Raw genomic sequence first — 72,089 nt, 5'->3', positions numbered from 1 at the left:
GAATAACCTTTACAGACATCATTTTCCACGAGCGCCCGGATATCTGTAGCATAAATTCCTGGAAGTGGATTAGCAGAGCCCATGGGGATGTTCATGTGAAACTGTGAACTATTGCCAATGTTCTCTCTGGGAAGGTGGTTGTACCATTTCATTCTTCCACTAGCTTCCTCATGTCTCCACCGACACTGTTAGCTGACTTTCTAAGCTTTGCCAGTTGGGAAGGTGACGAATGACAGACATCTCAGTGTAACTCTAGCTTGCATTTTTCTTTTTCCTTTTTGAAAGCTTATTTATTTATTTTGAGGGTGAGCAAGAGTGGGGGAGGGGCAGAGAGAGAGGGAGAGAGAGAGAATCCTAAGCAGGCTCTGCACTGTCGGCACGGAGCCGGACACAGGACTCGATCCCACAACCGTGAGATCATGACCTGAGCCAAAATTGAGAGTCAGATGTTTAACCCACTGAGCCACCCAGGGGTTTCTGGCTTGCATTTTTCTTAATTTGAGTATGGCTATACTCCCACCCCGCCCCTGATTTTTTTTTTTTTTTTTTTTTGCCCTTCCTTCCTTTCTTTCCTCCTTTTTCTTTTCTTTTCTCTTTTTTTTTTCTTTTTTGAGTCCTCAAGTACTATTCATACTTTTCTCTCTCAGTATAAACAACAACAATACTAATAGCTAATGCTTATGGGGTGGCTTACCACCTAGGTAATTACCAGCCTAGGCTATTACAGGCATCTCATTTACAGCTCTCAACAGTCCTGTTGTTGTAGGTACTATTACTGTCTCCAATTCACAAATGGGGAAACTGAGGCAGAGAGCGTGGAAGTAGCTTACTCAGGGTCGCAGAGCAATAAATGGCAGTGCCAGGGCTTGAACACAGGCTTCATTGACCACAAAGTCCGTGTTCCTAGAAACGAGGCAACTTTACCTACTACTCAGCAACCACACAACAAAAACAGAGGCCTTTGGGGGCACCAACTCCCAGATTCCCGCCCCGAAATTCCACGAAGGTAGCCTACTAATGTTCTCTCACACTCTTACCTCCTTGCGGGTTATGTCTTCTCACGTCCCAGCCTCCTTTCGAGACATGCTCTTCAGGGACCGCGCTATCACACAGACCCAGGGCTCACAGAGATGAGACACAGAGAGGAATGCAGCCACATGCGAGAAGCCATTGGGCATCCGAGCAGACATCGGTTCACCGATAGCAACCACAGGCCTATGAGTAAGGAAGAAGTAAAGCTCATTAATTCGACAAACATTTATTGAACATCTATTATGCACCAGGCCCTCGGAAGCAGCAGTGCACAAGACAAACCAGGCTCCTGGCCTCATAAAACTTACATTATTATATTGGGCAATAAATAAACAAGGAAAACATTGATAATAACAAATACTGTGCAGAGCCTTAGAACCTTGTCATTTGGTGAAGAGAGGCTACTTTGGGTGCGTGAGTTGGTGAAGGCCTCTCTAAAAGAGGTGCCAGTGACACTCAGCAGCAAATGACGTGAGGGAACCAGCTGGTGTGGTTCAGGGGACGGGCACTGCAGACAGAAGAGCAGTCAGTGCCAAGGTCCCAAGTCGGGGAGAGGCTGAGCACATCTGCTAAAGGCAGAGGCCGGTTTACCCGGAGCCCAGGGAAAGGAGAAGGGAGGTTCTGTGAGGGATGTAGCCAGTGCCCGCCTCAGGGCTCTGAGGAGCAGGCAAGAACCTGGACTCCACCACGCTCAGTGGGGAGCTAGGAGGTCTTAAACCAGTGTGGGAGGATGGGAGTGTGTGTATGTGTGTGACATAATCTGATTCCATTGTTTTTAAGAACAATCGCTGGCTGCTAGGAGGACAGCAGATAATAGTGAGGCGAGGGAACAAAGATGGAGATCAGCTGGAGGTCGTTGGAGCGGCTTGGACCGAAGACCATGAAGGCTTGGACCACAGTAGTGCTTCCCAAACTTTAGGGCATCAGAATCCTCTGGAAGATCCCATCCCCAGAGTTTCCAGTTCTGGAGAGGACTCTTAAGATTTCCGCGTTTCTAACCAGCTCCCAGGTGGTGCTGACGCTGCTGGTCTGCACATCACACTGTGAGCAGCGTCGGTCTAGACTGGAGATGGACGAAGTGGACAGATTTCAGCATATTTCGGAAGTAGAGCCCACAGGACTTGGTCACGGATTGCACTTGGGGGATGAAGGAAAGAGGAGAATCAAGGATGGCTTTGGGGTTTCGGTTAAGCAACTGAAGAAATGATGCCACCGACACATGTTGAGAGTAGACAACAAGAGAAGGAGCAGATAGAGGGGGAAAAATCCAGAGTTCTGCGGTGGGCATGTTGTGGGCGTGTAGTAATGTCAGTCATGAGGTGGTGAGTTCTGGTGTTGGGGCAACTGGTCAGGCCTGGGATGTCAATTTAAAGTGACAGGACAGGAGGAGGTAGCCCGGGGAGAGAGTGTAATTGGGGAGGAGAAGCAGCAGAGGACAGAGCCCTGGGCATCCAACATGTAGAGTCAGGATGAGCAGGGGAATCAGTGGGCAAGCCACATAACTGGAAGCAAGGTGCATATGAGAGACCCAGAGAGCAGAGAAGAGCACCCCCCGGGAAAGGAAAAGTAGACCCAGCCAAAGTGGGGGAAGAACACTGTGAGAATCCATAAGTATAACCACATCTAGGTTCTTCACGCATCGTGATCAACTGTCAACTCCAAATGTTTTTGTCCCGGGAAAGTGAAGAGGGCAGAAACCCCAGATATTACGGCTCTGTCTGTCCAGCCAGCCTCATGTCCTGGAGTGGTGGCAGCATTTGAGGGGAGAAAGAAACAGACTGAGTTCTGGGAATTGGGCCTGGAAAGGGGACAAGGGAGGAAGCCACATTGGGATTCAGCAATGACCATGGACGGCTTCTCAGACAGAAGGCCTGTACCATTCTGGAAACTTGCGCACTTTCACCTCGAAGAAATAAGCATCCCTACTCCTCTCCAAGAACAATGAATTCTTCACCCAGTGTTTGTGGGCCCTGGGACTCCCAAGCTGAGTCCTGGCTCCACAGCGGTCTCCTCCCTCGTCTGCATTTTTGATGGCTTCCTCTAGCCTGGCTCCTTCCCCTCAGACTACAATAATGCCACTCCAACCTAAAATAAAGCTCTGTTCCTCCGCCCTTCCTCCCCCGCAGCTACTGCTTTCATTGCTTTTACCCCAAACTTCCTACACCAATGCCCATGCTTCCTCACTTTCTTTCTCGTCTGCACCCCCTGGAATTTGGCTTCTGTCCCTGCCACTGTCTCCAAAGCCACGGCCACCTCCTAACTATCAAACACAGGGCCTGCCCCTCGAGGCCCTTGGCTCTGCAGTGTCAGTGCTGCGTTTCACACAATGATCACCCCTTCCTTCTGGAAACTCTCGCCTCCTTCCCCATTCCACACAAATGCTTTCCTCTCCCTCAGTGTGGCCTTGGGGTCCAGAACCCTCTGAGTTCCACAACTGGTGGTCTGGTCTCCTTCTCTGCCCTCTCCTGGATGATCTCACCCATATGCTTCCACAATCACATGGTCATGAACTGATGGCTGATGGCAGCTTAAACTGGTATTTGCAGCTGCCTATGTGACATTTCCATGTTCTGCAGCCATACTGGAGACATCCAAAGCAAAACTGAGACCCACTGTTCGCACTTGATAAATGTATATACAGTACATATTTGTTGAAGGAACTATTTTTTTTTTCCTGGCTCATGCAGTAGCCTGACTCGGTGGTTCTCAAAGCTGGCTACACATTAGAATCACCTAGAAGATTTAAAAAATCCCGATGCCCAGGCTCACGTAGACTAATTAAATCAGAATGTCTGAGGGGTGAAGTTGGAGCACTGGTATTTCTAAAAATTTCCACAGCTGATTACAGTAGACAGTCAGATTTGAGAACTACAGATTGTTCCTCTCTCTAGTATCCAGTGCTTCCCTCAAAAAAAAAACAAAAAACAAACAAACAAACAAACAAACAAAACAGAAAGAAACAAAACAAGAAATAAAGAAAAAAAGACAAAAAAATCATCTTTTCTAAAATGTCAGGATTTTTATCTTGGAATCTAATTTAAGAGGATCTGTGAACTCCATTAAATTATACCCAAAATATTGTGTGTAGGGAGATGATTCATCCATTCTCCAGGAAGTCTGATTCCAAAAAGTTAAAGAAATATTAGCTGGAGGAAAGTTAACAGTTACTCAACACTTACTGTGTGTTCAGCACTTTACATACACGAGCTTATTAATACTCAAAACTAACCCATAAGTATGAGTATCACCTCCATTTTACAGGTGATGGTTAAATAACTTCCCCAACGCAGCAAGCCACGGGAGTCTGGATTTCCAGCCAACTAGATCTATTCTTTACCTCTCTGAATGGCAGGACTAATCCGGACCCAGCAGTAGGGCAAACAAGGCCCTCCTCCATCTGCCTAGTCAAATGTGTCCCTCCTCCCTTTTCCACGCTCTAGCCACCCACTTCTCTCCACTCTCTGTAGAAATCAGGTAGTCTGTGCCTCTGTCCCCCACACATGCTGTGACCACTCTCTAGAATGTCCTCCCTGCACTTCCCTGCCAGGCAGAACCCTACTTATGCTTCAGGACTCAACAAAAGCATCCCCTCCAATTCTTTGAATCCTTCTCTTCCCCACCCTGCTTTCCCCGAAACCATCCGTTACGGTACCCTTAGCATCAGATGATAGACGGTAGTGTTCTCATCTTTCCCCTGACAGGTGGAATTCTTTGAGAGAAGCACCTGTGTCTTGTTCATCCGTGGCTCCCCAACGTCTCACAGCACCCTGGCCCATAGGAGGGGCTCAGTGAATATTTGTTGAAAATAATAAAATTTAATTGTATGAGGACCTGGGTTTGATCCCCAGTACCTCCACCAAATAAATAAATAATAAATTAATAAATTAATAAAATAACGTAAGTGTGCTTTCTACTTACTAGGGAGTACCCATGTTCTCAAGTAGGAAGAGTAGGCCTTTGTCTTGTGAGAATGACGTTTAGGATGTTCTTATGTTGCCAAGATGTCCCTGCCGATCTCATAGGGTTATTGTTAAGATTAGATGAAATAATTATTTAAAAGCACTCTGCATTGTTAAACACACTATGAAAATGAAGGCCCGAGTATTAACTAACTCTCTGCTCACGTCCAGTGGCTTACGGGCCATTATGAATGTCAGGAAATGTAAATTTAACAGGCACCAGCTACATGCCTTAAAAAAGTGTCTGTCATTGCATTGGCATCTCCTGCTCTGAAACAAACAATTTCCTCACTGCTGTGGCATTCTGCACAGCTGAAAGAGCCACACCAGGAATGCTCCATTGAATTAATACTTTCTTAAAATTGGTTTTGTAAAACATGTCTCAAGTGTCTTGGGAGGTTCAGACAAAGTTGTTTTTACAGGGATGAGAAAAAAGAGAGGCATCAGGAGTGCAGTTATACATACGTCACTATTTGTTCTCCGGTATCCATTCTCCCCTTCTTCCCTAAATTTTAACTGGACATGTGGCCTTCAAGAATAAATACTACATTTCCTAGCCTGCTTTGCAACGAGGCGTAGTCCCAGGTGACCACTGGGATCTGAACACAACTGGGATCCAGATCCCAGCCCAGCCCGGGGATCCGGCCACTGGGATCTGAACACAACTTCCAGGTCCCGCCCTCGAAGTGGCGGCTGGATCCTCCATTTCCTTTCTCCCTCAGCTGGAAAACCGAAGAGACGTCACGCTCCATCGTTGACAAAGGCGAATCGCATAGCCCCTCAGGAAGGCAGGGTGACGTGAAAGAAGCCTGCCACCTCGACAAGGTCGAGCTGTGTCCTCAGCTCACCATGACACCAACGTGAGAGAGAAGTAAAGTTCTGTCTTGTCTAAGCCATTGTTACTTTGGGCCCTGCTAGCAGCCAAACTGATATCCTAACAGAGTAACTGATGAAAACCAAGTTACTTAACCTCTAAGGGCCTCAGGTTTGTCATCTGTGTGTTGTAGAAAATACAATCAGAGTAGAAACAGCAATGGTAGTAATACCTTCCTCATAGGGATAGAGCATGTAAAATGATTAGACCGATGTCTGGCACCTAGTAAGTACTTATAAGTATTAGCTGTTATTAACACTGGAGCAGAGGTATTGAATGCCAGTTATATACATGGCATGATAGCCTCTGGCACAGCTGCCCTGTGCCATGTTTCACTGGCATTGAAATATCTGTGTGAGGTTACTAAACACTATTATAATTGGATTTGGTGGGCGTCAAGTTGTATCCCATGAGCATCGTATGGTGTAGTTTGGGGGAGTTTTTTGTTGTTGTTGTTTTTAATTTTTTTTAATATTTATTTTTGCGATGGAAGGAGACAGAGCGCAAGTGGGAGAGGGGCAGAGAGAAAGGGAGACACAGAATCCAAAGCAGGCTCCAGGCTCTGAGCCATCAGCACAGAGCCCGACGCAGGGCTCGACCTCATGAACCATGAGATCATGACCCGAGACGAAGTCGGACGCTTAACCAACTGAGCCACCCAGGCGCCCCTGTTTTTTGGTTTTTGTTTTGCACAGCCTGTATACATAAATTCCAGTATATGACTTGCTTAAGTTAAGAAAATCCAGCAGGAGCTTAAAGTTAACCATGAAAGGTACAGACTTGAGAAAATTCGATAATGGGCAGATTTGAAACCTCATTAAAATCAGGATTTGTGTTTACAATAGGAGGCTGAGAGATCACAGGGACAAACTCAACATGTTCAGGACTGATTTCACCTCCCAGGCCCTCCCCAAACTCAGTCCCCCTCCTTTATTAACACAAATTTACCCACCTAACACACTGAAAAGAACCATCTGAAATTAAATACCTCTCCCTGTCCCTAAGACCTCAGGGCCAGCTGCTTTTGTGCGTGAAGGGAGGTGGTACTCCTCTCAAAGGCACACAGGTTTGCAACCTGCAAGAACTTTCTGGAAGGAAACAGTAAGACCGATAGGCTCTTCTTTTACTTTCAAAGTTAATGTAATATCCCTGCTGGCCTTGGGGTGCGGACCGAGATGGCCTCGGGGTGCAGACCGAGGTGGCCTGAGCTGAGGCCGGCTGGCAGGAAAGAACAGCCAGCAGTGCCCCTCTGCAGGCTCAGGGTCAGAGTGGGGCTCCATTTTGGAAAGCTGACCCCGGGAGCAGTGCCCAGAGCTGATCCCCTGTGGTCTCGCTGCTTAATCTCACGGGTGGGCCCAGGGGAAAATGGCTAATGGTCACTGAAAACGTGGGTCCCCTTGTCTGTGGCGCAGTCGTATCTAAGCATAACATGGGGCTTCTCTCTCCGCAGCCTGAGACTGGAGGCCTCAGGGATGTCTGCTCTTTCCAACGTGTTCAGGGTCTCGCCTGGAATGCCTGGTGCTGGCCAGCATGCATACCTCAATTACTGCAGGAGGCCCAGGCATGGACGGGGCCTGCTGATGAGATAAGGCCTCGTCCTGCTGGATGCCTTTCTGCTTTGGGGCCCTTATCCCTTTAGGTGCTGAAGAGGAGAAAGGCTTATCAGTAGACATAATGGTAACCAGGACTGACTCCTTAAGACTGAATGAGGTCTCTTAGGATTCCTAAACTTATCCTAAGAAGGATCCCCAAGAAGGAAAGGAAATAAAGGGAGGAAAGGAAGAATGTATCATCCTCTTTTCTTGGATATACATTGAAAACTATCTCTGGAAGGATACATAAGAAGCTAGAAACAGTGGCTACCTTTCGTGGTAGAATCGAGTGGACGGAGGACAGGTGAGAGGAACACTTCACCGTCTTCTTACACTTTCTTGGGTTTTGAAGCATCTGTGAAACGCAGTCAAAAAATAAAATCGAATACGTTAAAATCAGCAAATAAAAACCAGGTCTTCAAATGATTCAGGGAGGTTGGGCAAGGGTGAGATGAGGAAGGAGGGGAAGCAGCAGTTACAGACCCAACTCCTATGCCAGGCTGGGGCTCCCACAGGAGCCCTGTGGGACTCACCTGAATGTAACATAAGTCCAAGATGCAAAGAAATGTGGCCTCAGTTTGGACCTCCCTCTAGTAAAATAGTTAGTGTTATTATCTTGCCTCTGCTACCTCTGAACTCGCTCTTAAATTTGGCCTTTCTTTACGTCTCACTTCACAACTCTGACAGGCCTCCAACTGGCTTCCGTGTGCCAAGCGTCTAAGCCCTCAAATCCATCCACCAAGCTTTAAATTTCTTTTTGGGGGGGCGCGCCTGGGTGGCTCAGTCGGTTAGGCGGCCGACTTCGGCTCAGGTCGTGATCTTGCGGTCCGTGAGTTCTAGCCGCGCGTGGGGCTCTGGGCTGACGGCTCAGAGCCTGGAGCCTGCTTCAGATTCTGTGTCTCCCTCTCTCTGACCCTCCCCTGTTCATGCTCTGTCTCTCCCTGTCTCAAAAATAAATAAACGTTAAAAAAAATTTTTTTGGGGGCGCCTGGGTGGCGCAGTCGGTTAAGCATCGGACTTCAGCCAGGTCACGATCTCGCGGTCTGTGAGTTCGAGCCCCGCATCAGGCTCTGGGCTGATGGCTCAGAGCCTGGAGCCTGTTTCCGATTCTGTGTCTCCCTCTCTCTCTGCCCCTACCCGTTCATGCTCTGTTTCTCTCTGTCCCAAAAAATAAATAAACGTTGAAAAAAAAAAAATTTTTTTTTTAAAAAAAATTTTTTTTTAACTTCTTTTTGGAAATGAAAACCGGATGGTGCCCCTCCAGCTCCGCTCCATGCTGAATGTCCTTTGCAGTTGCCAACTGAGCATATGATAACCTCTAAATTTCTTCAAACTCTCCCACTCACCCTGCTCTACCCACCCGTGGCTGCTGGGAGTTTTCCGAATGGCCCATCCTGCCACGCTCTATGACTTCACCTATGCCGTTCCTTCACCCTGAAGCCCCTCTTCCCGTTTTGTCACCCCAGAAAGCTCCATTCTTCCATCAGGATTTGGCTCAAATGCCATCTTCTCTGTGACCCATGTTGGCCCCTTTTCTTGCCCCCCAACCATGACCTTTCACCCCACAATACTTTGGACACATGCCTATGAACACTGACTTCACTCTATTAGCACTATTTCTACATTTTTTTTTACACTTTTTTAAAATGGCTATTTATTTTTGAGAGAGAGAGAAAGAGAGACAGAGCATGAGCGGGGGAGGGGCAGAGAGCGAGGGGGACACAGAATCTGAAGCAGGCCCCAGGCTCGGAGCTGTCGGCACAGAGCCCAACGTGGGGCTCAAACTCACGAACGGTGAGATCGTGACCTGAGCTGAAGTCAGACGCTCAACCGACTGAGCCACCCATCCGCCTGCCCCCCCCCCCAATTTTTTTTTTTTTATTATTGAAGTATAGTTGACATACAATGTTATATTAGTTTCAGGTGTACAACATAGTGATTTCACAGTTTTATCAATGCTCATCATGGTAAGTGTGGTTACCGTCTGTCACCATACAACATTATATATTTTTTAAAGATTTTACCTAATCTCTATACCCAATGTGCAGCTCAAACTTAAACCCTGAGGTCGAAAGTCACGTGCTCTATTGACTGAGCCAGCCAGGTGCCCCCATCACACAACATTATTACAATATCATTGACTGTATTCCCTATGCTATACTTTTCTCTTCGTCTTTCTATTTCCAATACACAGAAAAAAAACCTTGGGTCGTAAAAGGATGAACGGTTTGCTTCAAATTAAATCCTCGGGACCGGCCACAGAGAACAACTGCTAAGGTACTCTAAGGTTAAGCTTGCCTTCCAGAATTCTGCAAACTTGGCTCTGTCCCTGTCTAAATAATAATGAAGTTTAAACACTACAATTGGCTCTGTCCCTGACTAAACAATGACTGGAGTTTAAATTGTAGCCAGATAAATCTTTAGCTTATTTTTTTTTTTTTTTTTTTTTAATGATTAAGTACTTGAAGGAGATGTGGCCTTATACCAAGGCACAGAGTGGTTTTATGCACTATGTGAACGCTCTGAAAGTCAGGACATGTCACATTTCTTGGTAACAGCATGGTGATACTGTAGCAACAGGTAGGGTCCAATAGCAACCACGTGTGGACAGATTCGCTTTGGGGGAAATCCAAGGAGTAGAGTAGGGGTGTTTTTAGCTCCAGTTAGACAGCCAAGTGTAGTTTTCACATGGTACTCCTCTCTGCAGGGTAGGTGAGGTGAATGCTAATGGAATTAGAAACTGCTGGATGATTAAACCCCACAGGACTTTTTGCATTACACTTTTTTGTGTGTGAGTTTTGTTTTGTTTTGTTTTGGACTCCGGTAAAATATACATAACATAATTTACCACTTTATCCGTTTCATGAGTAGAGTTCAATGGCATTGAGTACATTTACAATGTTGCATAACCACTACCCATTTTCACAACTTGTGCGTTATTCGAAACAGAGACTTTGCCCCCCCCCCCAAATTTCTCATCTACCCCCTTCCCTCCAGTTCCTGCTAACCTCCATTCTACTTTCTCTTTCTATGAATTTGCCTATTCTAGGTGCCTCACACAAGTACAACCATACAAAATCTGTCCTTTTGTGTTTGGCTTATTTTACGGAGCATGATGTTTTTATTTATTTATTTTTTCAACGTTTATTTATTTTTGGGACAGAGAGAGACAGAGCATGAACGGGGGAGGGGCAGAGAGAGAGGGAGACACAGAATCGGAAACAGGCTCCAGGCTCCGAGCCATCAGCCCAGAGCCCGACACGGGGCTCGAACTCACGGACCCCGAGATCGTGATCTGGCTGAAGTCGGACGCTTAACCGACTGCGCCACCCAGGCGCCCCCATGATGTTTTTAATGTTCATCCATGTTGCAGCAGGTACCAGACCATCATTCCTTTTTGTGGCCGAATTTCGTCGTGTGGCTATACTACACTTTGTTCCTCTTGTCACCCATCGATAGACATTTCGGTTGTTGCCACCTTTTAGCTATTGTGAATAATGCTGCTACGGACAATGGTGTACCTTTTGAGGCCTTGCTTTTAATTCTTTTGGGTATATACTCAGAGGTGGAATTGCTGTATCATCTGGTAACTCTATGTTTAACTTTTAGAGGAACCGCCAAACTGTTTTCTATGACAGCTCCCCCAGTTTACGTTCCCACAAACAATGCACAAGGGTCCCACTTTCTCCACAACCTTACCAACACTTTGTTTTGTTTCGGTTCGTTTTGTTTTGGTGAGAGCCATCCTAATGGGTTGTGTAGTTTTGATTTGCATTTCCCTGAAGACTAGAGAAGTTGAGCCGCTTTCCATGTGCTTGTTGGCCATTTGTATACCTTCTCTGGAGAAATTCCTGTTCAAGTCCTTGCCTCCTGTTTTGTTTTGTTTAAAAATTTTTTTAAGGTTTATTTATTATTGAGAGAGGGGCAGAGAGAGAACGAGCAGGGGAGGGGCAGAGAGAGAGGGAGACACAGGATCCGAAGGAGGCTCCAGGCTGTGAGCCGTCAGCACAGAGCCCAACACAGGGCTTGAACTCATGAACCGTGAGACTGTGACCTGAGCCGAAGTTGGACACCAACCAACTGAGACACCCAGGTGCCCCTAGTCCTTGCCTCATGTTTTAATCAGGTTTTTTTCTTGTTGAGTTGTAGAGGTTCCTTATATATCCTGGATATTAATCCCTGATCAGATATATGATTTGTGGAGAAAATTTTAAACTCCATTCAAAAGAATGTAGCAATGTTACAACTAGTAGTCACCAAAGTGGTGACGTCCAGCCTTTTGAATGCTAAAATGAAAACTCTGTTGCCAGCTGGGAGACATGATTCCTTCCAGTCAGCACCTCAGAAATGGGGGCAAGCAACCAACAGCAACAGGTGACAGGAATGAGCACCCAGTGGGGTCAAGGCGGGTGGGGAAGGATGACCAGAATTCAGAGGGTCAAGGGAAAGACCCTGGGTTGTCCCTCCCCATGTCCCCTGCTTCCTTGGATGTTGACTGAGAAAGACTCTTCTGATTCCTTTCTAGGGCCCACCTGGGGATATCCTATCCCAACTTCTCCCCTCCCAACCCTGTTCCCCAACTGGGAACTTCACATTATTTCAGGGCAGCCTTTCATTTCATTTTGTTTCTGGGGCCTCATTCATTCAAGGCTGGCAGGCAATGTAGCTGATGATGAGATGGTTGAAAATCCCCATCTCCCCAAAATAGAGCTGCGGTTAAGAAAATAGCATCAGTTGTAGCGCCATGTTTGAGATCAGTCTTTGAAGCCACTGGCTGCTTTTGAATCCTGGATCTCCTGTTTATGAGCCCTGTGATCTTGGCCAATCAATTCTCTAAGTCTCATTTTTTTCATCTGCCAAAGGGGGATAATAATAGGATCTACATCAGAAGGCTGCGGTGAGGATTAAATGAGATACTTCCTGGAATGTGCTTTGACTAGGGATGGCACATTGTGAGGGCTTAATAAGCATTAGCTATTATTATCCTCATTCCTTCCAAGGTGCCTCTTAAGTTCTGGAATTGGCATGTTCCCGTGAATGACCCCAGACATTGCTCCTGTTATGATTTTCTACTCTGTGCCTTTCCCAGATGGCTGATTGCACGCTCTACAAATAGGTAGTGATGCTTCCAGTTTGTCCAGCATCATATTCAATAACATTAGAAACTGAGTCACAGTGCCCAGATCCAAAGAGGAGAAGAGTTTGTCCCAGAGGAAGATGAATCCTTCAGAGCCGCCCTGCGGAGAGCATTGACAGCACTATGTGATATTTTCCTTGACTGCCCAAAATAGCGTGGCATTCACCTGGGAATCTGATAGAATTTCAGCGTTGCAGCCAAGAGCCAGATATGGCGGCAGCGGCCCAACCATGGAACGCCCAGGAAGAGATGCATGAATGAACACCTGGCTCAGACCAAAAGCACTATGGCTGAGCTGCTAAGAATGTGAGCACCAGAGTCAGGAGGCCCAGATCCCTACCCTGGTTCTGCTACTCGCCAGCTGTGTGACATGGGCAAGGAGCTTAACCTCCCTGGGCCTCAACTATTATCACCTGTAAAGTGGAGACAATGGCACTGCCCACCTCATGCTATTTTGTGAGGATGACTAGTTAATACGTGTATCGGGCTGAGAACAGTGCCTGGCGTAGGGTAAGCCTTCTCTTAGAAATACATGTCACGCTCTGGATTCATCAACCACGGAACACACAGTGATGGAAGAGAAATGTACCTATCAAAGAGAGACAGATGGAGAGCATGACCCCGGGTCCACCAAGCACCACGGGACGCGTGGTGGGCGAGAAGATAACGTGGCAGCATGCTTTGATGTTGGCACTCACCGGAGTGGCCGCCCTCACTATCACACAGAGACACCTGCAGCCAGCGGGGTGGGAATAGGAAGCGGAGGTGGAGAAGGATACAGAAGCTTCACTGGGGCTTCTTGGGAATGGGTATTGGGAGGTACCCAGGCGAGGGGCACTCATTCCATTCAAAATCTCTCGGAAGAAGACCAGTTTATACTTGGATCTGACTTCAGCAACATCGGCTTCGTAATGTTTTGCCACCAGCCTTTCCCTGCAAGATTACATTCAGATAAATTGTAAAACAAAACAAAACAAAACAAAAAAAACACCCATCTGTGGCTCTCTACACTCCTGCGATTCCCAAATGAGTATCAGGGAGTGGCCAAGGGTGCTTCCAAACAGGCGTGAGGCGGCTGCCGTTTGCGTCCCTGCCCAGTGTCCCAGAAACACCTCCACCCGCCCTGTGTTTTCCCAGTGGTAAACTGCCAGTTCTCCGGTTTCAAACCCCTTTGCGTTTGGCATCTTGGCAATGGTTCCCTTCCTGGCTCAACTGGCCTTTCTGGCACCCACTCTTGTTAAACTCATCAGCTTGAAGCAGCCGTGCAGCCTGATGCCGAAAAGTGCCGAATCGGGACAGTTCGAACCTGCTCTCGGTCACTGGCTGTGTGAGTTTAGGCCGATCGCTCCCTCTCTTAGAGCTTTAGTTTCCGTCTCATCACGATGGGGATCACCTGCACCTTCCAGGGCTGTTGGGAGGATTACAGGAGATAAAGGAGCCCTTGCATACCTGGCAGAGCTGCAGTGAGATAACTGGGAGCTATTATTAGCCAGCATAGGCTAGCACAGCCAGGCCCTGCAGCTGCTCTTCTGAATCCCTAGCCCTGCTCCCTCCTTCCTCCTGGACTCCAGGTTTTAGGAGTGGGATAATTACTAAGTGCCGAAATCCGGGTGGGTGCAGGTACATCTAAAATTACAAACAAACACATTTCACAAATAAAATTACAAACCAGCTCGCGACAAACTGTTCCAGCTGCCCAGATTGTAGGGCACCATTTGCCCCAGGCAGCTAACTGTTGCTGTTTTGTGAAGTCATTTGAACCGGGGGGAAGGGAGGGTGGGAGTGAGGACAGCGTGGCAGGGTCCTAGATGCCAGGCTCTGCTATTGGCTGATCTGGGGGAAAAAAAAAAGACTCTAATGGAACCCACCCACGGGAAGGGGGAAGTCAGTCCCTCTCTGTTCTCTGTGTTCTAACTGAATTACTCTCGAGGGCGGGGGACAATTGAGCCAGAAGCAGGCGGTACTAGGATTTGTCTTTGGCACCAGGGTAACCAGACTCTCAACTGTTCATCATACCCACTCTTGCAAAACAAAACAAACAACAACAAACCCAGGTGCCTTTCGCCAATATTAAGCAGAATGGTGTCCTCTGACGTGAGTTCACAGAGACAGTTACTACAACGGGGCTGCCGGCTGGGTATTTGACGACCTTTCACAGGACTGGAATGAGCTCAAGTCTTCCAGACAGAAACAAAACAAAGAGATCTTGGGTCCTTTAACTCATAGGAAAACAGTCTTTATCTCTTTGAGGTCAGCCTCCTCCCTCCTTGTCTAGTTATATTAATATCAAATGAAGGACACAAAAGGGTCAAACGTGCCCCTGCTTATCTCTTAGCCAAATCCAGCCTTTCTTTGCTGAGGGCAAGCTTTTAAGACAGGCCAGTTTCAGGCGACCCAGACCCTCTCGGAGTTCCGGGGGGCTGCTGCCTTTGGGGCCCAAAGGCCCCCTGAGGTCCTTCCTCCCACCAGGCAGTATGAAGTTCCATCCTCCCGGCTTCATGAAAGTCGGAGGTAACGTGGCCATAAGGACTCAGCAGTACTCCTCTGTTGCTTTGTGCAACCCAAACAAAGCTTTCTGTTGAGCGAAAGGGAAAGGGGGGATCTAGGAAGACACAAAATTCCCTGTGGCATTTCTAAGTGGGCCTGTAATGATACATACACAGATATGTTATCTGCTCTAAAAACAAAACTCGTGATGGGGTGGGGGGCGGTTGTAGACTAACCTTCCTTGAAAAATCTAAGACAATCTTGGCTATGGGTTTTTCTCTTCCTCTCCCCCTCCCCTCATCTTTCCTAGCTCCTTCTCCTTTGTTCCCCTCCGTGGACGTTTCTGGAGGAAGGCAAACCAGCACCATCCATCCCCTGCAGAGCATAAAAATGGAAGTAGAGATGATTGGAAAGGCAAACCCAGCCACAGCTTCCAAGCTTGCACAGTATCCTCTAGCAACCAGAGGGGTCCCGGGATGGCTGGAGAAGTCTTGAGTCACTGGCTTGTGGACTCTTTTCTTGTCCTTAATCCTCAAGCCCGCCAAATCTCTGCAGGTCTCTTGGGGTGATCTCAGAAGCGGCCCACTGGTCCCAGCACCTGAGTGTCCTGGAGTGCAGCTCCTTACTGACCAGACGATGGGGCATATGAGCCCCAGAGGACTGGAGAAGGAATCCAAAATCGAAAAAACAACCCCAGCGTCTCCCCATCTACAAGCTCCTACGTTCCTTCTTTATGAGGAGAGCGAGCAGGAACTTCTCCGCACAAAAGGGCTGGGCTTGGGGGGCCTGGGTGGCTCAGTCGGTTGAGCGGCAGACTTCAGCTCGGGTCATGATCTCACAGCTTGTGAGTTCGAGCCCCGCGTCGGGCTCTGTGCTGACAGCTCGGAGCCTGGAGCCTGCTTCGGATTCTGTGTCTCCCTCTCTCTCTCTGCCCCTAACCCACTCGCATTCTGTCTCTCTCAAAAATAATAAACATTTAAGAAAAACAAAAGGGCTGGGCTGCACGGAGGGGCTGCCTACCTCAAGAGGAGACCAAGAATCTCTTTGCTATGCAGGGAAGCAAGACCTGGAGTTTCCCTGGGGCTTCTCTCGGGCCACTCAGTCTTACCTCAGCTTTGGAATTGGAGAGAGGCACCAGGATGGTGGGAAGCCGACCTCCACCCCTGCCTCTATATATCTGCCCCTGCCCCCGGAGGGAAAAGCTTTCCTTCCCTTATACATGGGAGCCTTGGATACAAGTAGTTTCAGTTGATCACTTTTCTTTGTTTTTCTGTGTGTGCATGGGAGCCACAAAAAACAAAAACAAAAACAAAACAGGAGGGTTGTTGTTATCGCTATGGAGATTCTTTTTTTTTTTTCAGCAGTTAAACAAAGTTACAGAAGAACCTCTAAGCTTCCCTGCAGAGGACTAAACATAACCTTCAATCCTTGAAGGATTCCTGGAACACTGTTTAGGTGGGTAGAGAATCCCCACTTATCCACAGGGTTTTGATCTTTGCTGCCCCGCCCCTCCACACATGCCAAACAGACAACGGGTCCAAACCCCAGAAGCTCCAGCTCTCGTGAAGTTCCATCAGAAAGTCATCTGAAGGAGACTGAGAAGAAACAGAGCGACAAGGCCTCAGAGGGGCTGTGACAAATCACGCCAACAGTGGCTCACACCGCCCGGTGCTGTGAACGGATTACCCCACTCGAATATCACAACACCCTAGGGAGGAGCATAGAAGACTGTGGCCCAACTCGCCGTTGCTTGAGTCACGTGGCTGGGTTCAACTCCTGATTCCATCACCATCTGGCCCTGTGACCTGAAGCAGAGTCCCTAAGTATCCCGTGCCTCAGTGTCCTCATCTGTAAAATGGGGACAGTAATAGTACCTAGAGTAGCTGCGGAGAGTGAGAAAAGAGACACAAAGTGATTAGAGCAGGGCCGAGCACGCGGCAAATCACGCGTTATCACTGTGACCTCATTCACCCAGCTGGGAGGCTATGGAGCCAGATTAGATCTGAGGATTAGATCCAAGTTATCTGGCCGCCCAGGTCTCTGGCTCCAGGTTGGGCCGGGAGCTTCTAGGAAACTAGAAGCGAGGAGCGGCCGACGAAGCCCTGGGGGCATGGCCTTGCCTCTCCTGCTCACCCAGGTCTGGGTTTTCTCTTTCACACGAAGGCCAAGCTGCAGCTCAAACACCCTTGGACACCTTCAGCAGCGGTGAATGACAAACACACAGACCAGGTCTGTGAGATCCCTTCTGTCCCTGCCATGGCCAGTTTGTGATGCAAAACCCTGCCCCAAGCACCGATTCTGGGCGGCCTTTGCTGTACCTTTCAGCCCTGATGTCCTGCCAAGCGCTGTGCTTGAGGCGGCCACATTCTCCAGTCCTGGCCTCTTGGGCACCACTCTTTTCCACGAACTATTCAATGAGCTCTTTCTTCAGCCCAGCCATGCATCAGTGAGGGCCGACGTGGCTTTGGCTCACTACCGCCAATCAGAGTGATTGCTGGATTCCAATTACCAGTTGTGGTGGCGGCGAGGGAGGCTCTCCCTGCTGGGGGCTGCTCTTTCTCGGGTATTCCCCTGGCTGGTGCTCTCACCCTGGTAACTATTCCTGAGGGGCTTCTATGATTGTTGCTAAGGCAATCACTCCCTACCCCACACCCACTGTCAGGCAGGGCCTCCCCGAGCTCAGAGAAATAGACCCAACACTCAGGCCCATGTCATTGCTTAGTGGAAAGGCTCAAGGGACATCTAGTATCCCCAAGTATCCTCCCCACTAATCAACCATCCAGCCAAAGATAGACTTACATCTCTTCATTATAAGTATTCCTTTAGGTTGTATTTAACCTAAGCCTGTGTTCCAGGTTGCCACCTAGTTTATACCTGTTATCCTAATAATTGTTAATAGGGTCCCTTTCATTCTCAAAAGTGTCTTGGTTTGGGCATAAACTATCTGGTCCTCCTAGTTTTAGTACACTTTCTCTCTGGGGGACTCCCGTTAAGATGTGCATGGTCCCTGGGCACTTGCATTTGCTAGCCCAAGGTACAGAAAAGTCCTTATGGGACTTTGAGATATTGTTCTAGGTTTATTCTATTGGTGGGGGCCAACAAGGGCAGGTGGAAAGGGGGTGAAAGAGGGGAGAGACTTCAGATCAACTAGGCTTAAGAAAAGACTTAGGCTTCTATACCTTCTTTACCTTCCCTGCCAACCCCAGTCTGGTCAGGTGCCATCTTCTGTGTTTTCCGACCTTCCCTGGGTGAACTCCAGGACAGCAATTGCCTTGATCCACCAGATCCTCCACCAGACCATAAGTTTCCCAAGGGCAAGGACTACATGTTACTCAGCTTTCTATCCCCAGGGTCTAATCTCATGTTTGGCACATAGTAAGCATTCATTTAAAAATTTTCCCTGAATGAATAAATGAATCTGAGACTCAATGTCTTCATCTGTAAAAGGAAAAGCCTAGCCTTTCAAGATGGTTGTGAGGCACAGAGGTATTTGTATACACTGTTTAACACATGCCCAGCTACTAGAGACTTTCATTAAATAATAACTTGTTTGCTATCATTATTATTAGTCATGCAATCAACCTCAAAGCAGCCCCACTAAAACCAAGCTGGAAGACTGGGACTGCACCTCCCTGAGAGCTGCCATCTCATAGTGATGACTTTTCCCCCTAGAGGGAAGTTCAATGTCAGTTGGGTTCTCGTACAAGGACTTCTTGGCACAGAAGGGGAAACATACAAGGTGATTTGTTCCACACTCACTTAGGGTCACCCGTTCTTAGAAAATAAGGCAAATAAATCAAATGGGTAGGGGAAGCACTGGGTGTTTGGGATGGGTCTGTAACATTGCTGGTTGCAGAAAGTGTGGGTGAGGCACAGAGGGTGCAGAGCAAATATGAAAAATGGGGAAGGTGTTCCAAGGACATCTGCTTTGCAGTATGGTGCAGGACCAGGATGTCAGCTCCATTCCCTGTTTCATTCTCAGAAAGTCCTAGGAGATGGGATTTTATTACCCCATTTTCACTTTGAGAGGAGTGGTTAGATAGCTTACCTGGGGTTCAACAGCCGCTGAGAAGCAGCACTGAACACTGGGATTCACCCCAGGTCTGCCTGGGCCAGAGCCTACATGCATTCTTCCCAGTTTGCTGTCTTTCCCAAGGTGGTCCTAGGGTAAGGAAAGCAAGAAAGATCTGAGATGAGGTAACCTAATTTCCATGTCCTGACCCAACTTACAGGAGGTGGGACAGCATGGGGCTTATTCCTAGCATGGGGTCTGGCCTATGGCAAGCTCTTGGCAGACATCAAATGGAGCCAATGAGAACTGAGTTCAGGTGAGTCTTGCCAGGCCGTGGCAGTAGGGGAGAAGGAGGTACCCTTTGCATCATTCCCAAATGCTCTTTGCTTCACCCACAGGGATGTGAATTAGGAACCCAGAGACAAATGTAATTATATATTTTGCTCAGAAACCATTACCTTTCATCTTTTTTATTTTATTTTATTTTTTTGAGAGAGAGACAGAGTGTGGGCAGAGGAGGGGCAGAGAGAGAGAGGGAGACACAGAATCTGAAGCAGGCTCCAGGCTCCGAGCTGTCGGCACAAAGCCCGATGCGGGGCTCGAACTCATGGAGTGTGAGATCATGACCTGAGCTGAAGTCGGCCGCTTAACCGACTGGGCCATCCAGGTGCCCCGTCATCTTATTTATTTTAAATAGGAGAGATAAGAGTGCCCATGAGATGTCTGTAAAAATACAGTTGGCCTAAACAGCATTTATATATGTGTGTATATATATATATATATATATATATATATATACACACACATATATTTACATAATTATATATATTTACATAGCTTATATAAGTTATATTATAAATTATTTTATAACTATATATAATTTACAACTTTTGCTTAATAAACTTTTCTTTCATTCCAAGACAGTTTAAAATGAGAATTTCTACTTACACTATTTTGGAGCTGGGAAGAATATTAAGGGTTAAATTGTAGTGTAGGGCTAACCTGTAGCCTTAAGAAATAACAGCTTTGTTTTAACACTGTAGATTAAGAGATAACAGCCTTGTCCTATCAATCAAGGGAACAAAAGTTTAAGGAAAATCAACTGGTTTAGTGTTTGATTGGATTGGGGCAAGGGCATATCTGAACTGCTTCCACCCCCATCTGGGAACTATTTCTTTGTTCTGTCCCCAGGTGATGATAAGACAATGTGGTCGGCTATAAAAACTCTGTACCCCGGCTGTTGGAGACCACACTCTGGTCAAGAGTGTCGGTCCCGATCGGTTGGCCTTGCCTCTCATTGCAATAAATTTTGTTGTGACTGTCACTGGTGCCCGTAGCATTCTGTTTCAGGAGTTGTGTGGATGCAACAAGAATCGTGGCATTTATCTGATCAGACGCCCCATTCTTCAGATGAGAAAGGTGAGACACAGTATCATGTGGTTTGTCTAAGGCCAGGCTCCGTGGACTGATAGAGCTCGTTAGAAGGCCTGAGCACTCTCTCTAGACCACAAGTTTTCAAATTGTGGAGAGTGAGCCATTAGTGCGTAGTGAAATCAATTTTATAAGCTACAAGCAACTTTTTATTTTTATTTTACTTAAAAAATTTTTTTTTAGTAGACTTCATCCTTTAGAGCAGTTTTCGGTTAATATGAAAGCGGCACAGAAGGTACATATGCTTTAACTGATGAACCAATATTGATACGGGATTATTAACTAAAGTCCATCGTATGTGCTGGGGTTCGCTATTTGTGTCATTCATTCTGTTGGTTTTGACAATGTCATGTGCCCATCATTACCTATCACACAGAATAGTCTCAGTGCCCTGCAAGTGTCCCGTGCTCAGCCTAGTAATCCCTTCCCTACTCCCCCTGGACCTCTGGTTCAATTTTTTATATGTAAGATAGCATAAAATTCTAAAAATCATAGTGCACACATTACAGTATGGTACCATTTCATGAAACTTTTGTTTTAGATACATATGTACATATATGTGCATTTAGGCTATAACGTAAAATATATTTGTGGATTGGAACAAAAAAATGTTTGGCAAACATTGCTCTAAACTTTCTCATACATAAAACTCTTGGGAATGAATCCAGAAAATGAGTCCACAGATGGAATATTTCATATATAAGACCATAACAAGAAGAAAAATAAAAAAAACTAAGAGACATTAAAAATTCCCTGAAGAGTGAGTACAAAGAGGTCAGAAAGTTACTTTTCCCCAAGTCAGTTTTGATTTTAGTCTCTTTTTTGGGACTGCAAATCATTCAGATTCAAAGACTTTAATGTTCTTAGAGTACGAGATAAGGGAAGGGGGCTGGAGGGTTGGGTGGGAGCAAGGGTTTTATCCTTACAAACTCATTCTGTTCAAAATTTCCAAAAATGTTACCTCTGAATGGTAATCAACAACAAAATTTCTTTTAAGGAGCATTTATTGAGGTTTGTTTGGCTACACAGCTATTGATTTTTCCATCGACAGGGCTGCTGCTGTATTTAACTTCATGTCATGCCAAGTATCTGAAGATTTCTACAGGATCCGATTTTATGCTTGAGTTGGATTCCTCAATATTTAAAAAAAAATTTTTTTTTAAACATTTATTTATTTTTGAGAGACAGAGGCAGAGCATGAGCAGGGGAGGGGGAGAGAGAGAGAGAGATACAGAATCTGAAGCAGGCTCCAGGCTCTGAGCTGTCAGCACAGAGCCTGACGCGGGGCTCGAACTCACAGACTTGAGATCATGACTGAGCCGAATCGGACACTCCACCGACTGAGCCATCCAGGTGCTCCTGGATTCCTCAATTTTAAAAAAAATCTCCTTTCCATGCATATTGGTACCTCATCTGTCCAGGGGAGATGTGGAATCTAGGTACACCAGTGTGTCTCAGAGAAATCCTGATTTCAAACTTTGAATTGCGTTGGCTGATAGCGTGGCCTATGGGTAGACGAGGGTTCAACCCCCAGGTTCTACTAATTACTTCATGAGCTTGAAAAGGGATTCTCTCTTAGTATTCTCTTTCAAGAATAATGTATAAAAATTCTCTATTAAATGATGCTAAGATTGTATTAGGAGCTTCTCCTCGTATGAGTGATGTGTTGGGTTCAACTCTTTGGATGGGATTTCTAATCCTATCAACAATCTATGACATAGAAATTATTGTACTCATTGAACAGTTGAACTAATTTAAGCTCAGAAAGCTTAAGGAGGACACCCAACATCACCCAGAAAGATAGTGGTTGAGCTAAACTGGAACCCATGTCTGGAAGCACACGGGCTTTTTCTTCTATGTGTCCCCAGGGCCGTAGTGCTTGATACATAGTACTGCTCAGTACATATTTCCTGAAGAAATGACTGATGGAAGATCAAAGGCATAGCAAAGATTTGGGGTTGGTTTTAAGGATAAGTAAGATAATATTATTGCTATACTTGGCATTCATTGAGCACTTACTTTGTGTCAGATACTATGTTAAAAAATTGTTTAATGTTTATTTACTTTTGAGAGAGAGAGAGCATGCATGTGCGCTGGGGAGGGGCAGAGAGAGAGATGGGGGCAGAAGATCTGAAGCAGGCTTTGCTCTGACAGCAGGAACCCAACGTTGGGCTCGAACCCATGAACTGTGAGATCATGACCTCAGCCCAAGTTATACGCTCAACCAACTGAGCCATCAAGGCGCCCCTGTGTCAGATACTATGTTAAAGGCTTTACTTGTATTAAACTATATACACACTGCACATAATGGAATTAACACGAGGTATGGCATATAGTAAAGACATCAGTGTTACTAATGTTATTATATATCACTATAATGGTAGATAGCAGCATTATAGCAAAAGAGCTTGTAATGTTATGATCTCTTCAACTTACACACTCGGTGATTTTCTCTGAGCCGTATTGACCAGGTCAATTGGGGGGCAGCCCTTTCAGCAGTGAACTAGCCCCCAACCTGCTTTCTCCCTCCACCTCTTTCTCACACAGACGCAATTACAACATGCTGTGTTGGTCAATCCCCCCCTTTTTTTTTTTCAGTATATGTGTTGCTGAGGCAAGCACGGTGTTGGCCAATTCCTAAATTACATAAGAAGCCCTCTGTGTGCTTTTTTGGTGGGAGGGGGCCAAAGGGGTTGCAGTCTTGTGCTGGCATCTAGTTTGCATAACGTGCTCTTCTCTTTCGGCTTGAATTGAGAAAGAAGCCATGTGGTCTGGTGGCAGCAGCTGGGAGGAAAGGGTGGTGACTCAGCAGGGCTGTGAGCAGAACAGTGCAGGGGCAACTCTGAGGAGCAGCAAAGATCAGCCTCTTCCTGGCCGCAAGGGAGGCGTGTGCTCTGAGCAAAATCAGCCCAACAGGCAGCCCTGGTCTGTGGGAAGGAAAGGAAGGAAGCAGTCCGTGGTAGGACCTGGTCAGGCTGTGTCAGTGGGCTTGGGGACAGTGTGAAGAAGGTCCGGGGAACTGAACTGGAAGTTCTTTGTGACCTGAGCGCGCACATTTTAAAGTGGGGAAGTACAGGGTATTGCCCATGGGTCTACGTAAGGTCTTGAGCCTGTGACCTTGAAATTGAACTTCTAGATGGTAACTGGAATCCTCATGAAGTACATGCCACAAGTAGGAATATTATGCATATTTTTCTAAATAGAGCACTTGATTACCATCATAGATAAGCATTCCATCTAGTGTCCCTACTACTGAACCCAGTATCAATATATTTTGACATGGGACTCCTATAAATATGAAGTCACTGTTACCTTTGCTGACTTGAAGGTCTTTCAACAAAAATTCTCAGGAGAGAGATCTTAGAGTTTATTCATTCGCTTGTTTATTCATTCATTCATGCATTCATTCAATCTATAATTTATCATCCTTTCAAGAAATTATTTATATTCTCTGAGTTACACCCGATGGTGACCTGAGCAGAAAGTCAGAAGACTGGTATCTGAGTCCCATTTTTGCTAGTACTTAATTGTGAGATCTTGGGAAAGTTGGTAAAATGTCGGGAAAAATTCTTTGCCTGTATTCTAAGAAACTTTTTTCAAAAGGCACCTGAGATAATGTATGGAAAGTACAGAAATGGTACTTTAGGAAATCACTGCATTTTATCTATTGAAGAAACTGAGACACAGAGTGAACAAAAAATGTGCCCGAAGTCATAATTAGCTAGTAAGGGAGGGCCAAGGATAAGATATAAATTCTAGTGACTGGACAGGTTAGAGGCTGGAACTGATTCATCAGAACAATTTCTTTTTTTCAGTAGGATGCATGTGACTGTACGAAAAACATCAGTCCACTGAGGTACAAAGGGTTACTTACTGAGTATACAGAGATCTCTCCCAGGATCCAAGGATAGAAAACAAAGTATTGGTCGGGCTTCATTCAAATTGGCCAGAGAACTGGGAAACCCTCAGGAATAGGATGGCTCTTCCCTGGATCTCTTGGTCTCTGATTCTGAGCCGGCTCAGCCTTTTCTCCATTTTACCTGCCTTCCTCCACTCAATCATCCTGTGAGACACACACAACAGGACTGCTCATCCTGGACCTATACTGTGACCACTAAGTTCCAGCACCCACCCACAATTGGCATGCCACCCTGAAATTCTCCAAGGATGAAGGAATTAGCCTGGATCAGACAAGTCATTTCTGAGCAAGTGATTGGTTCTTCCTGGGTCAGGTGTGTGCTCACTCCTGGTCCAATCAGCTGTGGGATTTCCCACCCCCACCATCACCACCACCCATCTCTAGAAGTCACATTATCTCACATTATCTTGTGCAGCTTCCAGAGAGCTGTGGGTGGCAAGGGTGCTAAATTGCCAGGCTGGATGTTATCACAGAAAGAGAGGAACTATTTATAGGTAGAGTGTATTTGGAATGATTTTATGATGTAATTTCAATTATGAAATTTAAGACCCAAATTTCCTGGTCAAAAAAATCAATTCAATTTAATAAATACTGTGTCGGGCTCTGAAGATCGACACATAGGTCTACAAGATATGTCCACAAATAGCTGTAATATAAAACAGTCTATGAAAGTTTCTTAAAAACTGTCTTACAAAATTACATGGAAGCATAGAAAAGGATTATATTTCCTGGGGGAGTGGGATGGTTTCACTGAGTAAGTGCAACTGAAGATACGTCTTTTTTTTTTTTTTTCCTGAATGTGTTTCTTTCTTTCTTTAACTTTATTTTTTATTTTTAAAAATTTACATCCAAATTAGTTAGCATATAGTGCAACAATAATTTCAGGAGTAGATTCCTCAGGGCCCCTTACCCATTTAGCCCATCCCCCCTCCCACAACCCCTCCAGTAACCCTCAGTTTGTTCTCCATATTTATGAGTCTCTTCTGTTTTGTCCCCCTCCCTGTGTTTATATTATTTTTGTTTCCCTTCCCTTATGTTCATCTGTTTTGTCTCTTAAAGTTCTCATATGAGTGAAGTCGTATGATTTTTGCCTTTCTCTGGCTGACTAATTTCACTTAGCATAATACCCTCCAGTTCCACCCACGTAGTTGCAAATGGCAAGATTTCATTCTTTTTGATTGCTGAGTAATACTCCATTGTGTGTGTATGTATATGTATATTTGTATATATACACCACATCTTCTTTATCCATTCATCCATCGATGGACATTTGGGCTCTTTCCATACTTTGGCTATTGCCGATAGTGCTGCTATAGACATTGGGGTGCACGTGTCCCTTCGAAACAGCACACCTGTATCCCTTGGATAAATGCCTAGTAGTGCAGTGGCTGGGTCCTAGGGTAGTTCTATTTTTAGTTTTTTGAGGAACCTCCATACCGTTTTCCAGAGTGGCTGCACCAGCTTGCATTCCCATGGAGATATGCCTTGAAGTATTCATTTAACTTTTATAGAGAGAGATGGGAGATCAAGAGGACACACATGAAGTAATGGGAAAAGAATGAACAAAAAATGGGAACAAATTACGTGTGACTCTGAGAGGGCAAAAACTAAAGTGTGGCTAAAGAGCAGGGTGCGGGGGAGAGAAAAAGAAGCCAGCATGAATCCACTGGCCTCAGCTATACGCCTGATGTTTTCAGACGTTCCCTTGTTTCATCCTTTCAGCAATCCTTGAGATGGCATCTACTGTCACTATTTCAGCAAGAGCACAAAGGCTGAAGCCATTCTCTCCGTTGTGCCATGATGAGGATGAGGTGGAGTGGGTGACAGGGCAGATGGAGGGAGGTCTTCCTGCTACATAACAAGTCCACACTGGGTGTGCCTGGCTGGCTCAGTAGGGAGAGCACGTGACTCCTGATCTTGGGGTTGTAAGTTTGAGCCCTTCGTTGGGTGCAGACATTACTTAAAAATCTTTAAAAAAACAAAACAAGTCCATGCTGGGCAGGAAGTCATGCAGGAATTCTGAGCAAAGAATGGCATGATCAGATCTGAATAATAAAAAAACAATGCTGGTGGTAATGTGAGGATTAGAGTATTCTTTCTCTTTCCTTCATTCATTTCATTAAAAATATATATTGAAAACTTACTGTGGGCCAAGACCTTGTACTAGGCCTTAGGAAAAAATGTTATGCATGCCAGACACAGTCCCAATTCCCATGAAGTTTACAGTCTTTCTTTGTGTGTGTGTGTATATAATACAGTTTTATATATACTTTTCTCTGTTTTATTTTATATACACACGTGTGTGCATATATGTGTATATGTATACATACATATACATATATACATACATACATATACATACATACATATATGTATATGTATTCAAGAGTAAACCTATAAACCAATAAACCTATAAACCAATAAAACAAAATCTTTTAGCTCACAAAAATAGTAAGATAACATTCTTCTTTTAAAAATTCTCTTAAGGGGCACCTGGGTGGCTCAGTCAGCTAAGCAGCTGACTTCTTGCTGCTCTTGGGTCTGGGCCCCGTGTCGGGCTCTGTGTTGACAGCTCAGAGCCTGGAGCCTGCTTCAGATTTTGTGTCTCCCTCTCTCTCTCTCCCCCTGCCCTGCTCATCTCTATTTCTCCCTCTCTCTCCCTCTCTCTCTCTCTCTCTCTCAAAAATAGACATTAAAAAATTTAAAAAAATAAAAATTCTCTATATATTCTGGATATTAATCCCTTATCAGATATAGTTTGCAAATGTTTTCTCCTATTCCATGAGTTGCCATTTTATTCTGTTAATAGTGTCTCTTAATGCACAAAAGTATTTAATTTTCATAAAGCCAAAGTAGTCTATTTTTTTTCCTTTTTTTCTTGTGCCTTGGTGTCATATCCAAGAAATCATTGCCAAATCCAATGTCATGAAGATATCCCTCTATTTTTTTGGTAAGAGTTTTATAGTTTAAGGTCTTTGATCCATTTAATTTTTGTAGATGATGTAAAGTAAGGGTCCAACCTCATTCTTTTGCATGTGGATGTACATTTTCCCAGCACCACCATTTGTTGAAAAGACTGTCTTTTCCTCATTGAATGGTCTTGGCACCCTTATAAAAATCATTTGAAAATCATATAATTGACAGTTTATTTCTGGGCTCTCTGTTTTCTTTCATTGATCTATATGTCTGTCCTACACCAGGATTGCACTGTTTTTTGTTTTTTTTAATTCTTTTTTTTTTTTAACATTTATTTATTTTTGGGACAGAGAGAGACAGAGCATGAACGGGGGAGGGGCAGAGAGAGAGGAAGACACAGAATCGGAAGCAGGCTCCAGGCTCTGAGCCATCAGCCCAGAGCCTGACGCGGGGCTCGAACTCACGGACCGCGAGATCGTGACCTGAGCTGAAGTCAGACGCTTAACTGACTGAGCCACCCAGGCGCCCCAAGCACTGTTTTGATTACTATAGCTTTGTAGTAAGTTTTGAAATCAGGAAGTGTGAGTCTTCCAAATTTGTTCTTTTTCAAGGTTGTTTTGGCTATTTAGGGTCCCTTGAGATTCCATATGAATTTTAGGAGTACTATTTTCTACTTCTGCCCCCCAAAAAGCCATCAAGATTTTGATAGCAATTATATTTGAATCTGTAAATTACTTCAGGTAGTATTTACATAGCATTTTGAACTCATGAAATGCCACTAAATTGTACACTTTAAAATGGTTAATTGTAGGTTATGTACATTTCAGGTCCATTTTTTTTTTTTTTTAAAGATTGGGCAATTATGTCTGAGGAGCCAGCATGCAGGTGGTATGAGGCAGCGGGAAGGGCAAGGAGGAACGTTGAGTTTGAAGAACTCTAATGCAGAAGACTTTAGGGCAGGTGAAGGTCCCTGGAGTTGAGCAGTAAAAATGCTGGGAGGCTAAGGTGTTCCAAAAGTCTCTATGAAGATAAGTTCCTCACAAGGAGATTCAAGTCTATGGTTTCAGAAGGATCCATGCGAGGCTGGGAATGGTGTTCATCACTGGGGTGCATTGGAGATAGATGGGATTATAGGAGAATTTTATTATTATAGTATCTTTTTAAAGAGAAAGAATAATGAAAATTGTCTTAAAGCTGTAATATAGGAACTTTAATATAGGAAAAAAAGATAATGAACTAGGTGCTCCCCCTTTTTTTAAATTATCATGGGAATGTCAGGAAGGTGTTAGGTGATACAGGCATGGATACGGAGTGGGCGTGCCAGCTGGATTAATCTCTTATTTATTTTCAGAGTAATGGTCTGGCAATAGTACTGAGGAGCTGGGAAATGGCTAACTCTGCTTCCCGACCCTCAGGTATATGAGGCTTGGTAGAACACAAACATCCCTCAACGCAAGACTGAGGGAAGGGAAACTGTTTTTTGCAAGACAACCAGATTTCAGTTAAGGCAAGCAATGGGAGACAGTCTAGGGATGTGAAGGGCTTGTTCAACATGAAATGGGGATCCAAAGGAAACAGCAGAAGGGCATGAGAAAGAAAGGAATAGCAGGGGAATGAACGTAGGAAGGCCCAGGGTGGTATGGGGTCCAGTGTACAGGGTAAGATGGGTGACTGGAGGCATTTACATTTGAGGCACTTACATAGTATGCAAACAGCGTGGTTCAGTGAGGAATAGCAGCCTTACGGGCCCAGAGACACCCGTGATGTCAAGTTTAGGAACGGTGGAATAGGCCTCCTAGGATCTGAACAGGATGCTGGACTTTAGCTGGGGCACTGGATGGTAGGATCTGGATAGACAATAAAACAACAGTACAAAGTCACAGAAGTAGACAGTAGCATGGATTACTTGAGGGCCCGTGAGCAAACCAGACTAAAGCTGAAGGTTTGGGCTGGGATTACAAGGCTATCTCCTAAGGGTGCGGCTGGGTTCTGATGAGATTTAAAAGCCAGCAGAGGAGTTAAGATATGATTTGTAGGAAGTGTCCGTGGACAGATGAAAGGATAAACAAGATGTGGTATATATATACAACGGAGTATTACTCGGCAAGCAAAAAGAATGAAATCTTGCCATTTGCAACAACATGGATAAAACTACAGTGTATTATGCTAAGCGAAATTAGTCAGAGAAAGACAAATATCACATGACTTCACTCATATGTGGATTTAAGATACAAAACAGGTGGGGCGCCTGGGTGGCGCAGTCGGTTAAGCGTCCGGCTTCAGCCAGGTCACGATCTCGCGGTCGGCGAGTTCGAGCCCCGCGTCAGGCTCTGGGCTGATGGCTCAGAGCCTGGAGCCTGTTTCCGATTCTGTGTCTCCCTCTCTCTCTGCCCCTCCCCCATTCATGCTCTGTCTCTCTCTGTCCCAAAAATAAATAAACATTGAAAAAAAAAAATTAAAAAAAAAGATACAAAACAGGTGAACATAAGGGAAGGGAAGCAAAAATAATATAAAAACAGGGAGGGGGACAAAACATAAGAGACCCTTAAATACAGAGAACAAACTGAGGGTTGCTGGAGGGGCTGTGGGTGGGGAGATGGGCTAAATGGGTAAGGGGCATTAAGGAGGACACTTGTTGGGATGAGCACTGGGTGTTGTACGTAGGGGATGAATCACTGGATTCTACTCTTGAAATCATTATGGCACTATATGCTAACTAACTTGGATGTAAATTCAAAAAAAAAAAAAAAAAGACATGATTTGTAAGAAACAGGTTCATTACAGGGTTTTGCCAGTGGAGGGACAGATGAAAACAGCATTTAAGGAAGATTCGTGTGAGAAAAATCCATGCCAAAAGTGGATAGGGGCCGGAAAGATTGGACTTGCTATCGATTTTTCTACCTAAACATGATGCCGTGTAAGATTGGACTAGGAAGGACAAGAAATGAAAACAAGTTTCAAAATGAAAACATTGTTTCAAAATGAAAACGATTAGTGCTCATTTTATATATGGATGAGGTGATGAAAAGAATTAAAAGCCTTCAAAATTTTGGACCTGGCTGATTGAGAGAAAGGAGGAACAGGATCAGTTTGTGGGGAAGGAGAGGGCAGTGATGACTTTGATTTGGGACCTAGATTTGTTTGAATCATACAGGTAAATGAGACTCTCCAGATGGAACAACTATCACATTTTATAGATAAAGAAATCTTGAGTTTGAAAGGACACAGGGCATCCTGTCAGAGGCAGTTGGCCATTCATAGCTGCACTTCAGTGACAGAACAAAACTGGTGATACCCATTTTCGAGTCACATGAATAGTCACGTCAAACAATTCTGTAAGAATGGATGATTTATTCAAGAGAGAGGGAACAGAGTGAGGAGAGAAGACAGAGGACGTAGGAGGAGATAGCAGAAAACTGAATCAAGAGGTAGAAGAGAGACAGGAAGGTTAATTTGTTTATTTTTCTTTATATTCTGTATTTCCTTTATTAGTTTATATTACAAAATTGTAATCACTTTCATATGCATAGTTTTAGGTTGTGGAACGAATCATCTGAGTTTCCATTATTTCTTATGGGGAAATTCGCTTTGATATACAAGTGCTTTGGATTACAAGCATGTTTCTGGAATGAGTCACAAACCAAGGTTTTAATGTATATCTTTAGAAATCCTAATAGTTTAATTCAGTCTATGAGATCTTGACAGGCCAGTTTACTAAATTAGCACTCCTAAGTTTCACTTGTTTTCCAAAAATATTTTTATGAACACACTAGTAAAAACTTGCATGAAATTGTTTAGAAATTAAGATTACAATTAAGATGTACCCAGGGAAAATAAAAAGGCTATTCTCCCATTTCAAGGCTCTTACTCTATTACAATAAAGCTGATATTCGACTTTTGTTTTTCATGGTTAATTTTACTAATTCTGTGAGCTTTGTATGCCTCCATACTTGACCCACATTCTAGCACCTTCTTGCTTTCTTCACCTCCAGACTCGGTATTCTGGATGCTTAGGTTTAAGAGTATGGTCGAACTTTAAATAAGCTAGTTTGGCAGTTTTCCCAAAGTGGCAAAACTGACAGAACATTAAATGGGTTTTCCAAGGGCTTCTCTTCTTAGAACTAGGGCCATCACTATAGAACAGGTTGTCCTATATTGTTCCCTGCAAGTCTGCATTAATCTCTGGGGCTGTCTGATCACCCGGGCTTTGGCCCAATCTGATCTGTCTCCCCCAGATCCGAGCAACCAGAGGGCAGATGAAGCACTGTTGGGAGGCCCTAAGCAATGCCAGCTCATCGTTTTGGAAGAATACTGATTTTGCTTTTCTGACCATTGTTCTCTAACAACTAAAAGGTTTAGTTCATCATTTCACTTGGTATTAGCAACTAAATGTTGGATCCCAGTGCTCCAAAGTCACGTAACTCTGCATCAGTGGGTAAAGTGCCTGGGAAACAGGAGGCATGCCACAACACACACCCTCTGCATTAAATCATCTCCCACTCGAGGGCTGCTGCTGGCAGCTGGAAATTTGATTTAGGAGGTCAATATGCTGTTAAGAGCTATTGTTTTTGTGTACAAAGAACAATGGGGCTTTTTTTTTTTTAAGCATTCTTGATGTTGTACTATTATACTGCCCCTCATTTTCTATTCATTCACTTTCTTTGAATAGCAAACACTCTTTTCTTGGTAATTTGGTACACAAATAATATGAAACATCTCAGTTTTTGTTTGACAGTTCATTCCCACTTTCATGACTACAATTTAAAATTTATTTTAAAAATACCATTCTTCCTCTCAAATTAGACACAGGCATTTCCTTCCTCCCTTCCTTCCTCCCTTCCTCCCTCCCTTCCTCCCTTCCTTCCTTCCTTCCTTCCTTCCTTCCTTCCTTCCTTCCTTCCTTCTATTGTAGGCTATGGATTTCCCAGGGGGAAGAGAAGGAATCAATAAAATGGCCAATCACAGATAAAACACGTCCTAATTTTAGTATAAGCAAATAACAAATCACAAAGAAACAGAACTTTATATGTCAATATGCAATCATCATGAAGTTAAAATAATGTTTAAGGTTAAAATAATGTTAAATTCTGCTTTAAAAAAATAGTATATAATGAATAGCAATGAATATGGTTCACCTCTACACTGTGATTAAAGAAGGAAAGTGTCTAAGAGGTCCCTGTGGTCCAACATCCTCCGAGGGCAGAAATCTCCTCTGCATCTCTGAGCAAAACCCAGTGGCAAGACAGATTTCTGCTCCATGAGACATCCCATGACATTGTCAGTTACTACATTGTTAGGAAGTAATTAGAGGTCTCTGTGTAAGGCACCGTGCTGAGTGTTCTGTGAGATTAAAAAAAAAAAAAAATCAAAGTCCTTGCCCTAAAGAAGCTTAATATCTTATTCACTAAGTTCAGACAATAACAACATAAGACAAGCAATTAAAAGGGCCATAGAGGGGCGCCTGGGTGGCGCAGTCGGTTAAGCGTCCGACTTCAGCCAGGTCACGATCTCGCGGTCCGTGAGTTCGAGCCCCGCGTCAGGCTCTGGGCTGATGGCTCAGAGCCTGGAGATTGTTTCCGATTCTGTGTCTCCCTCTCTCTCTGCCCTCCCCCCATTCATGCTCTGTCTCTCTCTGTCCCAAAAATAAATAAACGTTGAAAAAAAAATTTAAAAAAATAAATAAATAAAAGGGCCATAGAAAGGCACAAACCTTGTGGAAGCTCAGGGGGAGGGATGAGATAGCACAGCTAGGTGAGGGAACCCACTGGTCCTGGCTTTGCCATCTGTACTGTCACCATAGTTTCTTTCTCTCTACAGAGCTTGACACATTTTCTAGATGTGTTCAAAGAGATAATATGGCTGAGGGGCTTGAAGCTGGACCTTGGGCTTTGGACATCTTTGGATATGAATCTGGGCCCTCTCTTTTCAGGTGGGTTACCTTCAGCAAGCTGCTTCACCTCACTGTACTCCTGTTTTCTTGTTTGTACACTGGGCACAGTAAGACCCACCTGGCAGGCTTATTGAAAGATAATGTTGTTTTCTAGACCCCTCTCCTTTATGGCTATCTTCCTCCAAGTGGTGTAGTTTTCACTCTCCTGTACTACCTAGAACTTTACAACAAAACTTTATTTACAACTGGTTGTTGTTTACAAACCCCAAGACAGAAAAGCTACATTTGGGGTCTAACCAAAACAGTAAACCAAACTGCTACCTCCCTTCCGACTTGTATGTTTATTAATGCAGCCCCAAATTATTGCATTCAGAGTTTTTGTTTTTGCTTTTAGCAATTCCATGCTTTTGTTGGTTCATGGCAGGCTTGTGGCCGATTACTTCTCTAGGTGCTGTTTAGATAGAGAACAATCAGGCCTCTCCTGTCTTCTACTTGTGCAACTGACTTTTTGAATGAAACGAAGATCTTTTTTTTCTCTTGTGTAGGCCTGGATTTTTGGTTGTAAGTGGCAGAAAGCTATTAACTTATACAAGAAAGACGAATTTGGTATAACTGAAGAGCAAGAAAAATGGGACAACTGGAATGCTGACTCTCCCTTCTTCATGATACGAGTTCGCTTCCTTTTCTCACATAGATTTCTTCTGGGACCATGGTTACTGGCAACTACCAGCTCATATGGATAACTTGAGCCATAAAAAAAATTTTTTTTTAAATTATTTCCCTGTCCAGTCCTCATTCCTCCAACCAAGGAAAGAATGGTCTGAAAATCAATAGGTACCAATGATTATTAAGCTGTCCCTGCCCCCCAATGATGAGAAGCTGTTAACTCTTAGACCAGTTCCTGTGGCTTGGGAGGCCAGGGTTAAGAAGATGGCAGTTACCAGAAGAACTCAGGGTATGGCAGGCAAGAAGTTCTTCCAAAGGAATAAGGAATACTTTTTAAAAAATGTCCATTTATGGGGCGCCTGAGTGGCGCAGTTGGTTAAGCATCCGACTTCAGCCAGGTCACAATCTCGCGGTCCGTGAGTTCGAGCCCCGCGTCAGGCTCTGGGCTGATGGCTCAGAGCCTGGAGATTGTTTCCGATTCTGTGTCTCCCTCTCTCTCTGCCCCTTCCCCGTTCATGCTCTGTCTCTCTCTGTCCCAAAAATAAATAAACGTTGAAAAAAAAATGTCTATTTATTTATTTTGAGGGGGGAGAGGTAGAGAGAGAGAAGGAGAGAGAGGATCCCAAGAAGGCTCCAAGTTATCAGCACAGAGCCAGATGCTGGGCTTGAACTCACAAACTGTGAAATCAAGACCTGAGCTGAAATCAAGAGTCAGACGCTTAACTGACTGAGCTACCCAGGCGCCCCGCAATACATTTTGTAAAAGAAATAGAGGTGGCTTAGAATTAAGTGACTTAGTCAAGCAGAGCCAAGACTAAATGAAGGTTTTAAAACTATTGTTATACAATAGATGATTGAATGGCACAAAAAGACTAATTATTTTTGTGAAAGTAAGTCATTTCTACTCTCCCTATTTTGGTAAAGAACTCAAGTTTTATTTCTTGTATGGACTTTTCTCCTAGTTAAAATTAGATAAGGCAACTTCAGAATGATATAAATGTTTATAAGGGAACTTGCAAAACTTCAAATGACAAAAGTAATTTAAAAATTCTTGTTAAATACAACGTAGCTTGCAGTTACTAACAATCATGTAAGTGCTCACGTGACAGCACCTTGGCTAGGTTATTTATTAAAGAAAATAAAGTAAACCATAATTCAAACTTGACAAGAATAGACTTCAGAGCTCCTACTTTCTATGCCCATAACCAAAAAGTTTAGGAATATCTGCCAGCCGCTGTTTTGAGACAGAGAGATACAAGCCTATGTTGCTATACATTACCTAACAAATAAAACACTTGTTATCAGATAATGCCTGGCAGCAAAGTGACAATGAAATGAACTTTCCAAGGATTTCTTCACTTCCAAGGATTAGATGAAGATATAAGAGAGCAAACTCATGGTTTATGTCCATCAATTATTCTAGTCATGTATGTTACACTTAATTGGTAAAACTGGATTATTGCTTTGGCTGATTACATAGGTTTCTGAAGCAGTTCTCTTAAATTAAGTGAGTAATCTGTTACTACTTTCATTTGTAGTAAAAGACGTCACTGTATTGCTTATGACCTGCTTATCACAGACACTAAGTCACTTGGGAGAGGTAAAATGCTGACCTATATCTAATGACATACATGGCCAATGAAAATAGAAAAAAAAAAAAAAAAGTCTCCCTTACACCAGGGTTTGAATCTGGGCTCTATCACTCTTTGCTTGCCAGGCATACCATTCTATAGGTTAAATTATTCTGTGGACAAAGATGGGTGACGGACATGAGCAACTTCAAGTCAGTGCTGGGATGCAGGGCACTTGGATTGGAATGCCCCAGAAACCTACCAACCTGGTACCTAAATTCTGTGAGAAAAAAAAATTAAACATGACAATAAAAAATACCTTTTCAAATTAAGTGATTTCTCAGGAGAAAATCAACCTGGGTAAAGGAATTACAGCTCTATAGGATTTTTAACAACAGATATTTAGCAAATAAAGGACAGCACCTCATATTTATTCCATCCAAGGAGAGAATGGTATATAATCTGAACTCTGTACTCTGCAAAGTAATTTGGAAACACTTTTAGCCATTTTTACCAGTACATAAAAGCCAGAGCACCAGGTCCTTGAAAAGCAAGTTAGCTTTTTAGAAGATTATCAGTGCACCAAAAGATGTGGCAGACAACTGAAATATCATCATGTCTTAAAATGTGAATGTTTTAGGGGCGCCTGGCTGGTTCAGTCAGAAGAGTGCATGACTCTTGATCTTGGGGTCATGAATTCAAGCCCCATGTTTGGGGGTAGAGATTACACACATATGTAAATAAATAAACTTTTTTTGAGAGAGAGACAGAGAGGGAGAGAGAGAGAGAGAAAGAGAAAGAGAGAGAGAGAGAGAGAGAGAGAGAGAGAGAGAGAAGAGCTCGAGTGGGGAAGAAGGGCAGAGGGAGTAAGAGAAAGAAGAGAAAGAATCTTAAGCAGGCTCCATATTCAGTATGGAGCCTGATGTGGGCTCCATCTCACGGCCACAAGATCATGACTTGAGCTGAAATCAAGTGGATGCTTAACCAACTGAGCCACCCAGATGCCCCTACTTTCGTGAAAAAGGGAAATGTTTTAACTATTCAAAACCTATATATTTTGTCTATGTGAAAACTTGAACTGTGGAAGTATGGCGAAAAATTATTAATCTGTCATGCTTCTTTTCCTGTTTATCAGTTTGAAAATGTTATTTTTACAAAGTACTCTTTAACATGCTTGGATTTCAGAGCATTTGCAGAAGTTTCCTGCAAAACTTCACATTAAAACTTTAAAAGTCTCAAAAAAAATACCCAAAACAAAACCTATATATTTTAGTTTTCTATATAATAAGGAGTACTCTAAGAATGTACCTTAGCAATAAAAATACTTATGAAGTAGTTTGGGGCGCCTGGGTGGCTCAGTTGATTGAGCCTCCAACTTCAGCTCAGGTCATGATCTCACAGCTCGTGAGTTCGAGCCCCGCATTGGGCTCTCTGCTGACGGCTCGGAGCCTGGAGCCTGCTTTGGATTCTGTGTCTCCCTCTCTCTCTGCCCCTAACCCGCTCAGAGTCTATCTCTGTCTCTCTCAAAAATAAATAAGCATTAAAAAAAAATATTTATGAAGCTCCCTTTAAACATTCCCATTAAACTGGTATTTTTACCTTCGATTACAATGGTACTCTTTACATTTGTCACATTGATCTATGTGATGACAAGATATTTCTATTATAGGCTGGCGGTTTTAGGTATACCTATTGTTTTTGAGTGATTGTCTTTATCAGAAATCTAATTCATTCCATCTTTTATATCTATTGGCACAAAAGCAAATGAGGTTGAATCAATAGACCAGGATGATCTAAGTGTGAATGGTACTGTATCATTTTGTCTTAGGGCTCTCTGTTTAATAATAATACTTTCCCTGGCATTACCTGTATTTTTGTATATGAGTAACCTGACTTGGCAAAAAAACCCAAAACCTCAAGCCCCAAACACAATTAAATATGCTGTTCTCATTCGGAAGCTATCATTCTGTTAAGGTTATGCACTATGTTGGCTAGTCCATTGCAGTACAGTTTTTAAGGTTCTATTGTATTCATCAAAGACAAAAAAATACAATGATGCTAGCTAGCTGCACTATTCTTTAATTCTGAATACACAAACACTAATCGTGAGGGCACGTAGTTTGAATAATAGGTTGTTGAATCGCTTTATGGTATAAATGATGTTGAATTAGGCTCAGGTCCAGTACTTTCCATGTGAAAGAGTGGTTAACATTCAGTGACTTCACTTCAGCTGCTCCTCACTCAAATTTCACTTCTGTACCTCCCACTCCACTGAAATTACTCAGTTAAAGGTCACAGATAACTTCTTTTCAGGTCTTTATCATTCTTCTCAATGGATCACTACAATACCTTTCCCAGTGTTCTCTCTGCCATACACTCATAGCCCATCTTCTTTCCATCCCCACATTCTTTTTCTGAAATCCAAACCACTCCTGTGATTGAAAAATTTGGGAGACAAAAATCCAAACTTAACATGAGACCAGAGTTTACCAATGATTTGCCATTTGCCAGAATCAGAACCCTTCCCATCCTGTTTGAGTGATGGGACATCTGGATCATTTGTTCCATCTTGGATCACCCTCCTCCTCACATGGCTTGACATTGTACTATTGTGATTCTCCTTCTACTTCTCTGGCTGGTCCTCTTGGTTTTCTCTGCCAGTCTCTCTTCGCTCTGGCATTTCTTGAAGTCCTGTGCTTATATCCCTTTTCCTGTAGACCTCAACATTTCCTTAATAATCACGTCTGCCCTCAAATTCATAGCCAAAAGGGCTCTAGATCTCTGTATTTATGGGAGCCTTTGGACCATCTTTACATGGACATTATTACATCAACAGCTTAAACTATGCTCAAAGCTGGCTCATATTCTTCCCTCCCAACTGGGACCTTCTCTTTCCATCTGTGTTCCTGATTTTAGAATTCTCCCTGTTGATTAGCTTAATATCCCCAAATCATTTGACACCTTCTTACCTCCCTTGACATTCAAGATTACCTTCTGCTTTTGCTATGCCTTTTCCTTCCCATCCATTCTTTTATTTATGTTTATTTATTTTGAGAGAGTGTGTGCACATGAGCAGGGGGTAGGGGCAGAGAGAGGGAATCCAGAGCTGGCTCCGCTGGTCGGCTATCAGTGAGGAGCCCCATGTGGGGCTCAATCTCATGAACCACGAGAACATGACCTGAGCAGAAATCAAGAGTCGGACGCTTAACCTACTGAGCCACCCTGGGATCCCTCCCTCCCATTCATTCTGAATCCCTTAGTATTCTTCTTAATTGTTTGGGGTCTCCTTTACCGTTTCTTCCAAACTGTCTACCTTTTTCCAATCCCATGATGCCAGAATAATCTTTTAAAAACATCTTTGAATATATCATGTCCCTGCTTAAATGGTTCCAGAATAAAGTCCAAGCTCTGATCACTTCTTGATCGGACCCTACCTTTTCAATCTCACATGCAACCATGTCTCTATGTTGGAGCCAGAAAGCCCACTCACAGTTTTCTAGACTGGCCCATTTCTGTGCCTCCTCTCACTTGTTTCCCTTGCCTAGAATATCTGCTCTCAAAATTTATCACCACCGGGGCGCCTGGGTGGCTCAGTCGGTTAGGCGGCCGACTTCGGCTCAGGTCATGATCTCGCGGTCTGTGAGTTCGAGCCCCGCGTCGGGCTCTGTGCTGACAGCTCAGAGCCTGGATCCTGTTTCAGATTCTGTGTCTCCCTCTCTCTGATCCTCCCCCGTTCATGCTCTGTCTCTCTCTGTCTCAAAAATAAATAAACGTTAAAAAAAAAAATTTAAAAAAAAATTTTATCACTACCTTTCCCCAGCAGCCTTCTTTCATTTAGCTGTAATCATTTCCTCCCTCCACTAGGTTCCATGCAGCATGTTACATATTTATCTATCAACAATTTAGTTATTTTGTGTAGTTGTTTTATTTCCCCTGCCAGATTGTTAGCAAGATTTCAAGTAGTGTATTCATCTCTAGCCTCCTTCTTCCACCAGGGGGGTCTAGTAAAATGCTGTGTTTATAAATGTCCTGAATCAAAAAGAATGTTTAAGGAATGAACGAGGAAGCCAAGATATATTAGAATGAAATATGGAAAAATGAAATTAGGAAGAGCCCAGACTCCCGATTTTTACCAAATACTTTCCTCCTAAACCCCACAGTTCAGCGTTGCTACCGTTTGTTACCTTTCCATCCAGGAAAGCTCTTTCTCTTCTTTCCTAATTTGTGATTTATTAATCAACCACAATGCTGCTCACAAAATAGAGGGTGGGGAAGAATGAAAGAAAAAAAAGTCAAGGTCTTAATTTCATAGATGTTAACTTGAAAGCGATGTGTAAAAACCTATTTCATTTGTGACACTGTGAGTTGGAGTTAGCACAAGATTCACGATTTCTGATCACTAGTATGAAGACATTTTTAAAAGATGAGAATAAATTAAAAGCTATGTGGGTCGTACTAGGTTCCCCAGTTTAAAAAAGAAAAAAGTTTGTTATGGAGTAGTAAAATTTAAATGACTGCGAAAATGAGACGTGTGGGATTAAAGTAATATGCATTTGTAACATCAGTAATCCCCTCTCCAACACCGGTCCTTGATTAATAAGGACTGGGTGTGACTGCCTTCAAATGAGGACAGAGAGTCTACACTGCTTAAAGAAAAAATCCTACTGCACCATATTGTAACATACACGAGGGACATTTTCGCGGGGTCACGAGGCTCTGTAACCTCACCAGCGCTGGAGTAAGGAACCCATCCTGGTCATTAGGAACTCTTTTCCAGAAAGGACCGGGGTATCCCTCGAGTGCCGGAGCTTCACCTTGGGAGGACAGTCCCCAGGCGTAGCCTATGGAACCCTCAAAACGCGGAGCGCACTCGAAGTGGGAGCTCCGGCGAAGGCCTTCACAGGCCTCCCCTACAGCCTCTCCAGGCAGCGCAAGCATGCCGCCGCCCCTGACCCAGCACAACTCAGCGTCGCGGCCACCAGAGACCCGGGTCCAGCTCCCAATGAGCGGGGGCCAGCGACGGGCGTGAGCACGGACACCTGAGGGGGTGGAGAAGCGGGGCCACGCCGCGCTGCGGACGAGCCGCGTTTCTTCTCCTTCACCCGCCCACGTCCGCGCGTCAGAAGCTTCGCGGCGGGGGAGCTGCAGCCGGCACGAGGGTAGGAAGCCACCAGGCGGTCGGCACCTGCACTCGGGGTCGCCCGCCCCGCCCCCTTTCGCCCCCTCCGCGTCTCACGCCTGTCTCTTCCGCTGCCTCCCTCCGCCGCGGGCCGCAGCCCGACTCCGCCCCACTCGCGCGGCAGCCCGGATGGCTGTGACGTCACAAGACCACGCCCACTTACTATAAATACTGGCGTCTCCGGCACCGCCTTCCCACACTCTCTGGCTCTTCGCTTGGCTGCAGTGTTTCTTTTTTTTCCGCCTTCTTTGCCTCTTCTCATCCTTTCTCGTTCCTCCGCTCTGCAGTGTGACGAGGCCGAATCCTCTCCCCACCCAGTCCTCGCCATTCTTCTTTTACCTGCGCTGTTGTTCTATTTCTCCCCTTCGGCCGCCGCCGCCACTGCTGCACAGCTGGTGTCGGTGCCGCGCTTTTCCCCCCACGTCGTCCCCGCAGCCTATGGCCCAGGCCGCCTTGGGTATTTCTGCTCAAGGTAACCACATCCCTCTTTAAAAATTCCGCCGAAAAAGAGAAGACGCTTTACCCGACTCTTTGGGCCGTTATCTCACGTGAGTACTGACCCGAGGGGTGTGGGGGCGCGGGGCTGGCCTCGGGGAGCTGCCGGGTGCCTCCAGACTGGGCCCCGCCACTCGGCCGGCGGCCCCGCAGTGCCCCGCGGCCGGCTGCTTCGAATATGGCGGACGGCGGTGTGTGTGGCGGCGGTCGGTGTCTCCGCGGCGGCGGCGCGGCGGGCTGGGGTGGCGGGCGCGCCTCGGGGCCCTCAGGCGGCCGCCTGCCGCTCGGCGGAGCAGGGGGCCACCGCGGTTAAGGTGAGGGGGCGTGTGCGCGTGGGGGCGCTCGCGGGGGTCTCCGCCGGGGTTCGGCGTCGTTTCCCGGCGGCGTGCGGCCCCCACCCCTCTCCCGTGGTGCATTGCTGTTTCCGGGGAGGGGGCCGGGCCGCAGCCCTGAGGGGCCTTGGTCTGGCAGCCCCGGCCCGGAGGCGCGTTGCGACTTCGCCTCCGGGATCCCCGCGGGCGGCGCGAAGGGCTGCAACGGCCGGGGCCTTAGGTTATGAATGGAGCGGGGCGGGCCCGGCGGCGGCCTCCTGTGACAGCTGCCGGAGGAGGACGGGTTCTTGGGGGTGCGGGGAGTGCGGCCCCCCTCTGGTGGAGGAAAGTTGACGCCACTCGGGGCCCGGAGGCAGGGAAGCCCCGGTGTCAGGTAGCTAGCGAGAGGCCCTTGGCCCCTTCTGGAAGCCTCGGGGCTGCTGCTCCGCCCCCTGCGGCTCTCCTGATTGGGCCAAGTTGCCTTCACTCACCCCAGTCACCTCCTGGAGCCTGAGGATTAGTCACCATGGCTTCGTTTTCCCGTCCGCGCCACGATTCCTGGGCAGTGAGAGGGAGAACGGTAGGCTTGGGTGGCTTATCAAGTACTATTTTGACTGCCAACGGGAATGATGGTGACGTGTTTTAACTCTTGCCCAAAATACATTCTGAGCGTTTGTTTTTTGGGCTACCCTGCTGGTTCGGAAACCTGAGGTCGGGTACACAATTTACAGCCCCATTGATGTTCAGGCTTAACTGGATTCTGTGGTGGTGCCTTGGACCCGTTAAGGTGTTGACTGTCTTCGTGTTTCCACCTTTAAGCCCCACAGCTTGGGTGCAAACCTGAGGACCCTTAAGGAAGAGAGAAGTGCTGTGTGATCTGGCAGAAATAGGGCTAAGGATTGTCGGGCAAGGCCCTAATCTTTAATTTTTTGCAAATGTGAGAGTGCAGATGCTGGTCACGAAGACAAAGAAGCCCTGAGGGGTTTACATTTAGTAGAAAGGTAGGCTTCTGATGATTACAGGTGATGGAATATCAGTGCCTTCTCCTGCCACTCACGTTTAACTTAATAAATTTTCAAACATAGAAGGCGAAAGAATTACATCTTCTCCTAGATTTAACGTTTTGCTTTCTTTGCTATCCTACTATCCATTCATCAATTCACGTCGGTTTTTTCCCATGTGTTTCAAAGTCGGAGACATTAGAACACTTAACGCCTCCAACTTCAGTTCATGAGCATATATCATAGCCTAATACTGGTTATTTCTTAAAAAAAAAAAAATCTTTGGATAAAATCCGCATAACCTTAAAATGCACAGATCTTTAAGTATATCATTTGATGAGTTTTGACGAAAAATAGAGTTGTGCTATCCAGACCTATCAAGATGTAGAGCATTTGCCTTACCTCAGAAGTTCTCTTTTGCCCTTTCAAATGACAATCTCCCACTCTTCAGAGGCAACCAGGATTCTGATTTTTTTTTAAACCACAGATTAGCTTTGTCTAAAATGGAATTATACTGTTTGCTTTCTTTTCTTTGAAAAACTTCTTTAATTCATGTTTTTGATAGTCGGAAGTGCATGTATCAATAGATTGTTACTTTTTTTTATTTCTTAGTGGTAGCCGATTATGTGAATACTTTGATTTTGTAAAATAGACTATTTTGGAATAATTTTAGATTTACAGAAAAGTTGCAAAGATAGTATAGAGCTGCATACTTCTCACCCAGTTCACATTATTAGCATCTTACTGTGGTACATTTGTCAAAACTAAGAAACTGACTTTGATTCATTACTATTAACTAAACTCTAGGCTTTATTTGAATTTCATCAGTTTTTAATGTCCTTTTTCTGTTACGGGATAATTCAGGGTACCATGTTACATTAGTTGTTATATCTTCCCCAGTTCTCTCTGATGTGTGACAGTTTCTTAACCTTGTTTTTCATGTCATTGATAGCATAGAGAAGTAGTGGCCAGATACCCAGTAGAATGTCACCCAGTTTGGCTTTGTCTGCTACTTTTCTCATCATTAGACTGGAGTTTGGGGTTTTTGGAGAGGATACTACATAGCGACTTTAAAAGTCATTGCAAAGACTTTAAAAGTAAATGCAATGTATTTTGTTCAAATACTGATAATTTGGGGGTACTAGGCTTTGGGATAGTACTGTAAAAGTGATGGGAGACTTGATTTTTTTTGTGGTAGTGACCTGCTGCTGACTTCAGTCAGGACTAGTTCTCTCTGCTGTTCACCTAGCTGTAATGAGAGACATTGTCTTCAGTTAAGGAACTTGATTGCAGTGTTCATGAACCAAAGGATTTACACGTACCATTCTAAATGAGAATAACTTATCTTTTCCTGTACCTCCTTTTCTCCACATTTTCATGTAACTCCTTTATGGCTTATCTTAACTGTATGAATATTTATCCTGTATGTAAATAGCTCTTTTACCTTATATGCTGCTTTTATTTTACCAAAATGTGCTTTTCATATTTTAGGGTTTTCATTTCCTACTAGTTTCTTTTGTTGCTAGATGGAAATGTTTTAGAGATGATGAAAATTTTTGAATGTCTGAAGTTTACTATCCTTAATATTTTACATCACTGCTCTTGAGGTTGCATTAAGCAAAACAGTTGTGTGGATGTGGATACATGGTGGGGGGGGGGGGCGGGCAGATGAGAGTGTCTCACCCAGGATAATTATCCTATTCCTTATAAACTCTGTCTTTGCAGCATGAGTCAACTTTTAATTTATTTTTAAAATTATCTTGGTGTGGGAAGACTCAAAATCTTTGTTTTTGAGTACATTATTTGGAATCTAATGTAAGGTTATAATCACCGTTGCATGTTGGTAAGGGTTCTTGACTCATCAAGAATATGTGAGCATATTTTTTTAGTAAATTAAAAGAACCACAAGGATGCTTCTGTTCTGGTGGAGATGAGAGATACTTTATTTTTAATTTAAAATTTTTTTGAGATGCTTTAGATATACCTAGAGTACTTGTGAAATTTCTCTGATTCTTAACCTTATAATCTCTAGTTAGATCATTTTTCTGGTTTCCTTATCACCCTTTCTAACAAATGCTGTCCGGTTATATTAATTTAAAGTAGCAACCACTGAATTATGATTTCTAAGTATAGGTGTAGCGGTTTAATTAAGAGGTGAGAAGTCCATCCAATCAAACCATAATAGGTAATAACCATTTCTAAAACTTAGTGTTTTGTAACATGCTAAGCACTTTAACATTTCTATGTTGTTCTAGCGATAGTAAAAAGACGCGAGGTAGGTTAGGTATGAGGAAGAGAAGTATAAACTTCCAAGTGACTTGCCTTAATGTATAAGGCAATTCTCAAATGTTATTTCACATTCATAATGTATTAAATCCTCGATCTTCTTTTTGGTATGTAGTAAGATTTTATACTTTAAGCAAAGAAGAACTTGCAATTTGGAGAGTAAAAGAAATGTTCTGGGTAGTTGCAGATTACAAATCATACTAGAACATTATACACATCAGGTTGACCAGGGTACTTGGGGAATTTTGCAGTTTTAGTCCACTGAGAAATTTGGGTTTTGGAGGATAAATAAAAGCAAAAATGAAATTAGATGAAGGCTGGAAACTGAGTAGGTGGATAAAGCAACTTGGTAAGATGATACCAGTTCTGTGAACTTTGCACTATAAGAGCTTGGAAATTTTTACTACATAAAAAAGTACTTGGTCATATGGTAAATCCTTTGAAAACATTATTTGTGTAACGTGATTAATGAAACACTTTTAAAACTAAAACATACTCCCATAGTTAATCTATAAATCAATTTAACTTGCTTGAAAAGTGCAGTGTAACGTATTTTTTAATTTATGACTATTTACTACTACTTTTATTTCCTTCTTTAGGGCGAACTTTCTGACCGAGTATACAACTACCCAGAGGGCCTAGGAGAAGTGCTGTATAGAGAGCAGTTCGACTTCAACGCTGAGCCACCTTGGGAACCTAGCTGATGATAGGGGGGTTCCATCTCCTAACTTGTCCATGTAAGTATTTTCACATCTGTACTGGGGGTCTTGTAAAATTGAAGTAAAAGAGAGTTCTTGTTGCTCACTTTTTTTCTGAATTTGAGATTGTATTTGCCTCTTAAAATGCAGTGATCTTTAATGTGCTTTTTAAAAGTTCTAAAATAGGGGCACCTAGGTGGCTCAGTCTGTTGGTTGAGTTCAACTCTTGATTTCAATTCAGATCATGATTCCAGGGTTGTGAGATCAAGCCCTGTGTCAGGCTCTGTCTGAGCTGAGCATGGAGCCTGCTTGAAATACTCTTTCTTCCTCCCTCCCTCTCTCTCTCTCTCTCTCCCCTATGTGTGCTCGCTCTCTTCTTGTACACACGCACGCTCTCTCTAAAAATAAAAAAATAAAGGCTTGACAGTTAAGGGTTTACTGATTCAGTTTTATATGCATTGTTTACCAATCACTGAATCACTTAAAATTTATTTTGAATATATAACAAGTATTACTCTACTTAAGTACATACTGTAGACCAAGTTTTAGGAAATCTTACTAATCCAGGTTTTAATATAAGTTGTTGGAGAGTTTGGGGTGGGTTTTTTTGTTTGTTTTTGTTTTTTTTTGTTTTTTTTTTTTGTAATTTAATGTGTGGGCAGTGGCTTATTCCATCATTCAACCGTTTGGTAAATTTTCAAGTATTTGGGCTTAATCAGAAAAAAAGACATTTTTAAATAGAGTAAAAGATTCTGTTCATTCTACTCACTGAAGCTATACCTCACAGCATGGTGTAGGAGAGGTGAATATTAGTTCTTGTATAGTTGTGAGCATTTTGCCAGGTATAAAGTGACTACTAGAGTTTATAATTGCTTTATAAGATGACTTTATGTAATACTCAGCTGGTGAGGAAAAATTGGTTGTTTTCAGAGGACTTACTGAGGGATGATATATGTACGTCTCCTAGCTTGCTATTTTCTGAACAGATTTTCTTGGATAATTTTTGCCAGTACTTGATTTTCTATGTATGGATTTGACTTTTGAATTGAATGTCTGTGCAAAATACAGTTCCACAGTAAACTGATGTTTAAATTTGAATTTGCTACTGGATTTGTATAGTTTATTTTAGGTTTCTTGCAATTGAAATTTGGGTTTTGAGGTTTCGGTTTTGTTTTTGTTTTTTTTTTTTAACATTTATTTATTTTTGAAAGAGCACTCGTGCAAGTAGGGGAGGGGCAGAGAGAGGAAGACCGAGGACCTGAAGCAGGCTCCATGTGGGGCTCAAACTCCCCAATGTGACCCAGAGCTGAAATCAAGAGTCTGACACTTAACTGACTGAGCCACCCCGGTGCCCCAAAGTTTGCATGTTTCTGAGTTGTGCAGACACTTGGAATAACAATTGACATTTTCAGGAAAGCATAGGTTATCAGTTTAGTGTTCCTGTAGTCTGATTTTGTTAAAGAGATCGTATCGAATAAAAATGTTTTCTCTAATTAAAATGTGTTTTGAACACATTTGTAAGGCTAAAGAGTGGGGGGAATAAGTTTAATAAAATTTCTTCAAAGTTCTGTTGACTTAGAAACCTGACTAGAGGGTTTCTCCTGGCTTTCTCTTAGCTGTGTGAGTTTGAGCAAATTACTTTTTTTTTTTTTTTAATGTTTTTATTTATTTTTGAGACAGAGCATGAGCAGGGGAGAGGCAGAGAGAGAGGGAAACACAGAATCTGAAGCAGGCTCAGGCTCTGAGCTGTCAGCACAGAGCCCAATACGGGGCTCGAACCCACGGACTGTGAGATCATGACCTGAGCTGAAGTTGGATGCTTAACCGACTGAGCCATCTAGGCACCCCTAAATTACTTATTTTTAAAATCTAGCTGTAACTAGATTTCAGCTGTGACTAGAACAGTTCCTTTAGCCCTAAACTGATACAATGATTTTTTTTTTTTTGAGTGTATTAACCACCCCTTGTTAATGAATGGAGTGTGGTCTTTGGGATTAGCATCAACTACAACAGAAATGCAGAATCTCAGCCCCACCCAAACCTGACTCAATGCATTTTAACCAGGTCTCTTGTGTGCATATTAAAGAGAAGCACTATTGCTGCCATCTCAGGACCAAGTCAGTTATCTCTTAATTTTTGTTAGTCATCTGTCTGTTTCCAATGTATCTGATGTTTCTCCCTCATTGGCCTGGAGATTTAACTTTTCTGGGGTGGGGACTAGTTGATGACATAGTCATGAATAGATTCTAAGATGGAAATTTAAGAACAAGCTTCATGATTTAAGGAATGTCATATTAAAACAGGCATTTAGTTGAACTCTGTAATGAAAACTTAACTTTGCATTATATTTAGTATTTATAGTGAACTTGGGAAATCCGTAGTTAACACCTCCTTTGCGGGTAGATGAGTACAGGTAGAATATATTAAAGATACTTATTCTGCAGGTTCTGGCAGCCAAAGTAACTGACTTTTACTTACTATGCCCAGGTACAATGTGTATTATGTTGAAGGAAACTTTAGTACGTGGTGCTTTGCTGCAAAGCTGCAGGTCCATAATCCCTTATGTGTATAATTCTGAAATTCAAAAGTTACTTAAAAAAATTTTTTTATGACCTTCTTATAGTAACCTAAACTGATTTGGGAACAAAAACTTGACCTGAATCTGAGCTGACTTGAGGCTCTTTTTATCTTATCCCATGTAGTGCCAATATTGCTAAATTTTGTTGCAAGAATATTGTGATTACAGGGTGTTGACTTCACCTCCTGGCCATTTTAAAATCTGAGAAATTTTAAATTCCGGAAGGATCACTGGCTCCAAAGGTTCTTGAGTAGAATTAATGAAAATGGCAAGAGAAAATTTTACATTCCAGAAAGGTCCTTAGATATCAATAGGAATTTGTTATACTGGATATTTAAAATCCTATGGAGCAACAATACTGTTTGGAAAACGAGAAGTCATTAAAAGGGCTTAACACGCTGGCTTTTGTAGAAAATCCTTGCATTTGCATAGCATTGCAAAGCATATAGCTATGTGAACTCTATTTGAACATTGTAATACTTCAATAGTTCTGTGCAGGTGGTCTGAGCTCTAGGATTTCTCTCCAGAGTTAGGTTTCTAAATCAGGTAACCATGTGAATTTTGAGATCGTTTATTAAGTATTTAGGAACTTAGGTAGTTGCTTATATAAAAGCTTTTTCTTTGAAAACTTTTCTTTAGAATATATGTATGATGTAATATGTGAGCACTGTAAAGATATTTGACAGGTGTTTTAACACTAATAGTATCTAAAATTAATGAAGGGCCTCTAATTGTGGAAAAGCTTTTGCATGCTGTTAAAAAAAAAATCCTTAGGGCTTTATGCTGGAGTGGATTTTTCAGTGGGCTAGATTCTCAAGTTATTTTAGCCAGAGCTCCATTTTATAATTAATAAGCCTGATGGAAAAATCTGAAGTAGGCCTTTCCAGAAAACTAAATTCTCTTCTAACCAACTGCTTTTTATTAGCAGATCTGGTGATGAAGTCAGATTGAATTAATCATTTCCTTACACTTTTTAGTAAGTTGTATCTAAATCTAGAAAAAGGTTACAATTGATTTGTTTAAATGGGCTCTTAAAATTTGTCTGAAATATTGTATGTGGTTGTCAGTTGACTATGTTCATGTAGGAACTTAATAAGAATCATTAGCATTTTATTTTGTTTTTTATGAAAAAAAATTTTTTTCATGTTTATTTTTGAGAACGTACGAGTGGGGGAGGGGTAGAGAGAGAGGGGACCCAGAACTTGAAACTGGCTCCAGGCTCCTAGCTATCGGCACAGAGCCTGATGCAGGACTCGAACTCGAGAACCACAAGATTAATGACCTGAGCTGAAGCTGGAGGCTTAACCGACTGAGCCACCCAGGCACCCTGAATCATCAGCATTTTAAATATTCATGTTCTGTCTCCTGATTGGTAATATTTACATATGCCTTAATAGTACTCATCCTACCTAAATTAGAATTATTGTAACTAAGGGAAAAATGTTCTGTATGTATGTACTAGTATTGTTTCCTCGTGTTTTGCTGTTAATTGTCAGTAGTAAAGTCAGGTTTTTGACTTTGGAAAAAAATTTGGTTTTGGTAATTTACAGATTTTGTGATGAAAGCAAATTCAGCAGAACACTCATTAATGGTTGTTAGTGTCTTTGACAAAAAAGTCAAATAAAACTATCCTTGAAATAACCAGTTTTTAAGGCATATGTATCCCCTGGCATACACAAAATAGTGTTTGATGGTTCTGCACTGCTTGTGTAAATTAGTGGAAAAGTATTCTGTACAAGAACAATGTGGAAATATGCTAATGGATTAAACAGCATTTGGGGAACATGGATTTTTTTTCCTTTGAGCAAATTTAGAATCTTCTCTGGGAGGGCCAAAAAGATTGGAAAGCAATGTAGACCAATTTTTAAAGGGCATAAAATGGTTCTTGCATTTATCACAAAAGACAGTTGAGCCAAGAGAATCAACAGTGGCTACCAGTCTGTGTGTTCCATTATACTCTTTTCACCTGATGTTATTTCAGAGTTTTTGAGACTCTTAATCTAGGCCCCTGAAATTTTGATACTCTTAATTTCAAATAGGAGTAAATAAGTTATTTGTACCTTGCATGCTATAAAATCTAGGTAAATAGTAGGCTGTTTTAGGCTGACTGTCGTGCAGATAAGCCTAAAGAGGCTGTTGCAAGTGAAGTGCTTTCACATTGGTAAGGCGTAGGAAGACGGTATTTTTTGTTCTTCCCTTTCATTCCAGGGTCATCCATGTACACTTAAATGATTTATCACAAGCTAACTGAAGCAAAGATTTACCCATCCTTTAATCTAATGAGTAATGTGAAGAACATTATGAAAGAATTAGAAAATATTTGTACTGAGTTACAAGGATTACACTGATGACGTTCAGCCTGCCTCAGCCATATTCAGCCACTATGAGATCAGAGCTTAAATGCCTAGAACTAACTGACTTGGAGAAGGACCCAAGATAACAAATTCTTATTGAATGCTCCTCTCCAAACTTTTTTTTTTTTTTTTTTTGCCTTTTCTTCATTATCTTATGTAAGCATGCATTTTAAATCTCTCTTCAGAATTTGCTGTGGAGTTTGTTACTTTGTTACTTTTTGTGCCCTTACAGTCTAGCTTTGTAAGCTTGTGAATTGATCTTTGTTACCTTGATCAAAGTTATTTGGGGGTGGTGAGCTTTAAAAGTTAAAACTAACTTTAAGATTCCATTCTCAGTTGCAGGTGCCACATTGTGAGTGCTGGGGAGTTATATGTGGTTAATGGCTATTATTTTGGGCAATGATAAAGAAAATTGCATTTAACACAGAAAGTTCTATTGGACAGCATTGTTCTAGGGTATTGTTATTTTTGGTTTTTGGTTTTGTTCCCCATAGGAACTACTGAATTTTATTCAGCAGTCTGTATGTAGCATGGGAAAACTGACATTCCTGAATTTAAGGTCCTGCAGTTTACCACCTGTACTAGATTATTTATTTGTATATATTAACCAACATTATAGGTGCATATTTTAGGTTTTCTTCTTTTCTCACTGATGTGAACTGTTATGGATTATAAGTCAGACTAATTTTAAACCTCTTCTTAAACTATTTGTATTTAGTATATCCATTCTTTTAAATTTACATCCAAGTTAGCATATAGTGCTGTAATGATTTCAGGAGTAGTTCTGGTGATTCATCCCCTGTGTCTAACACCCAGTGCTCATCCCAAGTGTCCTCCCTTATGCCCCTTACCCATTTAAGCCCATCCCCCCACCCACAACCCCTCCAGCAACCCTCAGTTCTCTGTATTTAAGAGTCTCTTATGTTTTGTCCCCCTCCTTGTTTTTATATTACTTTGCTTCCTTCCTTTATGTTTGTCTGTTTTATATCTTAAATTCCTCATATGAGTAAAGTCATATGATATTTGTCTTTCTCTGACTAATTTCGCTTAGCATAATATCCTCTGGTTCCATCCACATAGTTGCAAATGGGGTATTATTAACGTGAGTAGTATTAGCTGTAATAATCTTAAAACATTGATTAATAAGCATAAAAATTACGCATTCTCTTCTTTCTCCTTTCATTTAATAAAAAATTTCCTTTAACTGTAGGGGCTTTTCAGTTTTATATTTTGAATTCTTTATCATGCTGTTAGGATGTAATTCCCTACTATGATTTTATGTGCTTATGTAGACAAATTATTATTAGGTTTATGTTGAATATGTGATTTTTCATCTGTCTCTTGGCTTTTTACTGCAAGGACCCTCTGATATCCTAAAGAGCTCCTAAATAAGTACAGTTCTAGGTTCTAGATGAACTTCAGTTCACCTACGTTCAACATGACCAAACATGTTATTTTAGGCATGACCCAAAGTAGGATGAAATGCTTTAGTACGTTCAACATGGACGATCTAACAAAAACCATCCCCAAATAATCCTCAGTGAGGTATTTGCTATCCTAAATTCATGAAGAGCTCCCACAAGAAAAAGTAAAAAACAATGGGAAAATGAACAAAAGAGTTGAAGACCTTTTTTCACCAAAAACTTAGCAGTTCCACTTCTAGTATGTAGCCCTAGACCAGTGCTGCTTAAACTTCCAGCCAGCAAGCTAGACTCTTGCACTACAGTACAGTTTGCATAGCACTGCCCTTAGGTACATAAGTAATAGAAGTTAGGTCATAAATAACATAAAGAATACAGCAAAAAATGGGAAGTAACCCATAGATCAGTTCAGATAAATAAATGGCATACCTACACAGAATACTACCCAGAAATGAAAATAAATGCACTTTGGTTATGTCTATCTGCATGGGTGAATTGAGACTAAAGTTGAGCAAAAGAAGTCAGTCATGGTAGAAGAATAACAGGCATGCTATTTATAGTTCAAAACCAGTAAGGCCAATGGTTTAGGGGCACATAGAACAATAAATATTAAATAACAAGGGAATGATGATCGGAAAAGCATGAACATGTTTATTCTATGGGAGATGCAACCACTGCCACCTGGGAAAGCTGTATAGGGCTTCTAGGGTATTCTCTTTCTTAACCTTGTATTTGTTGCAATAATTGTATTACACATGTGTTTTATATATGATAATTAAGGTTTCTTCTTGGAAAGATGACTGAGATCTGCTCTAAGGTAATCAAAATAGTAATTAAGTGCATTTATTTATAGAGTTATTCTGTACCTGTACTGCACCTGAAAAGCTTAGAAAGCATGAAATTACTATGGTTGTAAATTTCCTGTTCATGTGGATTACAGTAGTTATCTTTAATGTCACTACATCTTAATTACCAAAAGGCCTTTAAGTATTTTACTTGAGTGAGGGTACATACACTTCTTCCAGAAAAAAATTAATCTTTACATCAGATAGTCAAGACAGATTTTTTAAAAGGCTAATCTTGTCAATTCCACATGTAAAAGTATATGGTATGAAAATCCTGTATTTTGTTTTCTCATTAAGACATATTTTAGAATTGTGAGACCTTTCACATGGCAGCCTTTACCTAGGCATTTCAAACTTAGCCCGTTGAGCTCATTTCCTTTAGGGTTTTTCTCCCCCACCCTTAAATATCTCCTGTTCATTTTTGCTCTTGTCTTTTAAAATAATTCTTCAGCAGTCACCTTTAATATTCTTTTTCTAGGGTTATTTATGGTTTTCTTTTTTCTTTTTTTTCCCCCACCTTATCACCTGAAAAATAAGTTTAAGAGTGCCTGTTGTCATTACTGGCTTTCCACTTACTGTTGATAAAAGCATACTCTGTCCTGATTATCCTAAGTACTCTGTGTAGGTTATTGTTATTCTCCATCACTTATTTTTGGTCCAGTATGGCAAAAATCCATATTGCCTTTGCACAGTTTATTGGAACTTCCTACCATTTCCAGTATATAGCTTCTTGGCACTGTTTTTGGTGGTTTGAACCTACTCCAGGCCTCCCATCTATAGTGCCAAAGTCATCCTTTAGAATCCTCTTCTAATACTCTCCTGCCCAGTTTTTTCTAAAGGTATTCTGTGTGGTAAGTAACATTTCTATCAGCGGTAGGATACAGAGGTGACCTTGACAGCATTGTGTCTTTTTAAGCTGTTAGCTGAGTTTTAAGTCATCAATTGACTATGTAAAAAAAAAAAAAAAAAGGTGCTCTTTGGCTTCTTTACAGTAGTAGTTTCAAAATGTCTCAAGTTCTCATTTTTTTAATGAGTAAAAAGTCCTTTTAGAAAAGTGGTTGATATATTAAGGTTGGGTTTCCTGCTTACATGTCTCTGAAACCGTACTCTCAGCCTTTCAGCTCTCCCTGTTCTACTTCCAGGGAGGTCTTCACTTCAGAAATCCAAGACTCATATTCATCCAGCTTGGTGTCAAGTGGGCTGTTGCTGCCAGAATTATCTTGTGATTATTTGAGAGATGTATCAGTTTCTTCTGAAGTACAATCAACTATAGAAGCCTTTGTAGCAGGTGTGTAACAAGGCAAGTGCCCAGCTGCTGCAGCCACTTCTCTTGGCGCTACCCTCTCAATGGACATGAGGACTCAGCGGCCTCATGGAAGGCTCCAGGGAGCTGTGTGCAGTTCTTTGGAGCCTTTTGTTTCTTTGGCAGCTCTTCATTAAAAGATGTATTACCAGAAAACACCAAGGTGTAAATAAGGAATGTTAAACATTTTTTTCTTCCCAGCTATGCTATCCAAGAGGAAATTCCTTACAGAAGTAGTATTGTGATTACAGCCGTTGTGCTATTGTAATAAACAGTTTGCTTTCACCATATATTGATAAGGTGTTTGGTTGTGAACATGGCTTAAAGGCTTGAAGTAGAGAATACTTCCTAGTATCTGTTGATGAAATAAACTTGAGAGCTTTTATGGAAAATGAATTTGCTCCAGTTGAAGAGAATCTAAGATCTATATAGGGTAGATTTTTTGAAGTTTAATGTAAATACTTCAATGTCTAGCAGCACCAGACCATAGTATATAGTGGGTCATAATGTGTTGGAGCCAGTGAGTCAGTCCCATTTTTTATTTATAAGCCATAAAAAATGGTGCAATGTCTGTTGGAAATTATACCTAGGATTAGAGCATTGGGGGGAAGTTTGGCATTACCTGGGTTTGAGTCCATTCTTAATGGAGAGGTGTCTGGAAATTCCCTGTGGTGTTTAAAATTAAGGTGGATTAACTTGGTGATCTGGCATACAATACAAACTCTGCTCACCCACAACACATACACACTTATTTTCATTCTGGGTCCATAGAACATACTGTATGTGTCATAGATTTTTGGTTTAATGTATTGTTACCAAGTAACTTCAAATGCTTTTTGGGAAACTAGCAAAGTATTTCTTTAGTGCTCTAAGGCAGAAATGTAGAACATAAACCTTTTTGAGGTAGTGGAGCTTTAAATATTTTTTGCTAACATGTTAAGAAAATTAGTCAAAGGCTTCTGGAGGTAGGATTATGAACTACTTTTAGGACTCTTTCAGTGAGAGAGGGGCACAATTATTAAAGGTAGGAAAGAAGATCAGCCTACCCATAATCCCCTGCTTCAGCCTTTTCAGTTGTTGGAAATACTGGGTTTCCAGGTGACATTTCATGTGAACAAAGGGTTTGTCGGCTTAAGATGTGTTAGAAAACCTCTCTTCTGAAGGCCTTTATCTTTTGCAGATTCTATAGCAGAATTAGTTTTTCCTGCGTGTTAACTTTCAGCTTTTAACGGTAACTGACATTTGAGCTTTGCATTTACATGTGGGTCACTATTGTATCAAGTTTTGGGCTCCTTTCGAGAAGGTGAAAGATGGACTGGACCATCTTTTTCAACACACTTGGAAGTTGAAGGAATTCATTGCTGTCACAAGCCAACCCTAAGTTTAAGAACTCCCCATTCTTAAGAGTTGTGAAGTCCTTTGTCCCATCTGTTTGTGAGCACCTATTCTGAGCTAGGAAATATAGAGGTATCAAAACCTTCAGGGACCATATAAGAAGAGATAGAGCTCACTTATGCTCACTATCTTTTATGTATAGGTTTTATTAGTGTCGGCCTAACAATTTTATTGCAGTGCTCAGTGTAAATAAGGAAATCAAATATTACATGTACTACATCTGTTTTAGTGGTTTAGGTGTGTTAGTCCCTTAATTCTTTCATTAAGTACAGCCAGTATAGCAAATGAATTTTATTTTTCCTTCTGAGTCCTTTTGTGAATCAACTAGGGATTGGTGAATGAACACTAGGGTTACTTTTGAAGTGAGAGTTCGATTTCAATGATAATAATACAGCCATTCCACAAGCATTGTATCCTTTAGAGCAGTCCAGTATTTTGGTTCATGTTATTCATTACTTGTCAACTGTTTTAGTTTTAAAATTATTTCACTTCTACAAAAGTCTGATCTATAGTGGCAGAAAGAGCTCAATGGTTACCTGAAGGGGATTTGGGGATTTACTGCAAAAGGGACACGAGGGAACTTACCTTTATGGTTAGTGGTTACACAGATAATATATGTTTGTCAAAATGGGTGCACGTCGTTTCATGTAAACTGTTGATATGATGGATAAAAAAGGAAAAATAATTTCAAATTTGGGGTTTGCCTGAGAATTAGACCAAAGATACAGAAGAACAGCAAGGTTAAAATCTAGAGACTCGTCATAGAGGCTAAAAGGCTATGAATAAGTGTAATAGGATGTTTTTATGCTGTATGTAAGTTGGAGATCCAAAAAAGCAATCCTGTATTTTCTAGGGGTGCTGGAGAGACTTTTTTCCTTTTAAACATAATTTGATCGTCAGCATCTCTGGAGCTAATTGTTTTGTGCCTCAGTGTCTTAACCTCTAAAATGTGGGCAGTACCATTATTACGGGTTTTTTTTAAGGGTTAGAGATCTAATTGTATAGATAAAGTACTTACAACAGTGCTTGGCACACTGCCATAACATCTTTGCTGTTAAGAATGTAGGCATTCAGCAGGTAAGATGGATGTTTTTGTAAGTACTGAGGATCCTACTACTAGAGGAAAATCACCCTTTCTGTAAGGACTGCAGCTATAGGAAATTGAGGTACATATCATTGTGGCTGTAAACGACTATTGCATGTGGCAGCAGTTGCCTGTAGAGGTCCATAATTCCTAACTTAAAGTTCCCAGGTAAATAGTACATACAGACTTAGGAGTTTCATGAACTGAAAAATTAGACTGAAGATCTTTTTTTTCATTATTAATAGAATTAAGTGAAAGCTGTTGGACCAAAAAGATTTTTGATGCTAAACTGAAGGTTTCTGCTGTACTCTTTCTTATACTTACCTTTGATCTTTTTTAAAAAGTAGCTTTTATTGTTTCTATTTCCCTTAGTGCATAGATGAATAGCCCCCTAAATTGTTACTGTAACTGGAGTTAGGTTGTTTAAAATAAATATGTATCCTCAGGCCTAAAATGTCTGCTTCCTGGGCACAGGTTTACATCATTGCTGGTATAACAACCTTTAGAGAGTGTCCAGGCTACAATGTGACTTTACTGCATAAGTATTAAGTCTAATGTAGATATGCCTAAGTTAATTACTTCGTTAAAATAAAAATATTCTCAACTTTTCTGTTTCTGCTGTTGCATGAAGGAGATTTGATGAGCTAAACTGAATGTGGTTGACTTCTTGGAGATGAAGATGTTTTAAAAGTTTAAAAAACTTATTTCATGGAATCTAATGTTATGGTCTACTGATGAGTTTGTTCTGGTGCATTCAAAAATGCACTTTGGGAACCATTGAAATGGAGTATACCTTAGGATGAGGGCCATCACAGAAAGTGAACACTGGCACAAAGAATAGCATTGGGAGAATCAAGGACATGGGAAAGGCTGTGCAAGTTTTGAAATAGGTTGCCAATAGCTGGTCTGTGTCCATTCCTAATGTAACCAGAAGTCAGTACCAGACAATGGAGTAGTATCCTGTCTGGAAGACTTGTTTTGCTAACGGACTTTTTGTTTATGTTAAATGCTTGCCTAAAGTAACCTTTAACGACCAGTGAATTCAGCAAAGATAAACTTTTATGTCAGTATATGCTGCCCTGAGGAGAATGGGTGATCTGGGGTAGGGAGGGGAAAGATTTCTTTGCTAAGAGAAATGTTGGATTTAGTCAGCCTTTAGAGCTCTTAGTAAATGGTCTAGGATATACCAGGTGCCTAGCTTGTGCCTAGTTTTAAATTGTGATGGCATTTTTGTGTTACTGGCAATTGGCAACTTAATTTTAGCTCTATTCTGAATCAACACGTTTAAACAAGTGTTTGGGTTTTTTTTTGTATTCATATGCTATACTTTTTCTTTTCTTTCTTTCTTTTTTTTTTTTTTTACAGCAACCTTTTGAGGAAGTAGTTAAGATAATTAACTGAAGTTGAGAGAAGTTGACCTAGGATCAAATAGCTATTAAATGACATAGCCACGACCAGATCTTTCTGACTTCTATTTCTCTAAGTTAGCTTAACTCATAAGAGAATTACATTGCTAACCTGATGTAGCCAGTACCATTTGAGCTTGAGGTGAGACCTAGACAGTCTGTATCAAAGCTACAGATTGTCCACTAAAGTGACTCTCTACCACTTCTATCCATTTCTGTTACTTCATTTTTCCCCTCCTGTAGAATTTAGAAGACCTTTATCTACAGTTACCTGCTAACACACTGGGAGGTGATTGGCAGTATATTGAAGCTTAGGCTAGTATTTTAATTTCTTGGCTGCAGATAATATTTATCTAGCTTTCTTTACTTAAAATGAGGATGTGCTTTCACTGAAAATTGTGTTATGGAAGAACGATAAAACAAGAAATAATACAGGCTGGGTCTGCAACTCCACGTCAATAAGGTGACCATACTGGTGATAAATTGCACATATATGGATTATCTTAAACTATGTCATACTGAGCTTGGTTTTTAAATGTATAAAATACACACTCACTATAAAATGGGTATTAAAAGATAGTGAATGATCCAGTGTTTCTGCAAGTGTTAAGTGATACAGATTCCTCACTAATTTAGGCACTTAGCATGCTTTCATTGACATCCCCTACATTATAAGGTTAATAGTGAAATAATACAGACTTTGAAATAACTTCTATTTTGACAGTTTGTTGCATATTCTAAGGACCCAGACATAAGGCTTGGTGGCCCGTCTCTTGTTTTTCCTGGTTTATGACTTTCGGCTTTGTGGAATACGGCTGAGATGAAAGGATTTATTGACGATGCAAACTACTCCGTTGGCCTGTTGGATGAAGGAACAAACCTTGGGAATGTGATTGATAATTATGTTTATGAGCACACCCTGGTAAGTGTGCCGTTTCACATTTCTCAAATTCAGTGTTTACAAATTTTTGAATTCTAAAACATTGCTCTATTTCTAAGATGTTAATCTGATAAAAGTACTTTTTTCAGATGTTCGCTTTTCCAGGTTGTCTGACACTCCCACTTCCCTTGCGTAGTGATGAGGTTTTCTTCGTAGCCCGGATTAAAACAAGTGGCTTTCTGGGGTGCCTGAGTGGCTTAGTCGGTTAAGCATCCGACTTTGCTCAGGTCATGATCTCACAGTTCATGAGTTTGAGCCCGGCGTCGGGCTCTGGGCTGATAGCTCAGACCCTGGAGCCCGCTTCAGATTCTGTGCCTCCCTCTGTCTGCCCCTCCGCTGCTTGCACTCTGTCTCTCACATTGTCTCAAAATAAAACATTAAAAAAAATTTTTTTTAAACAAGTGCCTTTCTAATTTAATCTTTCTCTGCTGTGCCCAGCTCTTGTATGGTCTATTTTCTTGATTATGTTCCTCCTAATCACTGTGGCTTTTTACTCCGTTTTTCTCAACTATATGCTTGAGTAGATTTTAATTTATATTTAATATAATTTTGGTCATGTACGTTGGCTAAGAATTTGGTAACTTACACTGAAATGTTTACTCTCTGGCGCCAGATGTCAGCTTCTATTGACTCATATTCATTGCTACTTAAGATTATTTTTGTTATGTACTTACTAATAGAACTATCTTTATTGCCTTGCTAATAAAATTTGTTGGAGCTAATTTCCCATTTCCCCAAATTTATTGAAAGATTTTCACGTTATTGGTGTTCAGTAATAGGATACCAAAGTACGTTTGTTGACCTTTACACGTGTGCTCCAGTCTCCCCACACCTCAGCAAATCTCTTTCCCCTGGCATCAAAATTTTGGGGAAAGAAGTGACACTTGTCATACTGTTCAGTCAATTGTATAGCCATGCCATTCTGCAGTTCCTTCTCTTAGGTCATTAGGAACCTCCTCGTGGAAGTATGCTGACCTTTCTCTTAGTCCTCTAACTTTTGCAACATTCTTTGTGGGTCAGTGATCTTCGAAATATTCCTTTCATTCATTCTTGTCCCACAATGTTGAATTATCCCACATTTAGTGAGGGTTAGTCTACAGCCCTCTTCTTTCCTAGCAGTGTCATCTAATTGTATGGTTCAAGGGTGGTTACAGCTGAAAATCTTGTTGTTGTTTTTTAATCCCAGTTTGCTGGTCGCCATAATAATTGCCTTATTTGTTTTTTCCATATTAAAGTAAAAATAAATTTTCTGTCTCTAGAACGTTAGGGATGGTATATCTTGAAAGAATGGAGTAATTTGAGTACAACTGTCCCATATCTGCTATGCAAAAACCTTAATTTCCAATCATGTCTATATCCTGATCAGTATTTTCCAATAATGTACATTTTCAAATGTGTATTAAGGAATAGAAAACAGTAATATTGTCTTGGCTTTTCAAACAATAGTTGTGTATTCTAAATAATTTGGTCTGCCATGTAACATTGAATAATTTATGCTCTCTCTGCCTGACATGTCACAGTCATTTCTCTTACCCTAGAGTAGCCATGTTAAAATTATTACAGATTTCCCCAGATCCCTAATTAAAATCTGTTTTCTTAGTTTTGAAGGAAGAATATCCTTATTCCAGTTCAGCTGGTATTTAGTGTACTTCTGTATTTTTTTTTTAAATATAATTTTGCCACCTCTATATACAGACTACCAGCTTTGTCACCTTAAAGATAGGTTCCTAGTGTCCTTGCTTTCTTGTTTTACCATCCTGTCTTTACGTGCAGTTTATAATGGAGATACATAGCTTATTTTGGTTAGCATTCCTGATTCTACTCACTGTATTAGGAAATCAGGTCCTGAACTACCAGAGTAGTTTTAAACAGTGTAGGAAAAAAGCATGGAAGGAAACAGGTGGTTTTCTTCTCCTTTACTCCCCCCAAACTGAGGCAGTTGTAAAGTAGAAAGTCACTACAATTGATACAGTTTTTTAGAAAAAGCAAAGAAGAGAATATGTTATATGGCAGCATAGCACAGCAAAAAGTCAAGTTTTAAAAAGAAAAAGGTATTTGGATTCTCCTGTATTTGCTCTATTTAGCTTTAATTACTCTTAAGCCTTAAGTATAGTAGTCTGTGTAAATGTGTATTTTCGCTCCTTTATGGAGGAAAAGGGAGTTCTTTACTACTTTTGGTACTCTGTTTTCAATGGTTCCTTTATTATTTTCTCTTTTTTGTGTGTGATCATAATAGACAGGGAAAAATGCATTTTTTGTGGGAGATCTTGGAAAGATTGTGAAGAAACACAGTCAGTGGCAGAATGTAGTGGCTCAGATAAAGCCATTCTACACAGTAAAGTGCAACTCCACTCCAGCTGTACTTGAGATTTTGGCAGCTCTTGGAACTGGATTTGCTTGTTCCAGTAAAGTGAGTATTTTTCATTATTTTGTCACTGAACTGCAACATTTTAGAACTCACTTTAACTTTTGGTTACAGCAGTTAGAAAAATTGCAAGGAAGTTTCTCTTTTGGATGTTTTTAAACTCTTGTGTAAATTTGCAGCCTGATGGAAATTTACAAACTTTTCAAGTGTACCAATGAAAGGAAAGTTTCAGTGAGATGAGATTTTGAAAAGCTTTATCTTTTGTCAACAACTTTTTATTTGTTCTTCATTCTTCGGCTAGAGCTAGACCATTACTTCTGATAACAGCAAAATAATTCTAAACCAGATTTCTCTGGTGGTAATTATAGCTTTTAAAAGGATTTTTAACACAGAGTAGTGTTACCAGAATAAGAACTGTGACTTTATGCAATCCCAATTTAACTTAATATGATTTAAATTTAGCCAAAAAATAAAAGTTATAAAGTGGTAATTGAATGAAAAGGGGTAATAGAAATTTTGCTTTTTAGATGACACTATTTAAAATATATTTTTATAGACTGAAATGGCTTTAGTGCAAGAATTGGGTGTATCTCCAGAAAACATCATTTACATAAGTCCTTGCAAACAAGTGTCTCAAATAAAGTATGCAGCAAAAATTGGAGTGAACATCATGACATGTGACAATGAAGTTGAATTGAAGAAAATTGCACGTAATCACCCAAATGCCAAGTAAGTGTAAAACTAAGTACATGGGAATATTTATCTTACTCTTTAGGGTTTGGGTTTGTCTTTGGCCTGGGAAAAGGCAATGCTTAGTAGAGTAGTGATTTGTATTGTAATTATTTTTTTAACTTATTTAATAAGTTCCTATATCGAAAATGCTGATAGCATCTTATTGGCTACCTATTTCTGATCCTTCTTGTAGAGTTGGGAGGAGATAAGGGCAGTTTGGAATATCAATTTGTAATCTTGAACTCGAGGAAGAAAATGGGGTTCTTGGGATACTAAAATGAGGGCCACAGCCTATTTGCATAATCATATCAACCCTACTAGTTGTCATGCTGGGAACAAGATATGTGTTGGTCAGCTTTTTTTCCTGGTTAGCTCAGGGTTTAATCTGCCTTTAGCTGTAGTTCTTAAATGGTTGTCCTTAGTGACAGTGTCTTAGGAGCCTACTCTGTAGATTCAAGGGGTTTCTTTTCTAAGGCCCACTCCTCTCTTTGCATAGGAAGTTTACTTTTTTTTTTTTGTACTTGTTCCTGCATGCATCTCAAGATTTTTTAAATTAAAATGTGTACTTTTTAAAAGCAAAAAGCAGATTTAATCTTGTCATGAACTGGTACGTCAAGAAGACCTTAGGATATACTAAAAGTATAGTGTATTAATACAAAATTGCTGGTTTTTAATGCATTGTGTTCCTGAAAATGTGTATCATATCCATATTTTTGTTGTATATTTATAATTTTCTTATTGACTTCAATGGTACTCTTAGGTGTCCTGACAGGATTGATTACTCTAAAAAACTTTGAATAAAGGCCTTTTGGGGAAAATTCTAGTGAACCACTTGTCTCTCTCAAAAAATCTTTCTGTTCTGTGATCTTTTAAAGACAGCAGTGATTAGGGATGTTTACCTTGTTAATTGTAAACTGGATGTTATATTTTTGATAGAGCTGATTATTTATACCTATAGGAAGAATAATTTTGCTTTTATCAGACTTGGCCCCTCTGATCATCAGTCACTCATCAGGACTTCTTTGGGAAGACAGTTTTACAAACAGCATTTGTATATTTTGGGTTTTAGTAGTTTGTAATTACTGTGTGTCTCCTGAGACAGTCTTGATCATTTTGTCTTGGTTGTCATGATTTGGAAGGAAATACCAAATAGAGTTGAATCAGTATTTAAAAGGCTACTGTTTTAGATGCTCAAATAACTCCCAAGTTTGCCAATTTTCTGGTAAGATGTATGAGATTAATAGGAGTTCTCAGAATAAGTGGTGGAAATTTAGGTAGTACAATTTAGGAAATTTGAAACATTTAAAGCCCTGATATTTTCATCCGAAAGACAATGATGGCATTGCTGTTCAATTTAGTCTTTCTAGGTGGTTTTATGGACTGATGGACTTCATTTGAAAGTAATGTCGTCTTTCATTACAGAGCCCAACTGACTCTTGCTGCTACAACAGAGTCTTAACTTCCTGCATTTTCCAAATTCCCATCCTTGTGAGCTTCATGCTTTAGGCCCTAATGGCTAGTTTTTTCTCTGTACAGGATTGTTTTTCATTAGGTTCACTGATTCAACCGTCGCTGGATTTGGGAGCACTGGCAACATAATCAACATACTTCTACAATCTTCAGGCTTCACATGTGCTGATGATGATGTAAACCAACTCTGCCCCAATCATCTTCCCCTTCTCTTAGGGTCTTACTACATATTGCAACAGAAGATAATATTGGAGGCGAAGAGGGTAACATGAAGTTTGGCACTACCCTGAAGAACTGTAGGCATCTCTTGGAATGTGCTAAGGAACTTGATGTCCAAATTATTGGGGTTAAGTGAGTGTTTTAAATTTCATTTTATGGTGATAAATCTTTGTCTTTCTGATTTATTTTAAGACTTTTTGTACGAACTCTAATAGATTCAACTTTCAGTTTAATGTATTTTTTTTTCCCTTAGTCTAGGAAAAACAACTAAATATGCTTTATCCTTCATGTAATTTTGTGCCTATACCTTCCCCTTCCCTGGGAGATAAAATAGTAAATAAAAATTCAATTAGTAATTTAAACCCCCCCCTTCTTTAAATTGAAGGGAGAGGATGTACTAGAATTCTAATGAATACCAGGATGGCATTCATTCGAGTTGTGTGCTTTTATTTTTTTTTCCCATCTTTAAATTTTTTTCCTTTTCATCTTAATCTCTTGGCCACTCCAATAAATCAGACATTGTTCCACTTTTCTTGATTTTTATGTGTGTAGAAACTGAGGCCCAAAGAGATTTAATGATTTGATCATGATGTCAGAACTATGGTCTGGGTCAAATTTGGAGCACAGAGCTCCACGTTTTTTGAGTTGCCAGTCCATTGTTAGTCTCACTGCAGTGCAAAGTCTTGGTTTTTAAGTTGTTCATAAAGATGGATAAAAAGTCACCACTGTTAAGTTTAATTCTGCCTTAGGTAACAATATTGACCGATTTGAGGGTTTTCGTATTTCTGTTTTTTAAGGTAACATTCAGTAAAATTGACTTTTTGGAATTGACTTTTTATGAATTTTAACAGATTCGTGTAACCACTGCCATAGTCTTAAGTATTCTGTTACGAGTCTCTAAGTTTCTCTTAATAAGTAGCATTAACAAGTGTTAGTACTACTCAGCTGAATTAATGTACATTTGTATTTAAATTTTTTTTTATGTTTATTTCTGAGACAGAGACAGAGCATGAGTGGGGGAGGGGCAGAAAGAGAGAAGGAGACACAGAATCCGAAGCAGGCTCCAGGCTCTGAGCTGTCAGCACAGAGCCCGACGCGGGGCTCAAGCCCACAAACCGCAAGATCATGACCTAAAGTCGGTCGCTCAACCGACTGAGCCACTCAGTACCTTTGTATTTTACAATAGACACATTTTTATATTTTGTCAGATAAAATTGTACATTCAAATTAAAGATTTTGTGACCCAGTTTTATTAGTGGTGCTTGATGCTTCATATACATAAAAGCCTGTCCCTTTCTGATAGTTATGAAGCCTGACAGCTCATTGTTAAATTCTTTGTAAAATTACAGTGTTACCCATACATTGCCTTTTCTTAAAAAACAAACAAACAAAATCAACCAAACAAAAAAACACTGCTATTGTAACTTGGATAATTAGAGGCGTGTGCTTCCAGTTCTTTAAATATTTGGTAATGTTACGTCTGGTAAATGAGAACTGAAAAAGAATGACAGGAAGGACCTCTAAGATGTGCTGTTGCTTTAAATTTACTACTCTCTTTCTTCCAGATTTCATGTTTCAAGTACTTGCAAAGAATCTCAAGTATATGTACATGCTCTGTCTGATGCTCGATGTGTGTTTGACATGGCTGTAAGTTGTTTCCTTACGTTATTTCGATGTTTTAAGCCAGGGTGTTATTTAAGGCAGTGTTTTTACTACCTCTGAAGTACCCTCATATACTTGAAACATTTGCATCATTTTTTATAATCAGTTCCATACAGTCACATTTTTTAACTAGGTAAAGGGATGAAATAGTAATTTATTTGCATATGACTACAAGCCAGGACAGACCTCAGGAAGACTGTACTGTATACATATACCATTGAGTAAACCTTCTTCGGTTAATAGAGACCAAAGCACTTGCTATACTAAAGATTATAACAGATCTTATTTACCTCCTTGGGAAGGGGTGTTTGAAATGTCCTTGTAGCCATAACAATTTGGATAAGCATTTGAAGTATTTTTTCCTATCTCTAGGGAGAATTTGGCTTCACAATGAACATGTTAGACATTGGTGGAGGCTTCACAGGATCTAAATTTCAGTTGGAAGAGGTAAACTTTGTTCAGTGGATGGACGTGCTGGAATAATCTCATTCTTTACTAAAATGGTAGATATAGACTAGAGTTTAACAATGGCAGGAAATAAACCCTGTACTATCTGTTTAAAAGTGATTCTGGGGTATCTGGCTGGCTCAGTTGGTTAAGCATCCGACTTTGGCTCAGGTCATGATCTCATGGTCTGTGAGTTGGAGCCCCATGTCAGTTTCAGAGCCTAGAGCTGCTTCGGATTCTGGGTCTCCCTCTCTCTGCCCCTCCCCTGCTCTCGCTCGCATGCTCTAACAAATATTTTTTAAAAAGTTTTAATTTGATTCTAAGATAAAGGGACAATGAGAAGACCTAGCTAACTTTGAAAAGCTTAATAAAATTCTGTGAACTCTAACATAACTTATTTACAAAAAATTTGTGTACAGTTGCGTGTCTGCCCTTAGGGATACTTGATGGCACAAATGAATTTATCATTTGGATAGTTTAAGCTGTTTTATCTAGATGTACGTTACTATTCACCTTCTTGCTCTCCCCTCCATCCCTCATGCTATAATATTTAGAAACTGATTTGCTAGGGTTAGATTATAGAACATGACTGTGTGATGAATTATCTAATTCAATATTGAAATCATAATGTGGGGTTTAAAATTTATAGGTTAATCATGTTATCAGCCCTTTGTTGGATGTCTACTTTCCTGAAGGATCTGGCATTAAGATAATTTCAGAACCCGGAAGCTACTATGTGTCTTCTGCATTTACACTTGCAGTTAATATCATTGCAAAGAAAGTTGTTGAAAATGATAAATTTTCCTCTGGAGGTAAGTTTTTTTTTTTCCCCCTCCCCATTTTTGAGAGAGTGTGAGCAGGGGAGGGGCAGAGGTGGGGGTCAGAAGATCCAAAGCAGGTTCTATGTTGACAGCTGGATGCAGGGCTCAAAATCACGAACAGTGAGATCATGACTTGAGCCCAAGTTGGACGTTTAACCAACTGAGCCACCCAGGTGCCCCCTTATAGTTTGGTTTCTGTTAGATCAATTCATCTACAAATGAATTGAAATGATCAGATACTTGTCAAGTGTAAAATACTGTAGGACATGGACGTTTATATGTTGTGAAGGACCTCCTGAATCTAACTCTTGGTTCTGGTGTTTTGATAAGCATATTTTAGGTAAGCTTCCCCAGCTGATTGATTCTCCTATCCTGTTAAGAACCGGTGTTTTATTGTAATCTCTCTTGTCATGGAACTTTTACTCATGGAGGACAATGTACTTTATGCTTTCTTTCATAACAAGGGCCAACAGTCTTACTCTCTCTTGTCAAACCAACAGAAAGGCACTAGTCAGTCTGTCTTCCTGACAAATACTACTTTAAAAAATGTAGAAAGGACTGTTGAACATTAAGAAGACTTATTCCTATAGTTTTTTTCCTTAAGTTAACGGGAATAAGTTTTTTTCTATAAATAGTCTTTTAAAAATTTCAAACTTGAAGAGCTGCAAGGATACAAGGAACTTTACATTTTGATCACTTGGTTAAGATGGTATCAAGTGAGTTTTCTTCATAATGAATTGGAAAGATCATTGTAAATAACCTTTTTCTCTTCATATTTTTACTTCATTATTCAGTTTAAGAATAGCTTTCTCTTTCTACCTTCCTACCTGTTTATATTAGTTTAGACTCCTAGGTACTTATTCAATAGGTTATGTAATCTACTACTTTTCATTATTTACTGCCCAAAATTTGAGTCCTTTTGACATGCCCCCATCATTTCCTGAGTGCTTCTTTACTTTCTGGTACATCAAGATGTTCCAAGCTCTTCTTACCCTGCCTCAGACCTGGAGTTGGCCATTTCTCCAAAGAGCTCCAATTCATTTTAATGGAGAGTGGTATTTTAAAAACCAAGAAGAGTATTGATTGTGTTCACTACTTCTGACATGTCCTTTTTATTCAGTGAGTACAGTCTTAAATACACGATCTGACAAATAATGAAGGCATATATTGACATCCCTATAAAAACATAAATTTCATATCCTAGAATTTCCCTCCAGTTTTGTTCCTTTGCCAGATAGCCACCATTCTGATGGTTTTTCCACCATATATTAGTTTGGGCTATCCTCAAACTTCATATAAATGGAATCCTCTAGCATATATTTTAGGACAGCTCAGTATAGTGTCTGAATAATTTTTTTTCACGTTCAGTACTAATATTCCACTGTGAATATGCAATTTATTCATTCTCCTTGGCAGTGAATAACAATAACAACTGGTTGTTTCCAGTTGTGGGCTGTTATGAGTAAAACTTAACAATCTTGTGTAAGTCTTATGGACATTTTTCATTTCATTGGGGGAAATGACTAAGAATAGAATTGCCAGGTCACAGAGTAGATGTTTCCGAAGATTTCAGTGGTATTTTATCCTCCTGGTGGTATATATGTGCAAGTTCTGATTGTTTCCCCGCTTTCATGGATGTTTTCACTATTGTCACTTTTTAGTTTTCTCCATTCAATAGGTATGTGGTGGTGATGGCTCATTGTAGTTTTAATTTGCATTTACCTGGTAACTTCTGTAGGGAACTTTTTTCATGTGTATTGGTTATCTTCCTGTATGAAATGTCTTTTCAGTTTTTGAGGCTAACAGCTTTAAAGTATGTCAGTATATTTTTTTAAATTAAATATTTGGGAAATGTGAAAGCTGTAAGTCTGGTCTATAAATATTCAGTCTGTTTGCTATGCCTTGCATAGTAACTCTATTAGAAATTTCAGTATAAATTCATCTTTGTTTTTTCTGCTTTATTTCAGTAGAAAAAACCGGAAGTGATGAACCAGCCTTCATGTATTATATGAATGATGGTGTTTATGGTTCTTTTGCAAGTAAACTGTCTGAGGACTTAAATACCATTCCAGAGGTTCACAAGGCAAGTTTTATTACAAATACCAGAGCTGCTTATTTGGCAGCTTATAAACTGAGCCCCCCCCCCCTTTTTTTTTAAAGATGCGTCCCAAGTTTTGGAGATATACTTTAGGATGGGAAATGTTGCCCTTTTTTGAGGAGTCGCGCTCCTTAGATGGAGTTAAGAAGGAGCACCAGTGCCCCTGGCTCCAGGCCTGCCTTTCATAGGTACATTGGGTCTGACTCAGTGAAAAATGCTCTCATCCTCCCTCGGATTCATTACCTGCATGAACACGAGTAAAAATTAATGAAGAAATAAAACCTTTTCCTACAGAAATACAAGGAAGATGAGCCTCTGTTTACAAGCAGCCTTTGGGGTCCATCCTGTGATGAGCTTGATCAAATTGTGGAAAACTGTCTTCTTCCTGAGCTGAATGTGGGAGATTGGCTTATCTTTGATAACATGGGAGCAGATTCTCTCCATGAACCATCTGCTTTTAATGATTTTCAGAGGCCAGCGATTTACTACATGATGTCATTCAATGATTGGTAAGGTATTGTTTTCATTTTAAAGCTGATTGGATATTTGAGATGACATAAGATGTTTGCTAATGATTTTAATTCTGTAACAAATGCCTAACAAGCAATAAATAGCAAAGTGCCCCTCCCTCTGTTAAGGATTATTGGAAGACTAGTTATATTTATAGTCTTGTCCATTTGTTATGTGGTAGTGTGGTCTTTGTGCTTAAATTTAGAATTACACTTTTTTTTTTTTAATGTTAGGTATGAGATGCAGGATGCTGGAATTACTTCAGACACAATGATGAAGAACTTCTTCTTTGTGCCTTCTTGCATTCAGCTGAGCCAAGAAGATGGCTTTTCCTCTGAAGCTTAAACAGGCATCAATGCTTCTTTAGATCTGAAGTTGCAGGTTAAGCTTGTCTGGTCTACATTCCAGTGTGAAACAAATGCAAACAATCTTATTCTGTTAATTCTCTTGGAAACAAAATCTATTAGTAATAGCTGTTTGGGACCAGACAAAATCAGCTTTCATCTATAATTCATTGGGGGTAATTGGGAGATTTAGATAATGTATCCAGATTTAAACTTAACCAGTTTGTCCTACCCCTTAAGCATTTAAAATAAAATATGCAACAAAATGGATGACTTAGTGGAGATGGAAGCCCATTAATTGGGTTCCCCATTAAATCGTTTACATACAAGTACACAGTTTTTATACTAAGGATTCATGTTAAAAAGTCTTGTAAAGTTAATGTCTTTCACCCACATATATCAAATGTCAGTGGAAGACCAGTGTGACTTCATTAGATACGTTTAGTGTATTTAGAATGTGTAAATTTGTGCTTTGAACTGTAGTTTAATAAATGTAAAATTGCATCATAGTATTTGTTGTATTTGACCTAATGTAACCCTTGTATGATTGCAATAAAATTTTGTGTAGATTTTACTGTTTTTTCAGGCTAAAACTTTGGGAAAGGGGCTAGCTAGCAAAGGTAGTTTTGAAATAGATGTGTATATGGACTGTTTTGAAGGTTTTTTTATTTTTTGTTTTTCCTTTATAGCCCATTTAAGTTTAGTTTGGCTCAGTACATTTTTTCAGTTATTTAATTAGTAATTTAAGTAAAATGTTTGGTAAATCATTGTGAAGTTCAGATTCATTATGGAGAGTCGATGTGCAGTAAGCATGATGTTTTAACAATTTTAACACCAAAAATGTTAATTCTGCATAAACCGATTGTAATAATTAATAGGTGTTTCTGTATAGATAGAATGCATAGAATACCTTAGTAAATCTTTGAATTACAAATCTTTCGGCTGAAATGGAAGATTCTATTAAATACTTTGAATAAACTTGGGGGGAGGGAAATAAAATTGCAGAAGAGTCTGCAGCGCACTAAAACTTAAAGAAGGGCTACATCTATATCCAGAAACCTGATGCTCTTTTGCACGGAACATTATTTAAATTCAGAGTTGTAAGGGGGCGGGGTGAAGCACACCTGTTCTCAGTTTCTCAATTGCAATGATTTCAAACTTTAGGAGTTTGCTTTGTTTTAGTTACTCTCCATTCCTTGTTATTTCCCATTCAGCTTAGTAATTTTAATTCTTTTCATACTAAAATCTTGTGACTGGGGGAAGGGAGTTAGCGTTACTAACCTGACAGTTGTTGCCAGGCGTTTACGTTGTTCACTGCTAGTATATTAGTAATCCTAGATCTCAGAATCACAATAGTAATAAAATATAAACAACAGGGGTCATTTTTTCCTAACTTACTCTATGTTCAGATGTGGAATTTCTGTCTCCCAAGAGGAAATGTGACTTCACTTTGGTGCCAATGGACAGAAAATTCTACCTGTGCTACATAGGAGAAGTTTGGAATGCACTTAATAGCTGGTTTTTACACCTTGATTTCAAGGTGGAAAGAAATTGATCATGAATCTCTAATAAATTTCAATCTAAACCAGTAGGTGCTTAATATTTTTTGATTTGATTGATGCCCATTTGAATTTCATGGGTTCTATTAATTAAATTTAAGACCCCAGTCCATTGTCATCTAATTACCCTTGGACTTTACCAAGGCATAATATGGGGTTTTATGCAAAGTTCCAAGCTACATGCAACTTTTTTTAACCGTAATAAAGAGGAGGAATTCTTCCAAACCTTCTTTACATGTCGTGCTTTGTGGTCCAGAAATGACAGACCTTTTAGATGATGGTACAACTTTGAGTTCTTGGCTTGAGTATACAGCTTTGAGTTTTCATGGCTTGTCAACTTTGCCATATTCATAGGAGAGCTGTTCTATGTATACAGCTCAGAGTAGCAAATATCACATGTGAATGAAATGGTAACCTTAAGAAATGTCTGTATTGTATTTGAAGACTGTTTGCCATAAAATCTGAGGTTTGAACTAATGTATTTCAATTTGGTTTGCTAAAAAGTACTGAATTAATGTAACAATCTTTTTTTTTAAACAATATTGTAATCTCAGTTCAGAATTTAACTGAAAATATAAAACCCAAATGATTTCTATATAGTAAATTGAACTGTAAAGGTAATTTGTGTGTGATTCTGAATACACAGATAAAATGTTTTTATTCCTCCTTATGTTTTACTTTGGCTTCTATTGTGAAAGAGTTAATTCTGCATTTCAACTCTGAATATTACAAACTTCCAATTATTCTTTCAGAATCTTAATTATAAAGTAGCAAATCCGGTAACATGCTGGGCATTACACATGGAAGATTTTGGTAACGTTCAATACATACGTGAGCACGAGTATGTTTCCAGGGCCACATTTTCTAGATTGATCCATTAATTCACCAGCCTTTTAATAATTTTAAACTGAAAACTAAATGAAATTGATTTATATGAATTAAAATATTCCAAATAAATGTGGGCACTGATAACATTCACTGAAAATACTGTGTTTAAAAAGCCACTGTTCAATCTTTTTGTCCCTTTTTGGGGACTTTGTGTTTTCTCACTGTTGATATTGGCAGCTTGACCAGTTATAT

At 41.2% G+C, this 72,089-nt stretch overlaps 1 protein-coding gene across 5 annotated transcripts; it reads left to right on the top strand.

Annotated features, from left to right (window-relative positions):
* Nucleotides 1-40,834: 40,834 nt before the first annotated feature.
* AZIN1 (antizyme inhibitor 1) lies at nt 40,835-71,679 on the top strand. 5 transcript variants are annotated; one of them, XM_043601517.1, is made up of 13 exons: nt 40,835-41,213; nt 45,358-45,495; nt 53,797-53,954; nt 58,567-58,764; nt 61,019-61,192; nt 61,704-61,876; nt 63,566-63,700; nt 65,134-65,215; nt 65,603-65,677; nt 66,327-66,489; nt 68,469-68,581; nt 68,891-69,105; nt 69,340-71,679. In XM_043601517.1, the coding sequence occupies exons 4-13, from the start codon at nt 58,663-58,665 to the stop codon at nt 69,449-69,451; spliced, it is 1,344 nt and encodes a 447-aa protein (XP_043457452.1). In that variant the 5' UTR covers nt 40,835-41,213; nt 45,358-45,495; nt 53,797-53,954; nt 58,567-58,662; the 3' UTR covers nt 69,452-71,679. The 5 variants fall into 5 exon arrangements, with proteins under 5 accessions (XP_043457452.1, XP_043457449.1, XP_043457450.1 ...); XM_043601514.1 differs by having other exon boundaries at nt 40,836-41,213; nt 53,797-53,942; nt 68,466-68,581; XM_043601515.1 differs by having other exon boundaries at nt 40,836-41,213; nt 68,466-68,581.
* Nucleotides 71,680-72,089: the final 410 nt, after the last annotated feature.

Source organism: Prionailurus bengalensis, chromosome F2 (genome assembly GCF_016509475.1).
Source record: "Prionailurus bengalensis isolate Pbe53 chromosome F2, Fcat_Pben_1.1_paternal_pri, whole genome shotgun sequence".
Lineage (NCBI taxonomy): Eukaryota > Metazoa > Chordata > Mammalia > Carnivora > Felidae > Prionailurus > Prionailurus bengalensis.
This window is presented reverse-complemented; position numbering and strand designations above follow the sequence as displayed.

Coding starts and splice junctions, on each gene's coding strand:
- AZIN1 (XM_043601513.1), top strand. CDS start 58,663: ATGAAAGGATTTATTGACGATGCAAACTACTCCGTTGGCCTGTTGGAT. Junction 61,877..63,565: donor CGTAATCACCCAAATGCCAA/GTAAGTGTAAAA, acceptor CCCTTCTCTTAG/GGTCTTACTACATATTGCAA. Junction 63,701..65,133: donor GTCCAAATTATTGGGGTTAA/GTGAGTGTTTTA, acceptor TCTTTCTTCCAG/ATTTCATGTTTCAAGTACTT.